Here is a 72,089-nt window from a genome sequence, read left to right as displayed (position 1 = left end):
AAAGTGAAACTTATTGATGAGAAAAGTCACAGAGTTACACACTGCAGATCGACGAAAACCTGTACAAAATGTGGATAAAATTAGAATTTGCAACAAGAAAGAGCAGGGTACGCAAAATAAGCAATAATTAAAACAGGACGTTGAAAAAAGATGTCCATTTGTTTATTTACATGTGCGTGTCATCCAGTGTATCATTTAGAACTTATTCCAGATATGACACTTGACGCTTTTATGTAAGCATTTGAAAGCTTCACCAGTAGGAATGACATCTTAGTAGTGGATTCTGAAATTCCCCCTACTTATTGTGCGAGATGTAAAATTTCTGTAAAAAAAGGTGAGCATTCAATTATATTTGAAATTCATAATAAGAGCAGCACCTTGGTCATGTTGGTATGGTGAGTGCTGGGGTAGACTGATTGGTAAACTAAAGACAACATTGCCAAAATAATGGAAATTTCACCGGATGTGTTACAAACAGTTCTTTTGGGGGTTAAAAGCGTAATCAACGATCGCCTAAGAACGTTCATTTGGCAAGATATCCGATATCAGAAGCCTTTGCACGATGTAATTGTTCGTGCTGCAAAGTTTCATACATCAAATGGACTGGTTACTACACCGCCAATTGTTAAACTTGTCCCACTTGAATTATGAACTGTTAACTAATTTTAAGGTCCCAGAATATTGTAAATTACTTTTTTTGTATACATTTTCTTATAATTTGTAAACTAATTGGCTTCGTTCAGCGAGGTAATAACGTAACAATATATTCAAATGCAATTTGTATGTAACATTGTTTTTCATTGTCTAAAAGTTGCCGACAAATCCAAAGTTGACCAGGCGTAACTAAGGAGTGACTCGCCATTTTGAATTGATTTAATCAACAAATTTTCGATTACAATTTTATAATCGAAAATAACAACACCAACATCGAAATCGCTGTTTAAATGTAATGTTTTCCGAATTTGAATCGCACAGGTAACGTAGTATAAACCTCCAGTTTGTAACTGTTCATCTGTATGACGTCATATGACGTCATTTTTACCCATGACGTCTTTTCGGCAAAATCATTTATGAAGTTTCGCGAATTTATTTGTATTTGTCAAATTTAGACATTTAATCAAGTTTATTGTATTATTTCTTTTTGTAATGCATTAGAATCGGAATAACAGTACTGTAGTTGATGAGGGGCGATATTGCGGTCATAAATTGAGTTTAGATTAATATTCTTTATGTGAAGACGCTCTTTATTATTTCATTAGTACTAATATGTCATAGTTTTCAGTACTGCCACCACCTCATCACAATTTTCCGAGTTCTACCTTCACCAGTTTTTTAATTTCATATTGTCATCATGCTGATTGGTAAAAATGGCCTCTTGGTGGTAAATATACTGTTAATGTTAATGATATTTAAAGAATAATTCCTTTTGTTTGAATTTTTAATGAAAAAAACAATAAAATATATCTTCCACTGTCTACTTGTTTTTCTCATCCATTGAACGGAAGGCAGTTCGATCCCTGTAGAAAAAAAAGAACAGATATTGTCAGTCTCCATATATTTTTATAATAAATTAATTGCAGTTGTACCATGTGTAAAGTAGAGTAAAGTCATCTTTATCTAAATTCGGTTTGCATATATACATAATAACAAGGAGCATGAGTTCTTTAATGAAGCTCGCTTGTCATGTTTTGGAATTTAGGTCAGATTTTTGGAATCCTCTGGTTTTATCCATTTGAATGCCTTAGCAAATTTTGCCCTGCGACCCCCATTTTTCTTTTTATAATTCTTTAACCTGTATAATGATAAGCTGTCTGTTAAAGTCTTATTACATTTTAATTATTTTCTAATAGTTTATGAGGACTTAAACTTGTCAGTGATAAAGCTATGAAAAGTCAAAAGAGAACATTTTCCCGCCAAAATTTCAATGGCTAATATCTAAAAAAAAAAAAACACGGTGACCTATATATTGTTCATGATCTTTTGAATCCTTAATTATGTTCCCTATCTATATATGCTAGTGTTTTGAAAAGTTATTTTTTTTGAATCTGAGAAGCAAATTCCTTGTCCGAATTATATTTAATAATACAAAAATACAAGTAATAAAGTTAGATACAAATACAACACGAACATACAGACAGACTGCACATACAAGTATTAAAACATAGATATATCATGCAAAATAAAAACTATATAATATATATTAAATATAACAAATGTCAAATATCAGCATATAAGAGCGCAAAGAGTGGTATTTCGTTTAAATATTTAACATTATGATTACGTTTTTAGAGTATAAACTTTGAAGCCGAAATATTATTTTTCAAATGACCTTGACAACGTACATTAGCAGAATGAAGGTAACGTTATGCAAACTTCTTGTTACAATAGCCACGAACAGTTTCAGCATTAAGTCACATTCTTTGTGAAATATCTTTTGATACTGGCAAACTAAATTTTAAGTATCAAAACCATGACAAATGACAGCATACAATTTTTTAAACCCAATTTAAAGTGCCTGTTTTAAATGTTTTCTCTAATTCTTTTTTAAGTTAAATCTTTCTGGGCCAATTGTTTAAAAACGATTAATGAACATGGGGATGGCGATGATCTCAGTAGATGGTTGGTTAATTAAAAAGATCATCACTATTTCTGCTCTCAGGATGAACGAACCGGTGTTAGAGAAATTGATATCTATATAAACACTTTTACTACGCGGAAATACTTACACCATAAGAAAAATATGTTTAAGCTGGTTACTAATACATATGAATATATATTTCAATAAATACAATGTTCTTCGTTACAATTCGTCTTGTATTGATGTTTGCTTACATTTGTTCCAGAAATACATAATTGACTAGTGTATTCATCAATTTCGTCGAAGCGTATTTTTAGTTATGAAATATATAAATTTATTTGTTAATCGGAAGAGCAAGATATCTTTATATAGTTACATTTTGATTGTTGGAATTATTCAATCAAGATAGATAAACGAACATTGGATAACTCCGATAATTCAATTTTAATGAGACTGTATAAATTGTTATAAAATCATGAAAAGGGGTGAATCCATAATTGTTATAAACGCCATGAAAAAAGTAAAATCACATAATACTGAACTCCGAGAAAAAATTAAAATGGAAAGTCCCTAATCAAATGGCAAAATCAAAGATAAAAAACAAACGAATGGACAACAACTGTCATATTCCTGATTTGGTACAGGCGTTTTCTTTTGTAGAAATGGTGGATCGAACCTGGTTTTATAGCGCTAAACATCTCACTTGTATGAAAGTCGCATCTGTGAAAATCGAAATGAGACTACATACAAAATAACATTCCCTGTTATGCCCCCCTTGAAAAAATGACTGCATAACATAACATTCCCTGTTTGCAATGTATCAACACTATGAAAAGTTACCGCATCAAATTACATTATTTAGTATAAATACCATGAACATTGATGATGCATACAATACCATGCCCTGTTTCAATGTATCAACACCATGAAAAGTACTGCTTATAATTACATTCTCTGTTATCAACACCATGAACAATGATTGCACAAAAACACTCGCTGTACCAAAATCATGACAAATGTCAGTTTAAAAAAAGAAAGAAAAGAGAAAATAGAAAATCAAAGACAACAAGTGAAACATGAAAATAACATGACCAAAAACGGAAAAAAAACATACGGTACACAGAACGCTACGCAGAAACCTAATGAGTTTACCCATTTAAATCTGAGGATGATCTCAAATGATCCGGATTAATCATGATTCACTAGTGGAAAAAATTACTGATTACATGTAAAATTTAAATGATAAGTCGCATTCAATGATTTCGAAATCTAGTTATATAGCATTTGTTTGTGGCTATGATCATTAAAAACTACACACCTTGTAATTTCCGTCATAAAAATAACTGAAATATTTTTCTTTGTCATAACTTAGTTCATAGTTTTTTTTCTTTCTATATTGTGTTTTGTGTACTATTATTTGCCTGTTTGTCTTTTTCTTTTTTAGCATGGCGTTGTCAGTTTTATTTTCGATTTCGAGTTTGAATGTCCCTCTGATATCTTTCGCCCCACTCTTTCAATCCTAAAGTGAGATTTTAGTCAGATTAACCATAAACAGAGTTGGCAATCCAATAATTCCTGCTGAATCACCATGTTTGACTTCTGTGTTGATTTGAAGCATAATATATTTGGCTTTTGTTCACTCCTTAAGTAAAAATGGTAAAATGAAAAAAAGTGAAAATCTGCCAGATGGGGTAGGGATGTAATGTTTCATTTTTTTGGTAAGAAATGAGTGCAGACTAGTATTCTTTATTGTAATATGTTCCAAGTAGTAATTTGAAATAAAAATTTCATTCAAAATGTTGAAGTAAACATAAATATCGATAAATAACAACTACATATTTTTTTTTCAGACATAAAAATTATTGGCATTAGAAAAGAAACAAACAGAAACATGTACAGGTAATGAGAGCGGTCTTGTTAAATTGTATTGTATGAAAATGAAAGCGGTCTTGTATAATTATAAACTTACATGTGAACACTCACAGATATACCCCATTCTATATAGGTTACATGGAGCATCATTCCATTGATACTGATGGTATGACCAAAAATGACCACAGTGTTCATTATCTCCAGAATTAGTCGGTTGGCCTGGATACCACTGTGAAAAACGAACCTTAGAAGAGTCATGAACCCATCTCCAGTCTCCTTCTTTCTTTAAGTCTGATGATCCCATCCAAGAGCCATATTTGTGTTTAACCGATTCTGTTTTCGTCAATAACAATTGTATATTTGAGTAAATTTGATATCAGTGTATAATGTGCTGTAGCTAATTATGCAAATCAAAATGAACTCACAAGTAAACACACAATATACTGAGAAGCACCAATAACACTGCACATTCATTTATTGTCTGTGTAACCATAATTTTAAAGAAAGGAACAGAGTTCCAATTTACCCCGAGTAGCACATAATTTATATTTTCAAGGGGCATAACTCTTTTTAAAAAGTTGATCGTATACCATCATAGAACTTGTCCGAAATATTGCTGATATTAACCTATAGTATATAGCAACGTGTGACGCGGGGAGGGGGGGACACTACAAACGTGTTAAACTAACTAACGGGACGGTTAAACTTGTTTCTACTTTTCTGTGGAAATAATAACCATAATGAATAATAATATAATACTATAATTGTACAAGTTATAAAAATAGTAATATTCTTGTGTAATATTGAATTTTTAGCATATTGTACTGATCTTATCACCTGTTTCTCTAAAACTATAGTCAATCGTATAAAAATTGTTTTCTAAAAATGTAACAACATCTGTTTGTTTTATCATAAATATGAAATATACTAACTGGTAAGCATGTCAACAACCCATGAGTTTTCTTCAGAGTCTGTAATTTTCGCAAGGTATCCTCCCATATTTTTACATTGTTTCTGAATTGATAGAAATGGAAAGTTTTACCATTAACATACACGTTAACAAAGCATAAGTTCATTTTGTTTAAAATTTGTAACTTTTGACAAGTCAGAAAGTTCTGTAATCGTGTCTATCTGCATACAATAAAATATCAACAAGACTAACGGAATGATCGAAAAGCTCTTGAAAGGACCAGTTACATGGAAATTTATCCATTATTTCCTTTATTTGCAATTAGTACATTTTTTTTTATCTTACTGCCTAGTATTTTTCTATATCATGGACAGGACCTCGTACTGAAACATGTACGGTATGAACGTCACGTTGTCATGTCCATTCGCGTGCAATTTTCCGTGAAATGCACGTGACTTCATTCATAGAAGCGACAAATATCTAATCGTATTGTACTCGTAAAGAACGTTTTACTAACTTTTCAATTTTATCTAATATTTCAAACTAAAAATATATATGCAAGTATAAGTAAAGAAACGACATACAACAGCATCTTGCCAATTTTTACCATCAGGCGAAAAAAAGTAGCAGTGATCCTTATATTTCTTCCAACCGGCTGGACAATTCTCATTTGCACTGCATTCTGTTATAATAAATATGATACGCATAATGACAAGAACTATTGCTCAATTTGAAAATTAACAACGCATAGTAAAAAAAAACCCACTATCAAATAATTGATTCAGGTGTTTCATATTCAATCAAGAAGTGAAGAATGATAAAACTGATTTTAGCAAATATTAAATAAACTGATTTTTCCGTTTTAATATACGTCAAAAGACATTTCTCACCTCATTCGTTTTTATATTTTACAAAAATAGATCGGCATTAAGAAATTATCTTTAAGATTTGTCAAATTGATTCAAAATGAAGCTTTGTTTATTTTTATCAAACTTTGTGAAGTTTCAACTATTAAGATTACGCTGATTTACATGTACCTTTCATTTTGTTTTCTAAGGACTGAAGCATGCACTGAACCATGCTGGATATCATTGATTTCTCTTTGGATATATCACACGAGTTCGACTCAATCATAGAAATGCAACACAGAACCAGAATTACAGAAAGAAACATCATGTAAAAACTAATCGATATTCCAAGTCATATACATGTACATGTATATGTTATCGATGGTTTATATTTTTTTGCAGACAAGAACTAGATTTGCAAAGGCATATGTTACCAGTCACCAACTTTAAATTATTATGAAATATAAATATATTTTTGGAAAGCTTCTTAAAATAAACGAATTAAGGAATTTCTGTAATATAAATCTTAATATTGACAAAGGTGTTTTATTTTAAAGACCAAACAACCTATTTATTTGTACCAGTGATTTTTCTTTAAAATTTTGTGTGAAGGCATTTCATGATTTGAGGAACAAAATTTGATGAAAAAAATTGGGGGTCACCGACTTAGTTTTGTCGCTATAGCAACCTCAGTTTCGTGTTTTCCCGAATATTAGCATAATATTTGCTTGTTATATAAACTCTCCAAAAAATCCTTTATATCAAACCTACCAGGATAATTCTTGTTTCACGTTAAACAGTAGATTTGTAGATATCAAATACAGGTTCAAGAGTTTAAGACTCATATTGTTTTGATCTTTAAAAATATGATTTTGTTCATTCCCGCCAAAAATAAAACGTTACAATGAAAAACGTTTCCAGTATTAAACAATATCTACCAGTGACTTCTTCATAATAATTTCAAGAAGGAAAGTTCCATGTGTACTCTTCAAAATAAAGCCAAAAAAAGTTTATGTCACCGACCTTTCAAAAACGCTATGAGTATTTTTCATGTTTTTTTCACGTTCGTTTTGAAGAAAAGAGTTGTCTTTCTTCAGAACATTGCATCTGACGTCATAGTACAAACTTTCCTTGATGGCGCACTATTTGAAAACAGTTGCAAATAGGACGTTTGAGACCCACATTTAAATTTCCAAGAATAACAACTATATTCACCTATACTTTATTATCCGGTAATACAAGAGATTAAATGCACGTGTCAGTATAAGATTTTATGATGTTGTTGCCGCACAATATTAACCTTCAGAAACCCCATCCGTCGGAATGAAAAATTGTTTGAAATAACCTTTTTCGCCGCTTTCGTTAGGAATGTCTGTTTTTGTCCTCTGCCCCTCATTAGCAAAATTATTGAAAATAAAAAAAAGAAATGAAAGATGGCACTGGCTAATAACTACAGAATATTTGACTATATCAGACCATATGTGTGTGTTTTTTTTCGCGTCAATTTCAGAAGTTTCCCATAACGAACTCATTTGCTACTGTTGACAGACGGGCATACAAAAGCATGGACGGACTTCTTTATACCATTATATTTCCCGACTAAGACGAACGTATAGAAATTATTCCATTTAGTTTGTGAACTCATTATTTTATTATATATATAAGGAAATTAAAATTATAGGTAAAATACATGAATTAGAGTTTTTGATTCTAAAACGTTATACATCTATCATGAAATACAATCCCTGTTATTACTACCTCACGTGTTTGAATAAACGAGACAGTAACTATAAAATACAAAAAGTTTTTAATTCAAAAATTAATTTAGAAATAATTTTCTGTTGAAAACTACAAAGTAAGATTTCTCCAACAGGATAAAATATTATAAATCTAAATTGCTAATTTTGGAAATTAAAAAAAAGACAAGGTTGTTGCCGGCATTGAAAATCGAAATTTGTTTTCAATCTTTCCTGTCATAGTTTTAGTTAAATGAAAGGGTGAAATTTTATTTGGATATTATTCTTGGAGCAATTGTTTTTGTCATAAGTTAAATTTAAAACTATGTTATATGTATTGCCTTACAGCTAATTTCCTAATGTATGTAGGGTAAAACTTTGGTTGGCTTCCTTGCTTTGTTTGTATAAATGTTTATTCGAGCTTGGTAATTAAGATTGACATCTTCATATAAAGGTATGTAAACCTGTATGAATATGATATTTAAATTCAATTGGACATTATCAAAGTATAATTATACAAAATATACAAACAAAGCAAGCAACTAACTAAAGTGTTGATCTATATACATTAGGAAATTAGCTGTAAGCTTCAGTGAGATCAGGCGAAATGTTTATAATTTCTTCTTAAGACAATTTGAAATGAAACAAATGAAAAACGACAATGACCCTTTGTCATAGTTATAACATTTTGTCAAATAAGCAGTATAAATAAATTTTAACTTCATTGCAAGATCGGACATTGTTTTACGAGAATCATCCAGACATCATTTACATGCATACGTTGCCAGTATGTCAAAACTTCTAGGAATATTTTTTTATCGGCCTGACCTTCTGAATACTAGGACATAAAAAAAACTGTCACCTATCTTATAACCCCGGTAACCTGTACACAATCGGCGCAAATGAAAGACAAAATCTACACAAGTGAAAGAATAAAAAAAATGAAATGCAGATCGGCGGAAATACAAGACAAAATCTTCGCATGTGAAAGAATAAAAAAAAATGCAGATCGGCGCAAAAAAGTCTAGATCAAAATTTATATTTTATTGTTTTTATTAGAACGCAGATTAAATTTAGTGTAGTATCTTTTGTGTCCATTTGAGTTAAATTTCCACAAGATATCAGCTCGACGCTTAATTCCTCTTTTCTTGGGAGACGTATTTTTAAGCGTACACCATGTTAGAATCCGTAAAAAACGCGAAATAGGACGTTATAATTTGACGTTTTTTTCATTGCTAGAAACAACGTCATAGAGCTTTTATGTCACTACCAAGTTGCGTTAGTTGATGCGCATAAACAATAGGCTGTTTGGTCTTTAATATTAATTTTGTACATAATGACTTAGTAAAGGTTGGCACGGAACTATTATATTTTATCTTTTCTACATTAGTACTTTACGTCAGGAAAACGGTAAACATAATTTGCGACCATACAAGTGTTTTAAATTTGAATAGTGTTAAAAAAATTGTAAGATTATGTATAATGCCTTATAGTGCCCGTTAAGCTTTTGTCAAATTTTGATTTTTGGGGAGCGGGGCTCGAAATATACTAGAAACTGGTATATGAAAACCTTTAAACTGAATTCAATGAAGAAGTACACGGAGGAAGGTTCTGCAAAAGGCTTGATTTGTTGTTCCGCCATGTTGGGGAAATCTATATGATAATAAGTTTTCATCCTAACTCATCGTTTAGATGCACGAATACTGGAAAAAAAGACTCTGTTTTATTTGGTTTGATTGTTACTAAATGTCGATTATTTTGATTGAGAAACTGTGATTGGATCAAAAAAAACTACGACGTCATCATTAAATCGGTTTATATACATAATCAATCATCTCTCATCTCGTTCTAGCCGTGCATATCAAGGTTGTGTTATTATTAAAATTAGCGTCCCGGTGCATCACTCAAAGCAAATTCTTTTAAATGAAATACAAGCATTGCAAAATAGATTCAAAAATACACATGGCTATTGTTTGTATTCTTATGTCTGTTGATCATTTTTGATTTGAAATAGATGAAACTAAAATGAAATTGTTACACATTATAGATATAGATAAGTAAATAACAAAAAATATAACAAACCGTTTTGGTAGTTGATGTTAAGATACAAAGCTGCTACTGAATATTGGTTTATGATATAGGAACAATGCAACTGTATCGTGTTTAACACCCTTTCCACCTGTTACTGTATCGTATTACGGTAGTACAGTGTAAGATATCAGCAACCGATTATGTTTTGGAAATAACTTTTTTAACTTAACATATATCCTGACTACAGTTTAAAGTTAAACCCTAAAGCTTTGTCGCGCTATATAAGAACCTTTTTCTCAATTTTCTGTTAAATTGTCGTTCGTCTTTGGTAGTATGAAATATGTGACCCTTGAGTAAGCCCAAATGAATCAATTATTTTAGTCAATACTACAACTGTTTTAGTACTCTACAAATTGTTTATAAAATATTTATTCAAACCTTAAAAAAAATGAAGAAGCTATACTAGCTGCTTTTTATGTCTTTAATATGTATATAAATCAAACACATAATGTGGGCGTACACATCAAATCAGACCAGTATGATAGATTATTAATGCTTGCTTAACTCCCAGTCAAACGAACACATTTCAAGTATATTCAGAACGAGAACAGATTCTAAACTATTAAATGAGAAGACCTTATTTTGTGTGTCGTTTCTCTTCCTTCCACAATAAATTAATCATCATACCTGTTTGTCCTATAGATACAACACATACATGTTGTCGCATATATCATCCATGCTTGTGATTATTCAGTTTGTGTTATTTTGGGAGAACACAAAAATAAAGGCGTCCGGATATTGTTTCCGTCATCGGACTGACTTTTAAGTCATATAAATGACTTCCGTTTAAGACTGTTTTACATTTACTTATCATTTTCACTTTTACTTGGGGACAGGACAATTATTTTCGCTTTTTTTCTGTATACTATGATCATACATATACTATAATGTGTATTTTCTATATACTATCAATTACAATAATTTCCACGGCGGCCACAGATATATAATATAGAGATCTCTATGTATGTCTTATATCAGTGACCGTTTATAGTATTTATAATATATGTAATCATAGTATTTTCTCTTCCTTCTAAAATTTAAATATGTATAAGCATACGCCCTTTCCACAGAAAAACTATTTGTATGGTTTCAACTGCATTAAGCATGTTAAGTATGAGCTCGTATAGATATAGTAATGTATTGCGTACATCTATAAACATGTGACCCTTTGAGGTTACACTCTATATGCATTAATTCTACATTGAAATGATTGCTAGAGGTATTTCGAGATTATTCATAAAATTATTCTCGGTCCCTTGAAAGTCAACAGTTTTCTTAACATGCTAACGGAAGCATAAACTATCCGGACAAATACCCATGATAGGAAGTGCATAATAGAGTATGGTTAAGATTGTGAGAGAGTTTAAATTAATTGTAATACGGAGTTGAAAATGAGTTGCAGATGTATTAATGGTATCCCCATCCCCTCTCAAAAGGAGCAATGATCAAGTCTACGTTTTGGTAAAAAAACAGTACAAAAAGTGTTTATGAAAATATACATTTGAATTAGACTTCATCATATTTGGCTAGATAAATTGTCCGTTTTTAAGATGCTCAAGTATGTTTAACCTACCTAAAGTCTATATTAATCGGTACACTTAATGTTTTATTTGCATACAATTTTTGTCAACGAGCTTCTTGCTTACAAAACATCTTTATTTTGGAACAGTAAACAACAAAGCTTAATTTGTTTAAAAATTCATTCAAAGAAGCACGGGTTAGGTGTAAACTTAATTCCTGCGTATATCTGATCTGAAATATTCATTGATAAAATTCGTTCGATTTATACTTTAACTTAAATTCCCAACTTATGAATGTCTAAAAAATTCCATCTGTCAAAGGAATTGCAGTATGATCACGTTCCAAACTTACATAGTTATCACTTGGTGTATAGGGGTCATGCGTTGTGTTAAAACTTCATTTTATAATTAGTAACGCTTAAGGCTGATCTCAACAGTGATATTATTTTAGAAATTTTGAAATTAAAAAAAAAATTATAGTTACTAGCAAATGATTTTTTTTAATTGACGTTTTCAAGATAACAGTTTTTTATGGATATTTAGGTTTTGTTAATTCATGAAATATAAACACTTTAGACATGAATATCTCATTTTGACATTGCTTATAGTAGAAGTTTCTGGCTAAAGTATGTAATTAGATAGAGAAATAAAGTCTGCTTTGAAGTACTCACCCAATTTGATTTTAGTACTGGATAGATATTCATAAACGTTTGACAATAATCTCTACATATTGTAAAATATCTGTGGCAGGTAAATACACAAATCATGCATCCGTCCAATGTCGACTTGAGTAGAAATTGTGGTTTTGTTTTCTACAATAAAAGAGGGACGAAAGATACCAGAGGGACGGTCAAACTCATAGATCGACAATTAACTGACAACGCCATGGCTAAAAAAGAAAAGGACAAACAAACAAACAATAGTACACATAACACAACATAGTAAACAAATCCGGTAAATAGTCTTATTCGGTAGGTCACATTTATGAAAGGGAAGGGGACTGTAGTTACGACGTAAGGAACATATCTGATATCATAACTGTTGTGTTTTGTTTGTATTATACAAATATTGGTCCTTACAAAGCTAGTGTTGAATATAACTTTCTTTTATATCCATTTGCTTAACATTTGTAAACGTTTAAACGTCGTATAGCGCGGTAATTACATGTACGTAACAGTTTATTTCACGTCGCTACTTAGATACGATTTTGTGATCATTTTTATTTTAAATAAAGAATTCGTTATTTAAAGACCGTCTTCATTATTTCATTAGGATATATGTCACATTGGTAACGTGACAAGTTTTTGATTCCAAACTGAAATATATGCGAGCTGGACATCGTGGTGCAGTAACAGAATCTGAAACGGGTTCACGCATATTTCCAGGAGTTATTACAGGAATATGATGTAAAATAACTTATGTAAATCACATTATTGATACGGGGAAAAGAAACAATACTTCCAGAACTCAATAATAATACTACGGAAGAAATGTTCATTAAGTTATAAAAGATCCTACAGGTATGCATTTGACAAATGAATTAAATTTTTTATCAAAGAGTCATCCAGGAAACACAACGATCAACCTCAATCAAACCCTTATGTTACTGAATTAACAAATTTAAACAACTTTACTCATCGAACTCAATTAAGTATATTTAGTTTCACAAAAGCGAATCAATCAGCATCTATTTTTTTAAACTCCAGTATGTATCATAAATTGACAAAGCTCAACCTACCCACGTTAAGATGAAATATATTAGAAGTGCTTCCATTTTATTATTCCTATCATGAAATCATATTGTGCATACAATAATGCCCTTTATGGGTGTTTGATTAGATTAATAAAATTCTTATCTTCTTATGCAACAGTTAATGAATATTTGTCCTTAAACGACGTTCCAGATACTTACATATTAAAAAGACTCAACTGTCTGTTAGAGCAAGCCAGTGTATTTCATGACTACAAATTACAAACACAAATAACATTCAAGCCCTACATGTATTGAAACAGAGATTGGGTCAACAGCACAAAATTGTGAATGCCTAAATCATATGATTGTAAATGCAATCCTCATTAGGCTACCAAATCTATCTTAATATTAGAGAGCTAAATCTTGCATTATGTAGAAAAGAAAAAACGAGAAAAGATCCTTTCTTCAACTTCCTTTTGCCAACAAAGGTATCGATGCGTTCACATTGTACAATATCCTTTAACATAAATAGTTTTCTCGAAAATACCTCCTTCTTTCAAAGATCAGTCTTAAATAGCTATTATTTCTTATAACTGCACCAAACCAATTGCAACTAAACGTATGATAACAGACAAGTGTTGTAGGATCTAAATATTAACAAATTCAAGAAGAAATCTGTTATGCAAAGGTCCGAAATAGTGTGTGATTTAATATATCAATTGGGAACAACTACTGATGGATTCATTCGAGAATTATGCAATGCAATGGATTAAACGTAAGAAAAAAGACGTATATACTCTATCCGAATGGTTTAAGGCTGTGAGGTCGGTGATACAAATCAGAATTAAAATCTGAAGAATGAGTCTATGCATACCCATATGTCACATCAATATTTAAAGACGCAAATGTTGCAAAACCCTTAACACGATCGTGTTGTGTCTAATTCACCTAACATAATAGTTATCAAATGTACCAGGATTATAATTTATTACGCCAGACGCACGTTTCGTCTACATAAGACTCATCAGTGACGCTCAGATCAAAATAGTTGTAATGCCAAACAAGTACAAAGTTGAAGAGCATTTAGGACCCAAATATTCCAAAAAGTTGTGCCAAATACGGCTAAGGTAATCTATTCCTGGGATAAGAAAATCCTTAAATTTTTCAAAAAATTCAAAGTTTTGTAAACAGAAAATTTATAAAAATGATCACATAATTGATATTCATGTCAACACCGAAGTGCTGACTACTGGGCTGGTGAACCCTCGGAGATGAAACGTCCACCAGCAGTGGCATCGACCCAGTGGTGTAAATAGTCATCAGAGGTACCAGGGTCCGTGTATATCTGCGTCCATTCGTTTTTCGTTTTGAAATATCAAAAACAAAAAACAAAAAACGAAAGTGTTTTCATTTTTCGTTTTTGATTTCTTAAAAACCAAAACGAAAAACGAAAGTGTTTTCATTTTTCGTTTTTGATTTCTTAAAGACCAAAATGAAAAACGAAAGTGTTTTCATTTTTCGTTTTTGATTTCTTTAAAACCAAAATGAAAAACAAAAGTGTTTTCGTTTTTGATTTCACAAACAAAAAACGAAAAACAAAAGAATTTTCATTTTTCAATTTTGATTTCTCAAAAACTAAAATCAAAAAATGAAAGTGTTTTCATTTTTCATTTTTGATTTCACAAAAACAAAAAACGAAAAACGAAAGTGTATTTATGTTATCTTTCCAACACAGTTTAATTGTCATTCAAAAAATGACAATGTTGTCATTTGTCATTCATTTAAAGGTCGTTAAAGTATACATGCACAGCGGTTGTCAGATACTACTTTAATCGAAGATAATGTCGACGGATGCAATCAATCTAAACAATAAGGGTGCGTGATCTTTACTTTTAAGTTTGGAGAGGTTAATCTAAGATGATGATATTGTAGTGTAACTAGCCTCTTTTACAAATAAAGCAAACTATATATTGTTGTCGAGGGAAGGGCCCAAGGACTCCAGAAGAACTGGAAAAAAATGATACAAAATCTTTCACACCCTTTCTTAATCTAAAGCGCAAGTTTTAATTTATCTATTTTATTATGTTCTGGTCTCGGAGCAAAATATATAGATACAGTGTAAGACTTTTAGTATTTACATGTATGAACAATATCAAAAGGCATATGTAGGATGATGAAAAAAAAAAATGTAATCCACAAAGTCAAGTGTGTGGCTATTGTTAGTTTAAACATATTTATTAATAGTGGATTGGAATTTTTCTCACCGGAACGGTGATCGAACCAGGAACCTATGTTTTTGTATAGTCCGATGCACTAACCTATGTTACTTTTGTATAATGAGGATCAATGGTCTAGTTCCTCGTTGAAGACCCTCTAGCTCCTTTCAAGATGAAGAACAGGCATAAAAGCCCTGTTCATTAATAATTTGTATTTTTTCTATATATTGTGTGCGATTTTGTCCCGTGTACATTTACTCCACATCTCTTTATTTTCTATTTCGGACCTAAACACGGCTCAATGCTAGTTTAGACCTCCAATGTTAAAGGTCATATGTTTTTTTTTTAAATAATTTGATGCCGTGGGATTGGGATTTTTAGAATTAATGTAAACCATGTCAGGTTTTTAACTTGTATTTACAGCAAAGATAGCCAGTTTTGTGTTCTGTAATATACTGTAACAGTTTAATTTTACTTGTCCGGTCGCATCGGAACTTCTCAAAACATCTTCCAAACAATATCTGGACGTCGGTTTCGTGGGCATGTACAATTGCTAAACCACACATGAACGTTCTTTAGTCTTCGTAGATCTATTCCAACTTGAAGTCTTTTTGAGTCTACGACAAGCAGAATATGATATTTTATACCATTAAATATTGAAGCCATAGTCATGAAGATCGATTACTTGATTGATGTTCCGTTTACGTAGCCGCAGAACAAAAACGCGAGAGCTACTTTTGAATATTTCTACAATTTTAAGTAGTTTTCCACTCACAAACACAATAATATTTTCAACATTTATTAAAATATTTATTTTTCTTCACTTATTTACTTTTATGTTGTTTTAAAATATCAGTTTGACTTGAATTTGGGATCCCGCTAACATGTTTAACCCTCCACATTCAAAATGTATGTGCCTGTCCCAAGTCAGGAGCCTGTAATTCAGTGGTTGTCGTTTGTTTATGTGTTACATTTTTGTTTTTCGTTCAATTTTTGTGCATAAATAAGTTAGTTTTCTTGTTTGAATTGTTTTACATTGTCCTTTCGGGGCCTTTTATATCTGACTATGCGGTATGGGCTTTGCTCATTGTTGAAGGCCGTACGATGACCTATAGTTGATAATTTCTGTGTTATGTTGGTCTCTTGTGGAGAGTTGTCTCATTGACAATCATACCATATTAAATAGACATGTATATACCAAGCTAAGTCAGTTTATATCTTGTTTTTCGTCTGACTATACAAAAGGCGAGGAGAGCTACTTGATAGATCAGGTTGACTGATAAGCTGTCTATATAAAGTAATGGGACAATGCATGGCATGAAGACATCACCAAATCACCGTATGCAATACTCAAAAAGACATCCAGAGCTTACCATATAGTCATGAACTACCCACCAACAGGCCGTGAGCTTTGGTTGGCTCTTAACTCAAATCCAAGAGCACAGCAAAATGTCAAAATATTCTATTCAAACTGGGTGAGCTGGGAGAAAACACACACACCCCTCAACTTTTAATAAGGAGATTTGGTATTAATGCAAATGAGTCAACTATCCAACAAAGTTCAAATGTAGTGGATGTAAGCAATTATATATAGGCAACCATATAATCTTCAACAATGAGAAAAAACATACGGTATTGTCGGCTACAATAGTCCATGAATTGAAAAATATGAAACAGTTCAATTGAGAAAAATAACAGCCTATTTTAAAACAACATGAATTACGAAAAACACATATAAAAGACATCAACAAACGAAAACCATTGAACTACATGCTCCTGAGTTGGAGCAGGCACATGCAATATATTGTGGCGTTTAACATTCTTGTAAACAGCCGGGACAGTTTTGTTACAGCACAGCATAAGAACAAACTATACAAATCAGTGGAAAAGGGCTTAACGTATGAGATCGATACAAAACAGAAGGAAAAAAAGGTCTAACAAAAACACATACCGAATGTGGCAGGGTATTTTTACCTCGTTTTCAAACAATCAAAGTACTGAAGTACTGAACATCGAATGACTGCAAGTTCTTTTGGATTGTCACAAGCACTTGTCTCAGAAAAAAAAAACACATCTCTATACTTGAAAGTGAAGTTAATGTACAGATATATATTTTTTGAAACTCAGTACACATATTCTATATCATATGATCTTTTTAATTTCAATGCCAAATATAGAGTTCTGACCCTCAATTCCACGGTCCACTAGACATGGAAAATGATAGTGCGAGTGGGGCATTTATGTGGTATGGACACATTCTTATTCAAATCCTTTAATAAAGAAGTCAGTAGATTTACTACAGATAACACTACATTTGTAAATTAGACGAACTAATCTAATCAAAATGTATATCTCTGATTTCGTAATACTTATGTGTATGAGAAAATTGATATATATATTAATTTTAATAAAATTGTTGAACGAACGCGTTCAATCTTAGGATTTTATTCTTGTCAATTTTTCCGACCGAGCAGAGCGAGTCGAAAACAATTAAATAGACGTCTTTCAAGCCAAAGTTAATATGTTTGCTATACACACATATGATTTTATTAAACTTGGTTATCAATTGTTAATCAAAAATACAGTCCTAGATAATAAAAAATCATGAAATATTTGGTCTAGTAATAAAAAAATCACACACAAAACAGTAGTTGTCGTTTGTTGATGTCGTTCTCGCTTCTCGTGTTTAGTTCACCTGGCCCGAAGTGTCAAGTGAGCTTTTCTTATATCTTGGCGTCCGTCGTCCGTCGTCGTAACTTTTACAAAAATCTTCTCCTCTGAAACTACTGAGCCAAATTCAACCAAACTTAGCCACCATCATCATTGGGATATCTAGTATAACAAATGTGTCCGGTGACCTTGCCAACTAACCAACAGGGTCGCCATGGATAAAAATAGAACATAGGAGTCAAATGAAGATTTTGGCTTATATCTCAGAAATCAAAGCATTAAGAGCAAATCTGACATGGGTAAAATTGTTTATTAGGTCATTATCTATGTGCCCTGAAATTTTCAGATGAATCAGACAACCTGTTGTTATGTTGCTGCCCCTGAATTGGTAATTTTAAGAAAATTTTGCAGCTTTTGGTTATTTTCTTGAATATTATTATAGATGGAGATAAACTGTAAACATCAATAATGTACAGCAAAGTAAGACCTACAAATAAGTCAACATGACGAAAATGGTCAATTGACCCCTTAAGGAGTAATTGCCCTTTATAGTCAATTTTTAACAATTTTCATAAATTTGTACATTTTTACAAAATATTTTCCACTGAAAGGCTAAGTTCATTATAGATAGAGATAATTGTAAGCATCAACAATGTTTTGTAGAGTAAGATCTACGAACACATCACCATCACCAAAAACACATAGACCAAGGTGAGCGACACAGGCTTTTCAGAGCCTCTAGTTATATATAGAGTTTAGACCTTTGGTTTTCCCGTTTGAATGGTTTTACACTAGTCATTTTGGAGGATCCTTATAACTTGCTATTCGGTGTGAGCCAAGGATTCGTGTTGAAGAGGGTACTTTAACCTATAATAGTTTCCTTCTACACACTGTGACTTGGATGGAGAGTTGTCTCATTGGCACTCATACCATGCACATCTTCTTATATCTACATATTCTTTCGATATTTTTGATTGGGGTCTGGAGCTGGCATGTCAGTTACTGCTAGTAGTTCTTTGTTAATTTATGAATCATATTCGTTTTGTGTAGTTTCTTTTGTTTACTATTTTGTCATCGGACTGGGATTTCTTTTAAACTGAGTTTCTCTGTGCATATTGTTGTGTGTTTGTTTATTCTACATGAGCTAGATATAATTGTATAGCGGGAGGGTTGAGATCTAACAACGCATGTTTAGCCCCGCCGTATTTTTGCGCCTGTCCCAAGACAGTAGACTCTGATCTTTGTTAGTTTTTTTTTATGTTTTTTTGTCTAAGTTAAGTGTAACGTCCATTTTCACATTACTAGTATACATTTTTATTTAGAGACCAGCTGAAGCCCGGATTTTCTCGTTGTGTTGAAGACTCATTGGTGGCCTTCGGCTGTGCTCTTTGGTTAGGCTGACTGTTGTTTCTTTGACACATTTTTTATTTCCATTCTCAATTTTATTGATTGATCAATTGATTGATTGATTGATTGATTGATTCATTGATCATTTTACTACAAGCAAAAGTCATGATAATTTGAGAATCCTTTATTTGTATTGTAATGTTAATTTTACCAATGAAACTCGACATTAATGTTTGTCTTAATATTAAATTTCTTTGTAAACTCTACAATTACCGTCTGATTATAATAAGACACGCAAGAATAAAAAAAATATTTGGCCTTCAATATCTCAACCTTTTTTAATGTGAGTAACTTCATTGTTCACTTAGATTTCGATTTTGATATTGTTTTTGCAAGTTTCCATAATAGATTTCCGGTAATTGTTCTGCATAAAACCCTATGGGAAAGCACATTAACTAAATTTTCCAAACGTTTATTGGAACCTAATGATTTGGCAAGGTGTTGCAACCTGTAATGTAAAAAAGTTACAGCCGATTGCACTGAGTGAGTAGGCAAAGGTAGCCTATCCTTGGTTAGCTTGCTTGTATTATTAGGTTAGGTAAACTACCCTCCTTTAAGAGTAGACTAGTTCGACAAATAACCAATCAATCTGTCTGTAGGACTAGGCTCCTTCTACAGGAGGGTGGTATACCTTACCTAGTTACTTCATAGTTCAGCTACAAACAAGCGATCCAAAGATATTACCTTTGTCTACACACTCAATGTAATCGGCTGTAATGAAAATGTGGAGTTTGTGAGACCAGGCTCAAGCAACCAGTCGGTAGCAGTCAGTTTTCAAATATATAAAAACAAATATTGCACAAGACTCAAACATACTTAAAATGTTTTTATTAATATATAACCACTATATCATCAGTTTTTAAAATATAAGTAAGCAGTCAAAGACACTTTTCAATGAAATTTAAAATTTCATTTCTGGTTTATTTAAGAATTGAATGCTTTTTTTTGTTACTTCACTGAGGTGTAAAGCGATGACCGAAATACATTTTGTATGAAAAGCGGAAGCGCTTCATTCTGAAAATGTACGCACGGTCAACGCTTTTACAACCCTATGAAGTTACAAAAAGAAGCATTCAATATTTATAATTACATGTTTTAGCTAGGATCATGAAAACACGATTTTTATCAAGTTTTTATTAAATTCACCTTTGCACTTTATTGTGGGACCTCGTGTCATCATGAATAATGATTTTCGTTGTGTAATGTAACATGAGATGTGCAGTTAGCTAATCAGAATAACGAATTATAATGAAACATACATCTTATGTTATTATTAGTTATATAAAGCCAAAATCAATCGCTTTCGATATATTACACAGCGTACTGCCCGCTTTACATTTTAAATAGTCAACACTTGGAGTGTTTATAGAATCGTAAATAATTATGATTTTTTTTAATAATGGCAAAATTGCACTATTGGGTGAAATAGCTTTCCTTATTGTCGGCATCCTGTGAAATAGTTCATGAAAAGTGATAATAATTCTGCATTAAAAGAAAAGAAAGTTGCACTCGTGCTTTAACTTTTTTTGCCACACAAAACTGTTTTTACAAAACATTCTACCTCTGAACTAGTGGATTTCGCTTAAATATGACTGAACAAAAGGTTTATTTTTTGTATTCAAAGTATGGTGGGCAAGTAAATTATTTATTAGCTTAAAAAAGATTGATCCGTGCTATAAATTAACTTATAATTTTGATCAAGTAGGCCCTAGATCTCTAGCTTACGTTCTCACCTAGAGCAGATAAAAGTATTGCTGCAGAATTTTTTTATTAACTGCCTGGTAAGGGTTTTTGTAGGGTATACGACCTCAACTTTAGACCTACTTTAGAAAAAAAACTAAGCAGAACAACACCCTGGATTTTTCTACTGTAGACCCCAGCTACCCAGCTTCCCTTTGCACCTAGTGAGGACAATTTTTATTACATTTTCGGTAAGGATGGGGTTCGGTGTTCGACCCCAACTTTGAACCTATCTTTGAAAAAAAATAAGCTAAACAGCAACCTTGATTTTTTTCTCCAGCAGACATCAGCTACCAAGCTCCCCTTTACACATTGTTCGGACAGAAGTATTTCCGTAGACATTTGTTTATTAACTTTTATGTAATGATGGGGTAGGGTGGGTAACTGCGGTCCACTTGAAAAAAATTACAGGGACTCCAATGTGGTGTGGTCTATGCAGAACAATTACCGGAAATCTATGGTAGTTTGCAAAATAATAGTCTTTTTTTATAATGTGATATGTAAAATGTTGGTAAATAATGAAAGCATGCTTCTGAATTAAAAGACATAGAAATAAAGAGAAACCATATGATAACCAATAGCAATCTCCCAGAGACAAACTAACGTTCATTAAGGCAACTAGTATGATGGTCTGGATTCGGGGTTCTTAATTTCTGTATTCTTTGATATTTTATGCCATATTTCTCTATTCTTTATACTTTTTGACAATTATTCTCTTATCATTACATTTTAACTCCATTATTCTAGCTATTTTATTTATTTCTTGGTCCATTGTCTCTATTATTTATATTTTTTGTCCACTATTCTCAATTCCATAATCCCCCATCAACGACCTCTAGTTAATGTCACCTTATAGTCTTCACAAATAAGCAAAATTAATACCTTATAGGCTCCTAATGACAAACCAATTTAATATCCCAGTTTGAATTGTGAAATTGCGGAAATTTTGAAAAATAAAATCAAGCAAAATACATTATCGTCCTTGTAGTTCGTAAAATACTGGCAGATGGATCTTGGTCATCAATTCTAATAATCTTGGATCGACCTTTATAAACTTAAAAGTAATAAAGTTCACGCATCCATATTGTTCCGATTGCTAAAGACTTTTGCATCCGTCGACATTATCTTCGATTATACGGAGCCCCGCTAGGGACATGCAAAGAAAAAAAAATATATTGTGCGCACAAAATAATATATTGTGCGCACAACTTAAATATATTGTGCGCACAAAATAATATCGTGTGCGCACAAAATAATATCTTGTGCGCACAACTTAAATATATTGTGCGCACAAAATAATATCGTGTGCGCACAAAATAATATCTTGTGCACACAACATAATATATTGTGCGCTCAATTTAAATATATTTTGCGCACAACATAATATACTGTGCGCACAATATAATATAATGTGCGCACGACATAATATAATGTGCGCACAAAATGTTATTCAAATTCATTCAGCGCTGATGGTACGGCGACTAATATCTTCTCTTAAAAGTGAAAGAATGGAGAAATACATAAGGGTTTATTTCGAAATGGGACTCGATTATATGGAAATACTGGCACTTTTAGCAAAACATCATCACTACATTATTTCTTATCGACACCTGAAACGAATATTGAAGAAGCTACGTTTATTTCGCCGAAAACACTACACGCCACTTGAAGATGTCGTTGCTTTTATCAAAGACAACATTAAAGGATCTGGAAGGCTTCATGGTTATCGCTGGATGTTTATGAAGTGTAGACAAGCAGGTTTAACTATACAAAAAGAGTATGTGCGAATTATAATGCAAATTATAAACCCTGAAGGAGTTGAAATGCGACGAAAAGGTCGATTACATAGGAGAGAATATTGTTCGAAAGGGCCAAACTTTATATGGCATTTGGATTCCTATGATAAACTTAAACCTTTTGGAATATGCATAAATGGATGCATAGATGGCTTTTCTAGACTGATAATATGGTTGGAGGCAGGACAGACTAGTAGTGACCCTCGGGTTATTTCTGGGTATTTTGTCAAAGCTATTCTTCGGAAGGGAGGACCTATGGTGATAAGAGGAGATCTTGGTACCGAAAATAGTAAGGTCGCTGAAATGCAGTCTTTTTTACGACGCAATGATAATGATACGTATGCTCGAAATAACAGTGCGTTTCTTTACGGCACAAGCCAACATAATCAACGAATTGAATCATGGTGGGGAATTTATAGAAAAGAAAACTCACAGTTTTGGATGACATTTTTTAAAGATATAAAAGAGGATGGATTATTTTCAGGAGATCATCTTCATAAAAACTTGATAAGGTTCTGTTTCCTGAGACTGATTCAGGTACTTATTTTCGAACAAAATTATCCTTCCTATTTCCCTATTTTAACGCTAATATAATTATATAGACCAAGCAAAACAAAGGAAAATTGTTTACGTCCACAGTTAATGTAATTGTGGATAAATAAAAAGAAGTCATAATAGTGACTTATGTACCCATCAATGCATGGGCATAGACCAAATAAACGCCCTTTAAACTTCTATCCGCCCTCATGTCCAATTTTAATGCTTCAACTTAAGTCCGTTTATCTGTTCATTTATACCTTTTTAAGGCTAGCCATTTGTTTTAAACTTCAATATTTGTTTGTTTAACTGTTATTATACATAAGAATAAAACCTCTCTGAAAAACAAATCAAATGTCATTACAAGGCAGATTAGTACTCCCGACATGAAATTCATTTATAGTGAGGAAATTAATTGTTTTTATTTGAAAAAAAAAACACTGTAAAGAAATGTATATACTATAGCATATACTTCTGTTTATTTACGTTAAGCAGACAACAACTTAACTGCTTTATAAAGCTATCATAAAATTCTTTTCACTTAGATAATAATTGTGAACTAAAGACTATAATACGAACATATTTTGTGCAATAAAAATGTTATCCAAATTTTACAATGTCAACATCAGCCTTAAAATATATGCTTTAATATCATACATAATGTCACCTTCGAAAATATTCGTACCATCTCATGTCTTTGCATATAAAGTGTTTTATACACGAAAATTCATCGACTGAAACCTGAAACTAATTATTTATTTTCAATTCCAGAAAGAACTTTTAGAGGTTGTAAGTATTTGGAACGCCCATAAAATCAGAAAAAAATAATAAACAACATGGTGTGTATATACGACCGTATGTACTCTACTCGGTTCCTGAAGTGTACGGAACAAGTGATTATGTTACTAGCCCTGACATCGATGAAGTTGAAATTTGTTTAGAGCAATCTACGTATTGTAGTCTACCATGCGATGAAGACATTTACGATCTCGCAAACTTATACATGGAAGAATTAGGACATAGTTTACCAACAGATGCTTTTGAAGCTGCCACTTTGTATCGGTGTTTACTGGAACGATTTGAAACGGACTTAGCATTACAGTGATATCACTATCAAACTTATGTAGACTTCGATATTATGATTATTTTTTCTCTGGTAACATGTACAATTTTAAAATTATATTTGTGTTTATGCATTTTACTTTATGTCTGGTTTCGTTATAGTCCGAGATTACTCTGACGTCCAACGGCTTTTTTGCCAGACAAGCGACCGTCCCACGGCCCCATCTTGTCTGGCAAAACAGCCGTTGTACGTCAGAGTAATCTCGGACTAGTTTCGTTAATGTTGATTGACACAAGACTGACATGCTGCTCAATTTACGACATTAATTTTGTTATGCCACGTCGACGATATATTTAAGATAGTTATTATATTCAAAAGTCTTGGGTCCGTCCGTCTCTTTTTAGAATAAACTAGAACACACCCGTGATATCACGGGTCCGTGACTGAATTAAAGTATATAACTATGTGCAAGCCTTATTTTAGTATTAGTATTGTCATCTGATAAAGTCATGCCGATTATAAGATACACAGTTTTTCTCTGCTTTCAAGTCTTTCTGTTTGAACCCGTCGAACTGAAACAATAATATAAATTATTTGGAAAACAAAAGGTCCTGGAATGAAGTATTTTTTAATCAACAGCATTGTCCTATATAAGTTATAAATAAAGTTGAATTCTTTGCTTCGCTGTTTTACGTCATGCCCACTAACAAATTGAAAACTGTACCTATACGCCTTATTTTTAGTCCAGATTTTTAGTATTCGTATTGTTATCTTAGAAAGTCTTACTGATTAAAATACTACAATAGGTAACAATTTGACAATTTAGTAGTGTCAACCCTGTGGTTATGACCCGTGTATATAGCATATTAATCCTGAATACAACGTTTGGTGGTGCGCCTGTCAGATGAGGAACGTACAGAAATAGGTAACAGGTGAATATACTATTGGTATCGGTAGCGGACTCGACCCGGAACTTCTTAATTATTGGCAATATTAATTACGTGGAAAACAAAAGGGCCTGGAGTGGTGTAATTTTTAATCTACACCTTTGTACTATATTAGTTATATATAAAGTTGAATTCTGTGATTCGTCGTTTTTACGTGATGACGGCAGACAAATTGGACCTCGTAATTTTAGTATTATAGATGTTTTTAGTCATAGTAGTTTATGTGATATAGATACAATGGATAAGCGTTGATTCTTGAAAAAGAAACCATGAGCCCGCAGGTTATAAAGTCTTCAACTGAAATAAATTCTGTGGTTTCTCTGAAGATGTCATCGGCAAAGTGTAACATATATAAAGTTAGCCAAATCGAATTAATACTTAGTTCACATATCAAAAGATTACTTTTATGTTTGATCATGTAAAAGTACGAGTTTGACCCAAAACTTACTGTTCATCAGTAGTGAAATGTGACTGTGTGATCAGTCGAAGGAGTTTACCATAAATGCTCACAACAAGGTAAAACTGAGTACATATATAATTCAGAAGATGAAATATGAGTGCTAATGAGACAACTCTCCATCCATGTCACAATTTATTAAAAGTTAAAAATTATAGGTTTAGATACGGTCTTCATCACGGAGCGTTGGCTCACATCGAATAGCAAACTTTAAAGGTTCTCAAAATGACTAGTGTAAGACAACTTAAACAGGAAAATCAACTGTCTAATCTATAAAGAAAACTAGGATCACTTATGATCACATCAACAAACGACACTCAACAGGATCCTGAACAGCATTCTAATTATGATGAAAACTTTGTAAGACTTGTGTGAAATGTTTCAGGTCATGTTTTAGTTTCATTCTGGTTAATATGACAGATATTACAATAGGTCACAAGTATCTATTTTTTTTTTATCGATCTACGATAAATTTGTACAAAAGTTGTCAGTATACATTTTGAAACTGTAACAAAGCAATTTAGGAACAGTCAATGAAAATGTATACCTCAGTAGTATATTTTGAAAAAAAAGACACAATTATGAATCGTTTTTCCCCAAATATGGTCCCTTTTGGTTCATCATTTATTCAAATACTTTTGGTGCGATTGATCGCGATCAATGAGACAAATTAACTGCATATCCATCATATCCCATAAAAAGAAAAAATCAACGAAACCAATTTTGACAGACGTTTATCGATGCAAGCCTTTAATTGCGGAATCCTGACTTTAAGCAGGCAAACATAAAATGTCATAGTTTAAACATGTTTATGAACGAGCAATCATCCACACAACTGTGACAAAACTGAATCAGCACAAAACAAGAATAACTTGTTGAAAACGGATTTATTTATGAAATGAAAAAAAGGCACAGAACTTGTAATAAATAAACCCAACAAAGTACTGAAAACTAGTTTAAATTCAATTGCAAAAAATGGAAATCATTTTCCCTAGTCTAAGATATTATCAATAAGCATACACAGATATAATGAAAAAACAAGAGTGGCTATATTTTTATACCTTATGATGTCTGCTCTATGGTCGGGTTGCTGTCGCTTTGACACATTTCCTTTCTCAATTTTATTTATAAGATATTTTATATATAAATCACAAAAAGTTAACTTTGCAGGACCACTGAACCAGGATCCCTTACCGAAAAATCAGCCTTCTGGCAAACTGTTGGTGCCGCAAACACTGCGGTACGGTTGTTGCAAATAGTTTGCCGTAACTTCACCACGACTTCTTACCATGCAAACGAAGGTTGCAGCAGAACTGCCGCTAAGTTTTATAGCCTTACATAGTTTGTGATGAATTTCTGGCGACTATTTGTGGTGGACCTCCGGCAAACTTTGATCTATAGCCTGATAAAGTTTGTGGCGAACTTCTGGGAATTTTTGTGGTGAATCTCCGGCAAACATTTAAAGCCTTGTATAGTTTGCGGTGAACTTCTGACAAAACAAATGATAATGATGCCTTATGACCACCTTTCTGTTGAACCTTTTTCAAAACTGCACTTCTTATTCAAAATGATGCACATGAGGATCAACATTTAATTAATTATTATGACCAAAATTATTATTATGCAAAAACTGTCTAAATTAACTTACAAAGAGATGATCAATGATGAATGGCCTGTTCCAGGAACTAATTGAATCATATGTAGCTCAGACATCAATCATATATAACATCCGTTTACTTTTTACATGAAAACACCAACATTAAAACTTCCCTCCTATTTCAAATTCAAAGAAGCAGCAAGTCTGACTTTAGTACATGGAGCATGCTCAGTATGCGGCGAAGGATTGCTTTAAAGTTTGCTTACAAAGTTCCTTCAAATTTAAGAAAGTTAAGAGTTTGCGGCAACATTGCGGCAACTTTTACATATATTTGCCGGAAGGTCGTTGCTAGTGGCGAACACTGGTGAACAACTTTCAGGTCTTCTTGCAGCAATGTTTCTCTTTTCATTAGGGATAATGAGAACAAGGTCAGATGCCTGCCAGTTGGAAACCTTGGGTAAAATCATTCCATACAACCAAATATAGAAGGCCTATTATCACGAAAACATAACAGTCTAACACAAGGATCTTGCTAGATATGCATACACCAAATATAGTCATCCTTTTTCTTATAAAAAGAGAGAAATTAACATAAATAGTTTCCAAGTAGTCACTTTAATTCGTACATAGGTGTATGTCCAGACTACTCAGTGAACAATATTTTCTACGTAGTCAAGTTCGTCGCTTGTTGTTAGCAAATGCGTGTAAAAGAACTTAAATTTTACTTTTATTTTATCATACTATTGCTTGTATTTGTCTGGAGTGTCATTATGATAAAATAGGGTTCGTCTTCACCGTTTGACCAAACCATGTACTTTTCTACATTGGCTAGATGTATAAGGGGAGGGTTGAGATCTAATAAACATGTTTAACCCCGCCGCAATTTTGCGTCTGTCCCAAGTCAGGAGCCTCTGGCCTTTGTTAGTCTTGTATGATTTTTAATTTTAGTTTCTTGTGTATAATTCGGAGTTTAGTATGACGTCCATTATCACTGTACTAGTATACATATTTTTTAGGGGCCATCTGAATGACACCTACGGGTGCGTGAATTCTCGCTACATTGAAGACTCATTGGTAGGCTTCGGCTGTTGTCTGCTTTATGGTCGGGTTGTTGTCGCTTTGACACATTCACCATTTCCTTTCTCAATTTTTACTTTTGTTTACCCTTACGACCCATGTTCCCGCTATATAATATTTCTGTTGTATTTGAGTAAGGCCTGACTATTGTAACCGAAGTCCTTTCATGTTTAGGATAAGGTAAGTTAAGCTCCTGTTGCCTATTTTCAGTGAACTTGTAACCTTAGATCCCAAACAGCGTCAAGCAAAAGGCAACATTTACCGGAGACACAAGCTTCTGTAACAGAAGTATAAATACAAGTGCAATCAAGGGTTCTGCAACCAGGGTATTCACATTCAGAAAATGGCCAGAGAAAATCAAAAGTGTCACCATATAAATAGTACACATTGAATATGTTTATTTCACAAGACAAGACAAGACAAGACAAGACAACAAGATATATATATATATATATATATATATATATATATATATATATATATATATATATATATATATATATATATATATATATATATATATATATATATATACATGAATCTAAAACACACTTTCATGTTTGTTGTCTAGTTAAAAAAAAAACCATACATATATCTTACTGAAATTATTTATTTCAAATTTAATAAAGTATTCAAATATGTTGAAATTAACAATCACAAAAGTTGCATTTCAGCAACCATTCATTAAAAATTAACAATGCAAAACTCTTTAATCAGTAAAATCTTTTCTTTCTCTTAAGCTGTATTTCACCAAAAAAATACTCTTCTTTGTCATACCTTGCTTGTAAGCTCTAGTTTGTTTATTTTACATTCATGAAATAACAACAAAGTGTATGTTTGAGTATGAAACAAACTGAAAATACTGAACATGACCACTCAATGATTTTTCCACTTGTGATTATGTTAATTAATGCAATAATCATACAATGTTTATCAAAACATACACAAGTACTTAACATGCTGTTAAATTCACCACATGAAGAAATGACTGCTGGTCAACGTCCAAATTATTTTAGGAGAACAAGGTCTACACAAATCAAAAATTGTGAAAAATCTCTCAAATAAAATATAAAAAAAGTATACAAAAGTCAAGTTAATCCAACTTCCTTATTTAAGGGTACTATGTATAACTAATAATGAAGTTGCACTTCAGCAACAAACAGTTTTATAACAAAATTAAAACTGTATGAACTAAAAAATCAGTTGCATTTCAGCTACTTACATGACTAATAAAAAACAATTGAAATCTCAATAAAAATGTTAAATGTTAATATCTAATAAGTTGTGTATTTCACAAAAAAAGACTTAAATGAACAAAACCAATATCTTATTTCCATTCATCATAAGCTTTATCATGCCTAATTTGTAGGTTCTTGGGCTAGTTTCTTTTATTGTCATGTGAAAAAAAACAGGAAATACTGAACATGATATTGATACAAAGGCAATCAATGATAAAATCCTGCTGCTGATTTTACCTGGTTTGATGTAAATCAATGCAATTATACAATGTCCATTACCCATACAGAAGTATTTAAAATGTTGTTGAATTCGCTACGGAAAATAGTAAAATTTTCATAATTTCTTGGTATTCTGAGAACACGACCACATGTATGGGCTATTGGTCGACGCCCAAAACATCAAGAACTACAAATTCAACAGTGATTGTATCCTTCCCATCCAAAATTAAATCAGATCCAGTGCAAAATCTAAGAAATTTTTTCAACAATACTTTATCAAGTTCTCTAACATACCGCTGAAGGTGGTTCATAACTTCACGTTCCAAATTAGACAAATTATCTGAAAAATGCAGCATTTTGGTAACTTTGCGATTGCTGGGTTCCATTTTACTGTATATTTCTGTCAAATTCTCATAAGAAAGAGACTGTCCGAGTTGAGATAATATCTTGGCCCAAGCATCAGTTATAAAGTTGCACTCCTGAACCATTTCCTTATGTGCGATTTCTAGCAAAATACGCGTAATGCTTTCTTTTGTGACTGCAGACCTGCAGCTATGGTTCTCTAAAGCTTCTATAAGTTCATCATTATCAACTGACTCGTAATCTTTTAAAGCAGTGGAAAATAATGTTTTGTCTTCCTCAGTGATACAACAAAGACAATTTTCCATTAAATCTGACTTAAACTTTCCATACATTGCATTTTCCATAACAATTATGGAAAGTCCAATGGGCAAGTAATTGGCTATCTGCCATCCTTTAAATATAACTAGAACACACCCGCGAAATCGCGGGCATTCAGAGCGTAGTTTAAACTATCAGTATGTAAAGTGTTGTTGGAAGAATTTTGTTAAATACAGAATGACTGGAGAATTTCAGCAAAAGTATCATAAGTCATAGGTTATTGGGGACAGGAAAATGTTTGTTTTTACCCTCTACCTTTATTTCCAAAGTTCACAATTTTTGGTTTTCTATCAATTTCAATATGAACATACATTTAGTATGTTATGAACATTTATTTAAGTAAGGAGCCTGTAATTCAGTGGTTGTCGTTTGTTTATGTGTTACATATTTGTTTTTCGTTCATTTTTTGTACATAAATAAGGCCGCTAGTTTTCTCGTTTGCATTGTTTTACATTGTCATTTCGGGGCCTTTTGAAGCTGAGTATGCGGTATGGGCTTTGCTCTTTGTTGAAGGCCGTACGGTAACCTATAATTGTTAATTTCTGTGTCATTTTGGTCTCTTGTGGAGAGTTGTCTCAACATGGCAATCATACCACATCTTCTTTTTTTTTTGTAATCAATGAATTTTGTAAAAGATTTAATAACTGGAGAATTTCAGAAAAAGTATCAAAAGTTCACATGAATAATTTTAGGGCTTATCTGTATATTATGAACATTCATTACTATATAAATAAAGCGTATTTACTTTCAATTCTAAGTTTACTAATCGATCCATGGTGATCATTGATATAGTATACAGACCCTCTCTATTTAATAAACTCTGTGACTGCCGTGGATAGTAAACTTGAAAATGATAGCAGGTAAAATTCTGAAAATACACTTTATTCGTAGTATATGTATGTTCAAAGTATACAGAAAAACGCAAACCGGAAGTCTAATCTGACTTAAAATTTCGTACAATGACGGGACAATACCCGGATGCCTTTTTTCTCGTTTTTCTCCTAAAATAACTCAATCTGAATAATCATATGAATGGATGACAAATGCGACTATGCACTGTACCTATAGGACACAGAGGCGTGTTGATTAATTTATTGTGGAAAGAAGAGAAGCGACACCAAAAATGAGGTCTTCTCGTTTAATAGTATAGATTCTGCCAATGGACAGCCACTGCTCCTCTTGAAAATCGTGTCTTATTGTAGGGACTTTCTGTGAATTTCCAATGCAACAATTGTCCATAAACTCATTCCAAAATTCAGTAAGGCAATCTCTAAAAATTCCTTCCCCTACCCCTTCTTCCGCTTTTCCAGTTGGCAATATCATACTGACATCAAAAAATGTAGCATACATTATTGTTGGATCTGAAAATATTTTCATCATTTCTATCATTAAATTTCCTCTATGAACACTAATTTTCACAGAATGGAATGGATCAAGAAATAATTGTTCATTATTTATTAATCCAGGACCATCGGCGATTATTCCAAGACTATTAGTGATTATTCCAGGATCATTGGCGATATAACTATTCTCTGGCTGACTGTCAGATTGAGTGTGGATATCATTCAAAGGAATTGTTGAGTCATAGATATCATCAATATCAGCCAATACAGGTCCAAACTGAATTTCATCATCACTGCACATGTTCAAACTGGTATGCTCATTATAAGAACTATGAGAACTTTTATTTTCATGGTTTTCTAACCTCAACAGCTGTGAAACACTTTCTTGGTCTTCATTTTCTTTGGTCCTTGTTGTTGAATTCTTTTCTTGTTCAGTGTTATCCCTTTCTTTAGGTACAGTTAGTAAATAAAACCTTAACAGCCTCATTTTGCTTCGGTCATAAATATTCTCTACAGACAAATCTAAATTAGCTGACTGGCGTTTAAAGTCCATGATGTCAACCACAAAATTTTCAATCTTACCCCTGGGTGATATTCCTTCTGGAAAGTAAAGTTTTAAAGCTGTTTCTTTTATGGTACTCACTAGAGTATCTTTATCAACAATAAGATGTCTCGTCCCCCCTCCAGTTGGCCCGCGAACTTGTTTCATCCTATCTCCTTCTTTCATCAGCCAACCAAGTTCTATACGCCTTTCACTTTTTGCTGCATGATCATTTCCAATATTCTTGGAAGTAGAAGGATTGTCATCACTATCACTTGAGCTTTCATCTATATCTTTTTTTGTTTTAAACAAGTTTCTTTTTGATGATGGATGGAGTCTTTTTCTTATCTTTTGTAATAGTGTCTTCTTTTTTTTGGACTTTGAACCTGTACCACCCTGGTTCTTACAAAAATCTTTCACAGCTATCCTGTCCCCATAGATAGGGATGTACTTTGTCAGTTCATCATCAGACAATAATAATATCACTTGACAATCAATCTGAAAATATCAAAGAGACAAATGTTGATATAAGAACTTGTATCATTTTGTTTGTACAACAGATGTATGTCAATATACAACAGAGCCTAAAATTGCTCACCTTGCAATTTACACTTTCTATTTACAACTAGATATCATTGAGATGGGAGCCATCTCTGTGGGCCCCGCTGTGAATAATGTGCATTAAAAAATTGTATCTTTACCATAAGACATGGGTTTGTCAACTGAAATCAAAGTTTTTGACCTTGACCTTGACCTTTGACCTAGGAAGTTGTAAATAAATTATGACACACCCTTTGGTGTTGGTTTATAAACATGTCAAGTATGAAATGATAACGGTTCTCAAGATATAGAGCGGACACGATCTTTACCATAGGACATGGGGTTGTCAACTGAAACCAAAGTTTTTGACCTTGAACTTTGCCCTAGGCAGTCGTTCATAAATTATGACACACCCTCTGGTGTTGGTTCATATACATGTCAAGTATAAACTTTGAAATCATAACGGTTCTCAAGATATAGAGCGGACACGATCTTCACCACAGGACACAGGGTTGTCAACTGAAACCAAAGTTTTTTACCTTGACCTTTGACCTAGGAAGTTGTACATACATCATGACACGCCCTCTGGTGGTGGTTAATAAACATGTAAAGTATAAAGTATGAAATCATAATGGTTCTCTAGATATGGAGCGGACACAAAGTGTTACGGACGGACGGACAGACGGACGGACGGACGGACGGACAGAATGATCACTATAGGGCGACCCGCCTTTGGCGGAGCCCTAACAATATTAACTAGAGGCTCTTAAGAGCCTTTGTCGCTCACCTTGGTCTATGTGCATATTAAACAAAGGACACAGATGGATTCATGACAAAATTGTGTTTTGGTGATGGTGATGTTTTTGTAGATCTTTACTTTACTGATCATTTTTGCTACTTACTATTTTCTCTATCTATAATAAACTTGTCCCATTAGTTACAGAGGAAAATATTTTGTAAAAATTTACCAAATTAATGAAAATTGTTAAAAATTGACTATAAAGGGCAGTAACTCCTTAAGGGGTCAACTGACCATTTTAGTCATGTTGACTTATTTGTAGATCTTACTTTGCTGAGCATTGTTGCTGTTTACAGTGTATCTCTATCTATACTATATAGTATTCAAGGTAATAACAAAAAAATGCAAAATTTCTTTAAAATTACCAATTGGGGGCAGTAACCCAACAACCAGTTGTCCAATTCATCTGAAAATTACTAAGTGGATATGTATTGACTTGACAAACGATTTAACCCCTTGACAGATTTGCTCTATTAAAGTGCTTTGGTTTTTGAGTTATAAGCTAAAAACTGCATTTTCCCCCGATGTTCTATTTTTAGCCATGGTGGCCATCTTGTCGGTCGGCCGGGTCACCTGACACATTTTTTAACTAGATACCCTAATGATGATTGTGGCCAAGTTTGATTTAAATTGGCCCAGTAGTTTCAGAGGAGAAGATTTTTGTAAAAGTTAAAGACGACGGACGACGACAGACAACGACGGACGCAAAGTGATGGGAAAAGCTCACTTGGCCCTTTGGGCCAGGTGAGCTAAAAATATGGTTAAACATAGATTTGAGGAGAACAGCTTGACATAAGTATAATTTTTTTATGTGTGCAGATTTTAATAAGATATGTTGCCTTTTTAAAAAAAAAGCTGTTTGAAAACATTTTATTTCTAATTTCAGTCTATCCTTTGTTAGTACGACTTTGACCATGACATTTGATTGATGGATGGTGGTTTTAAAAACATGGCATTCAGATGCATATTCATAGTCTTTTTCTTATAAATTGTAATATATTCAAATTCATGCTTACCTTATCTTCCTCTACCTTGTATACAGGAATGTTTCTTTCTTTTAAAAATTCTATCAGGGAGACCATTTTTCTTTATAATTTCTATCAAAGATACAATCAATAATTAATTCTTATCAAAATACATTCATTTTGCAATAAAAATGTTTTTTTTTAAACTGTGAGGGCTACAATACTGTTTTGCTACTAATTTTTTATACAAAATAGGTTCTGTCTATTGCATCAACTCCTGAACATGCTGGATAGCTTTAAATTTGACAATATACATACTAGATGTTTATTTACTGAATAATGTTAATTTTAGTTTATGACATGTGTAAAATAAAATTGAGAATGAAAAAAGGAAATTTGTCAAAGAGACAGCAACCTGATGCGAACAGAGAGCAGAAAACAGGTGAAGGCCACCAACAGATCATCATCACAGCAAGGCAATGCTTTGGCTGGCCCCTAAACAAAAACATGTACACATTTAGGGACGAAATCAAAAGATCAATGTAAGATTAAAAACTTAATTCAAATAGTTTGGGGGTGGGGGGTTGAACTGCTGCAAGATTTGGTTATCCGATATTGATTTTTACATATCCATATGGGTCAATCATTTTTTCTCAAATTAAGTTAATAGGGGGGTAGGGGGGTCAGTGAAAAAACTATTTGAATTAAGTTTTTTATCCTTCATTGAACTTTTGATGTCGTCCCTTAGTGATAAACGACATCATACTATAAACATCAACATACATGTATACATGAACTAAAATTAAAAATCATAAAAGAGTAATTATTAATAAAGGCCACATTTAATGATTCAATATCAATTTTATATTGTTTTACTTTTTTAACCAGATACAGTAAGTGGTGTCATATATGCTACTTATTTATATACAATGTTTTGCTAAGTAAGCATACCCATACTTGGATGATGGTCAAATTGAAGCGTTTAAGTAATGAGGGGTGAAGCCGGACCATGCATACATTTTCTGCTCAGTTTCGATCAAGTTTTGGTGGCCAAGGTGTTTTTGAGATTATACCAATTTGTACAAAAATATGGAGAATAATTCAAATATTGGTCAAATTCAGTCTGCCTCCTAGTTTATGGACATACACATGATGTGACATAAATCACCTTCTTCGTTCGGTTGTACGATCTTTGCCTTTGGGATCAGATTAAATTGCATTCCAAAGATGGGTGGGGAAAGGAACGATTATCGTCACGGTGGTAACTTCAATATTTTTTTGTAAGATGTCCCCGGGTGAATGTGCCATTTCTCCATTTAAAATATACCCATCTTTCTATATATATAATACATTAAAATTGTGTATCCATATTATTTATACTGAAATAAACAGAGATTGATCTGTACTTATATATATATATATATATATAATTTTATTAACCAACTAAGAGTGAGGCCCTCATGGGGGGGGGGGGGGGGTCCTAGTAATCACATAATCACCATTTTTTTGCCAATATAATCACATAATCATTAAATATTTGCTTATCTTTAGTAATCAAATAATCAAAAACTAAAAATACAGTCCTAGGTAATCAAATAATCATGAAATATTTGGCTTAATAATCAAATAATCATTAAAAAAACGGCCAAGTAATCACATAATCAAAAACCCCATGAGGGCCTTCAAGAGTATGTTGGATGTGTACGGATTGAGTGTTTAGTCTTAGAGGCATGATTTTTTATAAGTTGTTAGTGGCTTTGAACTAGCTGTCAGATAACTGCGAATACTCTCAGATCTGTTCATAATGTCTTTTTGTGTCGGGATGTATAAATACCCGGCCACGTCCACTTGTATTTTGTGTCTATCTGATGAGTTCAGCCTTTTTCAACTGATTTTTATAGTTCGTTCTTATGTTGTACTGTTATACCACTGATCCAGGTTAGGGGGAGGGTTGGGATCCCGCTAACATGTTTAACCCCGCCACATTATTTATGTATGTGCCTGTCCCAAGTCAGGGATCCAGAGGGGGGGGGGTTCCGGGGGTTGGAACCCCCCCTTTTTGTGGACGATCAATGCATTTGAATGGGGACATGTAATTGGACCCCCCCCCCTTTTGTCCTGGGTTAGGAACCCCCCTTTTTAAAATGGCTGGATCCGCCCCTGCTGTAATTCAGTGGTTGTCGTTTGTTTATGTGTTACATATTTGTTTTTCGTTCATTTTTTTCTTAAATGAGGCCGTTAGTTTTCTCGTTTCAATTGTTTTACATTGTCTTATCGGGGCCTTTTATACGCGGCTGACTATGCAGTATGGGCTTTGCTCATTGTTGAAGGTCGTACGGTGACCTATAGTTGTTAATGTTTGTGTCATTTTGGTCTTTTGTGGATAGTTGTCTCATTGGCAATCATACCACATCTTCTTTTTTATAAGTACATTATTGCCAAAAATTACTGCCAGTTTATTAAAAACCCTAACTGGGCTGCTTAGTACAGACAAACTGGGCATTAATACAGGGCCATAACAGAAAAAACAGGGCAATTACAGAAAAACACATACACTTTTGTTCAGTTGGTTAATAAATGTATTAAGAAATGGGTGTTTTTATCACGGGGGGTCAACTTCCTATTATTGGGTATACGGGGATGTGCCAAAAATATGGGTCATAATTTTGCGAGATTTTATATAAAAATGACCCTCCTTTTTAATGACATCCTATATAAAAATGCATTTACGTTTGATAACTGTATATTGATTTGGGGAATGAATTTCATATCATATATAAAGATGCTATTGAGAATGTCAATTCATATATAAAAAATTAAGGGTAGATAGTATATTTATGAATTATGAGTGATGATGAGTTAGTGCTTATATAAGCATGGGTCTTAAGGTAATGACGTTGCTAACGTAAAATGTTATTTTCGCGACGTCAAACTGTGACTTATCGGGAAAAGATGCATTTTTCGACTGATTTTTATCATTCAAATTGATTTAATTTGAAAACGAGTTCATGGACCCCTATTTTTCAAAACAGCAATTTGTTTCATTTTGCAGGGAAATGATGTGACCCAAATTTTATAAAACTGTAAATAGAGATTTTTTTTTAATTTCAATAAACATGCAGCAAAAAATGACGTATTTTCCTCTATTCATGAACATTTGATAAATATGAGTTATTTCTGAATAAAAAATGCATAATTTTTTAGGATACTTATAAAATACAGAAATTACCGATAATTTAACAAAAAAAAATTTGTGACAGACATTAACAACTATAGGTCACCTTACGGCCTTCAACAATGAGCAAAGCCCATACCGCATATAGTCAGCTATAAGAGGCCCCGATAAGATAGCCATTTCAAAAAAGAAAGTACCCCCACCCTTTCCCATTTCCGAAAACCACTATATAGAATACCTTTTATTGTTTTGAATAAAAAAAAGAAGCTTACCTTACATACATAAACCATTTTGTAAACCTCTTTCAAATTAGTCTTCTTGAACACATGGTAATGTCAGCTTGAGCTTTATTCTTCAAACGTGTGGAGCAACATGCAGTTATCTGTTCCTACTTATTTTGTGCGCACATTATATTATGTCGTGCGCACATTATATTATATTGTGCGCACAGTATATTATGTTGTGCGCACAATATATTTAAATTGAGCGCACAATATATTATGTTGTGTGCACAAGATATTATTTTGTGCGCACACGATATTATTTTGTGCGCACAATATATTTAAGTTGTGCGCACAATATATTATGTTGTGCGCACAATATATTTAAATTGAGCGCACAATATATTTAAGTTGTGCGCACAAGATATTATTTTGTGAGCACATGATATTATTTTGTGCGCACAATATATTTAAGTTGTGCGCACAATATATTATTTTGTGCGCACAATATATTTAAGTTGTGCGCACAATATATTATTTTGTGCGCACAATATATTTAAGTTGTGCGCACAATATATTATTTTGTGCGCACAATATATTTTTTTTTTCTTTGCATGTCCCTAGCGGGGCTCCGTACGATTAAAGTAGTATTGATCTGACAACCGCTGTGCATGTATACTTTAACGACCTTTAAATGAATGACAAATGACAACATTGTCATTTTTTGAATGACAATTAAACTGTGTTGGAAAGATAACATAAATACACTTTCGTTTTTCGTTTTTTGGTTTTGTGAAATCAAAAATGAAAAATGAAAACACTTTCATTTTTCGATTTTAGTTTTTGAGAAATCAAAATTGAAAAATGAAAATACTTTTGTTTTTCGTTTTTTGTTTGTGAAATCAAAAACGAAAAACGAAAACACTTTTGTTTTTCATTTTGGTTTTTCAGAAATCAAAAACGAAAAATGAAAACACTTTCGTTTTTCGTTTTGGTTTTTAAGAAAACAAAAACGAAAAATGAAAACACTTTCGTTTTTCATTTTGGTTTTTATGAAATCAAAAACGAAAAATGAAAACACTTTCATTTTTTGTTTTTTGTTTTTGATATTTCAAAACGAAAAACGAATGGACGCAGATATACACGGAACGTGTTCAATTTATCTTTCCCACACTGTTTTAAATTGTCATTCAAAAAATGACAATGTTGTCATTTGTCATTCATTTAAATGTGCTTCAGACAATGAAATTATAACAATGTTGTCGATTTTTGTTACATTCCAAAAGGGTGAACATAAAGTTTTGTATATAATTTTAATTATTTCTCGATTTATATTGTAAAATGTTTTCTTTTCTTGATGTACAGTCATTAATAGTAAATGTTGCTAATGCAAACACTCCGGTATTCATTTAACATAATGTAGACCAAATAGACCGCATGACTTCTGAAGTGAACTACGGTGATAAAGTAATCAAAGACTTTCAAATTAACTTGTTTACATCTTTGATAAAGAATTAATTATTATATTTAAATATTACAAGAATCACAAATTTAAATTGTACAATATAATATTATATAAAGGTGGTACAAATAAATAGATTGATGACAACATCACACTAACAAGGGAGGTAACTACTTTAAAAACTGACATGAAAACTAGCCCGGTCGTTAAAGTATACATGCACAGTGGTTGTGAGATCAATACTACTTAATCGAAGATAATGTCGACGGATGCAAAAGTCTTTAACACTCTGAACAATATGGGTGGGTGAACTTTACTTTTAAGTTTAGAAAGGTCGACCCAAGATTATTAGAAATGATTACCAAGGTCCATCTGCCAGTATTTTACGAACATCGAGGACGATAATGTATTTTGCTTGATCAATTGATTAAAAAACAAATTTCTGCAATTTCACAATTCAAACCGGGATATTAAAGCATTCAATTATTTTGCCATTTGGAGCCTATACGGTATTAGTTTTGCTTATTTGTGAAGACTATACAAGGTGATATTAACTAGAGGCCGTTGATGGGGGATATTGGAATTGAGAATAGTGGACAAAAATATAAATGATAGAGACAATGCACCAAGAAATAAATAAAATAGCTAGAATAATGGTGTTAAAATGTAATGTCTCTGGGAGATTGTTATGGTTATTATACGGTTTCTCTTTATTTCTATGTCTATTAATTAAGAAGCATGCTTTCATTGTCAACATATTACTTATTTTGCAAACTACCATAGATTTCAGGTAATTGTTCTGCATAAAACCACATTGGAGTCCCTGCATTTTTTTTTCAAGTGGACCTCAGTTACCCAACCTATCCCATCATTACATAAAAGTCAATAAACAAATTTCTACGGCAATACTTTTGTCCGCACAATGTGTAAAGGGGAGCTGAGAAGCTGGATAAAAAAATCAAGGTTGCTGTTTGGCTTATTTTTTCAAAGATAGGTCCAAAGTTGGGGTCGAACACCCAACCCCACCCTTACCGAAAATGTGATAAGAATTGTCTCCACTAGGTGCAAAGGGAAGCTGGGTAGCTGAGGTCTACAGTAGAAAAATCCAGGGTGTTGTTCTGCTTAGTTTTTTTTTCTAAAGTAGGTCTAAAGTTGAGGTCGGATACCCTACCCAACCCTTACCGGACAGTTAATAAAAAAATCTGCGGCAATACTTTTTTCTGCACTAGGTGAGAACGTAAGTTAGAGATCTAGGGCCTACTTGATCAAAATTACAAGTTAATTTATAACACGGATTAATCTTTTTTAGCTAATAAATAATGTTCTTGCCCACCATACTTCGAATACAAAAAATAAACCTTTTGTCCAATCATATTTAAGCGGAATCCACTAGTTCAGAGGTAGAATGTTTTGTAAAAACAGTTTTGTGTGGCAAAAAGTTAAAGGTTTCTTGTAATGCAGAATAATTATTATTCAGTTTCATGAACTATTTGACAGGATGCCGATAATAAGGAAAGCTATTTCACACAATAGTGCAATTTTGCCGTCATTTAAAAAAAATCATTATTATTTACTATTCTATAAACACTCAAAAAGTATTGACTATTTAAAACGTAAAGCGGGCAGTACGCTGTGTAATATATCGAAAGCGATTAATTTGATAATATAGTGGTTATTTATTAATTAAAACATTTGAAGTACGTTTAAATCTTATGCAACATTTGTGTTTATGTAAATATTTGAAAACTGGCTGCTACCGACTGGCTGCTTGAGCCTGGTCTCACAAACTCCGCATTTTCATTACAGCTGATTACATTGAGTGTGTAGACAAAGGTTATATCTTTTGTTTGCTTGCTTGTTAGCTGAACCGTGAAGTCATTATTAGGTAAGGTATACTACCTTCCTGTAGAAGGATCCTAGTCCTACAGACAGATTGATTGGTTACCTGTCGAACTAGTCTACTCTGAAAGGAGGGTAGTTTACCTAATCTAATAAAATGTAATACAAGCAAGCTAACCAAGGATGCTACCTTTGCCTACACACTCAATGCAATCGGCTGTAACTTCTTTACATAAAAGGTTGCAACACCTTGCCAAATTATTGGGTTCCAATAAACGTTTGGAAAATGAAGTCAATGTGATTTCCCATAGGGTTTCATGCAGAAGAATTACCTGAAATCTATTATGGAAGCTTGCAAAAACAATATCAAAATCGAAATCTAACTGAACAATGAAGTTACTCACATTAAAAAAGGTTGAGACATTGAAGGCCAAATAAGTTTTCATATTTCATATTCTTGCGTGTCTTATTTTAATCAGACGGTCATTACAAAGAAATTTAATATTAAGACAAAAATTAATGAAGAGTTTCATTGGTGAAATTAACACTACGATACAAATAAAGGATTCTCAAATGATCATGACTTTGCTTGAAGTAAAATGATCAATCAATCAATCAATCAATTGATCAATCAATAAAATTGAGAATGGAAATACAAAATGTGTAAAAGAGACAACAACCTAACCAAAGAGCACAGCCGAAGGCCACCAATGGGTCTTCAATACAACGAGAAAATCCCTCAACCCTCCTGACTTGGGACAGGCGCAAAAATGCGGCGGGGTTAAACATGCTTTGTGAGATCTCAACCCTCCAACTATTCAACTATAGCCAGCTAATGTAAAATAAACAAACACACACAAATATGTACAGAAAAACTCAGTTTAAAAGAAATCCGAGTCCGATGTCAGAAAAGTAAACAAAAGAAACTACGCAAAATAAATATGATTCATAAATTGACAAATAACTTCTAGCAGTAACTGACATACCAGCCCCAAACCCCAATTAAACATATCGAAATGACATATAGATATAAGAAGATGTGGTATGAGTGACAATGAGACAACTCTCCATCCAAGTCACAGTTTGTAAAAGTAAACTATTATAGGTCAAAGTACCCTCTTCAACACGAATCCTTGGCTCACACCGAATAGCAAGTTATAAAGATCCCCAAAAATGACTACAGTGTAAAACCATTCAAACGGGAAAACCAACGGTCTAAACTATATAAAAAAACGAGAAGCGAGAACCACATCAACAAACGACAACTACTGTTTTTGTGTGTGATTATTTGATTACTAGACCAAATATTTCATGATTTTTTATTATATAGGACTGTATTTTTGATTAATGATTGATTACCAAGTTTAATAAAAACCTAGTGTGTGTATAGCAAACATATTAACTTTGGCTTGAAAGACGTTTATTTGTTTCTGCCTCGGCCAAATTGATAAGAATAAAATCCTAAAATTGAACGCGTTCATTCAATAATCTTATTAAAATTCATATCTATATTAATGTTCTCATACACATAAGTATAACGAAATCAGAGATATACCTTTTTATCAGATTAGTTCGTCTAATTTACAAATGTAGTATTTTTATCTGAAGTAAATTTACTAACTTCTTTAATAAAGAATTTGAATAAGAATATGTCCATAGTACATAAATGACCCACTCGCACTATCATTTTCCATGTCTAGTGGACCGTGAAATTGAGGGTCAGAACTCTATATTTGGCATTAAAATTATAAAGATCATATGATAGAGAATATGTGTACTGAGTTTTGCGAGAAATATGAACACCTACTCAAATCCAATCTATTAGAAAAATCGAGTTATTACAGAAGAGTGTCCACCATGCACTTGCAGTGTACTATTATTAATATAGTAAAATAGAATGATATACGAATGGATGAAAATCATATATACAAGATGTAGTAACTGTAATATACAAATATTAATATAACATATACAAACAAACCAGAATGTACTGATTTGTATCACTACAACATACTACAGGACATATACAAGATATTACGTTGAAGTTGATTCCCTGTCATTTATTCACCATACACGCAAGAACTTGTCTCAGAAAGAAAATTTTATCTGTATATTAACCTCACTTTCAGGTATAGAGATGTGATATTTTTTTCTAAAACAAGTGCTTGTGACAATCCAAAAGAACTTGCAGTCATTCGATGTTCAGTACTTCAGTACTTTGATTGTTTGAAAACGATGTATAAATACCCTGCCACATTCGGTATGTGTTTTTGTTAGATGTTTTTTTTTTTCATCTGTTTTGTATCGATCTCATGCGTTAAGCCCTTTTCCGATGGTTTGTATAGTTTGTTCTTATGCTGTGCTGTAACAAACTGTTTCAGGTTCAGGGGAGGATTGAGCGCTCACAAACATGTTAAACTCCGCCATATATTGCATGTGCCTGTTCCAACCCAGGAGCATGTAGTTCAGTGGTTATCGTTTGTTGATGTCTTCATTTTTGTTTTTCCTAATTTATGTTGTTTTAAAATAGGCCGTTATTTTTCTCAATTGAACTGTTTCATATTTTTCATTTCATGGACTATTGTAACCGACAATACCGTATGTGTTTTTCTCATTGTTGAAGGTTATATGGTTGCTTGTATATAGCTGCTTATATCCACAACATTTGAACTTTGTGGGATAGTTGACTCATTTGCAATAATACCATATCTCCTTATTAAAAAGTTGAGGGGGGGGGGGGGGGGGGGTTGTATTTCTTTGGAAAGTTTCAATGTTTTTCTCCCAGGTCACCCAGTTTGAATAGAATATTTTGACATTTTGCTGTGCTCTTGTATTTGAATTAAGAGCCAACCAGAGCTCACGGCCTGTTGGTGGGTAGTTGATGACTATGGTAAGCTCTGGGTGTCTTTTTGAGTATTACATACATGTACGGTGATTTGGTGATGTCTTCATGTCATGCATTGTCCCATTATAGACAGCTTATCAGTCAACCTGATCTATCAAAGTAGCTCTCCTAGCCTTTTGTATAGTCAGACGAGAAACAAGATATACACTGACTTAGCTTGGTATATACATGTTTATTTAATATACTCATATAAATATAAAAAAGATGTGGTATGATTGTCAATGAGACAACTCTCCACAAGAGACCAAAATAACACAGAAATTCAAAACTATAAGTCACCGTACGGCCTTCAACAATGAGCAAAGCCCATACCACATAGTACGCTATAAAAGGGCCCGAAATAACAATGCAAAACAATTCAAACAAGAAAACTAACGGCCTAATTTATGTACAAAAATTGAATGAAAAACAAAAATGTAGCACATAAACAAACGACAACTACTGAATAACGGGCTCTTGACTTGGGACAGGCACATACATTTAGAATGTGGCGGGGTTAAACATTTTAGCGGGATCCAAAATTCAAGTCAAATTGATATTTTAAAACAACATAAAAATAAAAATGTGTAAAAAAAAATTATTTTAATAATTGTTGAAAATATTATTGTGTTTTCGAGTGGAAAACTGCTTGAAATTGTAGAAATATTTGAAAGTAGCTCTCTCGTTTTGTTCTGCAGCTACGTAAAAGGAACACCAATCAAGTAATCGATCTTTATAACTATGGATTCAATATTCAATGGTATAAAATATCATGTTCTGCTTGTCGTACACTCAATAATACTTAAGTTGGAATAGATCTACGAAGACTCAAGAACGGGCATGTGTGGTTTGGCAATTGTACATGCCCACGGCACAGATGTCCAGATATTGCTCGGAAGATGTTTTGAGAAGTGACGATGCTACCGGACATGGAAAATTAAACTGTTACACTATATTACAGAACACAAAACTGGCTATCTTTGCTGTAAACACAAGTTAAAGCTGACAAAGGTTACATTAAAGCTACAAATCCCAATCCCACGGCATCAAATAATTTAAAAAAAAAAAAAAACATATGACCTAGGCCTTTAGCATTGGAGGGCTAAAACTAGCATTGAGCCGTATCCAGGTCCTAAATAGAAAATAAAGAGATGTGGAGTAAATGTACACGGGACAAAATCGCACACAATATATAGAAAAAATACAAATTATTAATGAACAGGGCTTTTATTCCTGTTCTTCATCTTGAAAGTAGCGGGAGGGTCTTCAACGAGGAACCGGACCATTGATACTCATTATACAAAAGTAACATGGGATAGTGCATCGGACTACAAAAACAGAAGTTCCTGGTTCGATCCCCGTTCCGGGGAGAACATTGCCTATCCACTATTAATAAATATGTTTAAACTAACAATAGCCACACACTTGACTATGTAGATTACATTGTTTTTTCTTCATCCTACATATGTCTTTTGATATTGCTTCTACATGTAAATACTAAAAGTCTTACACTGTATCTATATATTTTGCTCCTAGACCAGAACATAATAAAATAAATAAGACAAAACGTGCGCTTTAGATTAAGAAAAGGTCCGAAAATTTTGTAAATTTTTTTCCAGTTCTTCCGGGGTCCTTGAGCCCTTGCCTCGCCAAAATATAGTTTGCTTTATTTGTAATAGTGGCTAGTTACGCTTCTATATTATCATCTTAGATTAACCTCTCCAAACTTAAAAGTTAAGATCACGCATCCTTAGTGTTTATTGTATTGTACAATTTAAATTTGTGATTCGTTTAATATTTAAATATAATAATTAATTCTTTATCAAAGATATAAACAAGTTAATTTGAAAGTCTTTGATTACTTTATCACCGTAGTTCACTTCAGAAGTCATGCGGTCTATTTGGTCTACATTATGTTGAATGAATACCGGAGTGTTTGCATTAGCAACATTTACTATCAATGACTGTACATCAAGAAAAGAAAACATTTTACAACATAAATCGAGAAATAATTAAAATTATATACAAAACTTTATGTTCACCCTTTTGGTATGTAACAAAAATCGACAACATTGTTATAATTTCATTGTCTGAAGCACCTTTAAATGAATGACAAATGACAACATTGTCATTTTTTTTTAATGACAATTAAAAACAATGTGGGAAAGATAAATTGAACACACTTTCGTTTCTCGTTTTTCGTTTTTTGTTTTTGTGAAATCAAAAATGGAAAATGAAAACACTTTCATTTTTCGATTTTAGTTTTTGAAAAAATCAAAAATGAAAAATGAAAATACTTTTGTTTTTCGTTTTTCGTTTTGTGAAATCAAAAACGAAAAACGAAAACACTTTTGTTTTTCATATTGGTTTTTAAGAAATCAAAAACGAAAAATGAAAACACTTTCGTTTTTCATTTTGGTTTTTAAGAAATCAAAAACGAAAAATAAAAACAAAATCGGTTTTTTGTTTTTTGTTTTTGATATTTCAAAACGAAAAACGAATGGACACAGATATACACGGACCTACCAGGATTATAATTTATTACGTCAGACGCGCGTTTCGTCTACATAAGAATCATCAGTGACGCTCAGATCAAAATAGTTGTAAAGCCAAACAAGTACAAAGTTGAAGAGCATTGAGGACCCAAAAATTCAAAAAAAGTAGTGCCAAAAACGGCTAAGGTAATCTAGTATTTAAGTAACAACAAGATATTATTAACTGTTTTACTGTTGACAAGATCCTCAGACACACCTAAAATGATCTCTTTTGCACTAAAAGGCAAGAAGATTTCATAATTTTTAATCCAATTTATAATAGATAACCAGAAGTTTTGTGTTACATAACATTCCCAAAAGACGTGAAAAATATTTTCTCTAACTTCTGAACAAAATGTGCATAGTTCAGTTTCTTTTAATTTACATTTATATAAAAAGGAATTACATGGTAAAATCCTATGAACACTCTTAAATTGAAAATTTTGTAAAAACGAATTTTTTGTTATAATGAAGGGCATGGAATAAATAGCATTCCAATCTTCAATCTGTATATTTAAGTCTATTTCCCATTTGTTACGGGAAGATAGTGATACTACTTTATTATCCTCCAGAAATAAATTATAGAAGAATTTACAAGATTTTGGTTCTTTTTTTAACTTTATCTACTAATTTATTTACTATATTGTCAAGTTTAGAACTACCTTCTATCCTACTTTTCCATCCATTTGGAATAGCACTTAAAATACCATAAAAATTAGTATTGATATTATACTTTTTCTCAAATTCTTCATATTAGAATAATGTATTATTATCTGACACCAGATCATTGATAAAAAATATACAATTTTCAATATATTTACCCTTCAAAATCATCTTGCCATCCATTTTGATGTTTGGATTTAGCCATATGGACTGGGCCAGAATATCGGTATTGTTTTCAACTTTCAACTTATTTTTAAATTTTGAAAAAATTACCAGGACATCATGCCAAAAAGGATTGACTTTTTTTGCTAAATAAAGCAATCCTTCCTTACTTAAATGTAAAATTTTGTCCCCCCAAAATTTTTGTATATAACTAAGCAGCAAAACTTTCCAAGGAGAGTAATTTTGGGGGTCTAGTAATTTATACAGCCAAGACATTTTTACGCTATAACAAAAATAGTAAATATTAGGCATCTTAAGACCGCCATCACAGTGTTCGGACATAACCACTGTCTTTTTCACTTTATCTGGTTTTCCTTTCCATAAAAAAATGAAAAATATATTTTGAATCTCCCTCAAAACCCCATCTGGGGGGTTAGGGAGGACAGTCAGAACTTGAACCAAAATGGGAAGTGCTAAAGTTTTAATCACAACCACCCTCCCAATATATGTTAGTTCTCTATAAGCCAAAGTACTAGGAAGTGACTTGATACTGTTTATCTTGGCTGTAAAATTACATAGAGTCTTATCCCTTTTAGCAAGCTCAAACCATATACCTAATAGTTTGAACCTCTCAGAAAGGTTCCAAACAAGATTTTTTTCTGGCAAAAGTTTTTCCATACTACCCTTTTTTTTATCCAATCCATATGGCCTCAGTTTTGTCAACATTACACCTAAGTCCAGCACATTCTGAAAAATTATCAAACAAATTTAGACATTGATTTAGAGACTTTTTGTCACCATCCAGGACTAGGGAAGAATCATCAGCATATTGACTCAATAAAAATTCTGAGTCATTAATTGTTACCCCAGCAACATCAGGGTCATTTTTAATAGCTGCACTGAGTAGTTCCAAAACCAAAATAAATAGATAAGGAGACAGAGGATCCCCTTGACGAACCCCTCTTTTCAATGAAAAAAATTCTGAAATATATCCGTTGTTTAACACTGCACTAGATGCATCACAGTAGCATGCCTTAATCCAACTTATAAATGTATGGTCAAAGCCATAAAACTGCAAAGCCTCTAGTATAAAAGACCATTCGACCGTGTCGAAAGCTTTTTCAAAATCGACTAAAAGTAAAAGTCCAGGAATGTCGTCTTCCTCAATCTTTTCCATTAGATCATAAATAAATCTAGTACATTCGCCTATATACCTACCTTTAAGAAATCCTTTTTGTGTTTGACTAATTATATTTACCAACACCTTTTTTAGTCTATTTGCTAAACTTGCTGTAGCTATCTTATAAACTACACACAAACGTGTGATAGGTCGCCAGTTCTTTAAATAACATTTGACTTACCCTCCTTTGGTAAACAAGTAATGAGTCCCTTCCTTTGTGTGATAGAGAACTTTCCATATTCTAAAGCCTCATTTAAACATCTTACCAGTGGTATCTTAATATCATTCCAAAAGAATTTATAGAACTCAACAGTAAATCCATCTATACCAGGTGATTTGGAGTTTTCCATAAGTTTAAGAGAAGACAAACATTTCTGCATTGTTAAAGGTCCCTCACAGGAACCCACCTCTTCCTCATTCGGGTTTGTAATAAAAGGATTATCATGTTGAAGAAATGTGTCCCTGTGAGTTTCAAGTAACAATGGTTTACAACTAGTATATAATTTTTTATAAAACTGTTTTTGCTTATTTCTAGTAGTACTGGGATCTGTTATCTCAGTCTCGTCCTCCAAAATAAGTTTGGGAATAATTTTTTCTGTGTAATGTTTTTTTTTTCAAAATTACAAAAATAGTTACTTCCCTTTTCCCCCTCTACTTGCCATCTTGCCTTAGCTCTTGTTATTATCCCTTTTTCATTTTTTTCCCTCAATATTTTTAATTCAAGTTCGACCCCTTCCCTTTCTTGGTATACTGATGGCAAGTTATTCTCCAAAAGTTTTTCATCTAATAATGATATCTTATATAGTAATTCTTTTTCTTTTTTATTTCCTTCTTTTTTCTGGAAAGACGAAAATGAGATTGCAGATCCGCGGACTTTCATCTTAATCATATCCCATAAAAGCTGATAGCTTATATCAAACTGTTTATCCTCTGTCTCAATATCAATAGATGGATCAGACTCATATTCTTCAATGACAGTTTTGATGTCCCCTTTTACTTTCTCAATAAATTCAGTTTCCCTCAAAAGACTGGTATTAAATTTCCATGTACTCTTTCCTCTTATCTGACTAGACAACCTTAAATTAATCAATACAGGAGAATGATCCGATCTATAACTTATTCCTTTATCTGATGAAACTACAAATGCTTCTATATCTGAGGTAATCATGAAGTAGTCCAAACGACTTTGTTTGTGATTTGGACCCCGCCATGAGTACCAATTATCAAAAGGGTGCTGCTGGCGCCATATATCTAATAAATCTAGTTCATGCATTACCTCATGAATCTTGGCTACATGAAACAAAGTTGAAGAGCATTGAGGACCCAAAAATTCCAAAAAATTGTGCCAAATACGGCTAAGGTAATCTATTCCTGGGATAAGAAGATCCTTATTTTTTTTTTAAATTCAAAGTTTTGTAAACAGAAAATTTATAAAAATGATCACATAATTGATATTCATGTCAACACCGAAGTGCTGACTACTGGGCTGGTGATACCCTCGGGACGAAACGTCCACCAGCAGTGGCATCGACCCAGTGGTGTAAATAGTTATCAAAGGTACCAGGATTATAATTTACTACGCCAGACGCGCGTTTCGTCTACATAAGACTCATCAGTAACGATCAGATCAAAATAGTTGTAAAGCCAAACAAGTACAAAGTTGAAGAGCATTGCGGACCCAAAAATTCCAAAAATTTGTGCCAAATACGGCTAAGGTAATCTATTCCTAGGATAAGAAAATCCTTAGTTACTATTTGAAAAATTGATAAGGTATTGACATTTCAAATTAAAATTCAACAAATACCCAAAACACGACAACGTTATATTGCTGGATCTTCCAAGTGCTCCACGAAACTTCTTTCTAAATGTAGAATAAGAATTCTACCAGCAGGTTGCCAAATTATTGTAAAACTACCTACTCTGGAGGTGGTGTAAATCAGATGTAGAGAATTAAATACAAAAGATCTTCCCTTAACAATACAAATTAAGACCTTTTTTTCTGGCAATATTAATGCAACATTTCAACTTTCTACACATTACACAAGTATGGTCCATTTTCATTTACTAGTAAACGACACATTGAAAGAGTTGGACCTGCTTTGTTATATTAAAAAGATTGACAACCGTTGAAACAAGTATCTTGTCTTATTAATGGACTAATCATACTTCGTATAAAATCGCTCTGATTCTAACAAACACATATTTGAAACTGACATTATCAAGATGATTGATTTTGCATTTGACAACATATTTGTTACGTTTGAAGGAAGTGTTTTCAAGAAATGATCGGCATTCCCATGGTAACCAATTGTGTTCCTCTTCTTGCTGACCTGTTCTTTGTTCATAATAGGCTGAATTCATGCAGGAAATTTTAAAGAAGAAATAACAGAGATGAGCAGTATCCTTTTACTGAACTTTCCGCTACATAGATGATGTTGTCTCACTAAATAATTCAACATTTGGTGACTATGTTGAACGCACCTATCCCATCGAACTTGAAATAAAGGATACAACAGATACAGTTAAGTCTACCTCATCTCTTGACATAAATCTAGAACGAGTTCGTTGACAGTTACGGAATATCTGTTTCACAGATGACGACGGATATGTTCTAATTGGCGCAACTACAATCCCATCCCGTTTTCTCTGAATGTTTCCTACGAAATCAGATTTATTTCGGGTTTGTACTTAAATTAGCAACAGTACAGGTGCCACATGTGCTCGATCTTTCGTACCACCTAAATTCAACCCGAAATATATGGTGGGGTCCGTGTTGCTCCGTCTTTATTGTTCTATGTAGTGTTTTTGTACTGTTTATTGCCTGGTTTTGTCTTCTTGTTAAGTCGTGACGTTGTCAGTTAATTTTCGACCTATCAGTTTTTGCACGTGCTGCAAAGTTTCATACATCAATTCGACTGGTTACTACACGGCCAATTGTTAAATTTGTTCCACTTGAATTATGAACTGTTAGCTCATTGTGAAGTCCCAGAATATTGTAAATTTCTTTTTTGTATACATTTTCTTCGTTCAGCGAGGTAATAACAAAACAATATATTCGACGTCGCTTTTAAGGGGCGATATTGCGATCATAAATTATGTAGTTTAGATTAATATTTCTTTATGTGAAGACGCTCTTTATTTTTTCATTTGTACTAACATGTCATAGTTTTCAGTACTCCCACAACCTCAACAAAACTTTCCGAGTACTTACCTCACCAGTTTTTTAATTTCATATTGTCATCATGCTGATTTGTAAAAATGGTCCTTAGGTGGTATGTATACTGTTTATGTTAATGACTTTTAAAGAATAATTCCTTTTGTTTGAATTGTTTTAATGAAACAAAAAATATTATATATCTTCCACTGTCTACTTGCTTTTCTCATCCATTGAACGGAAGGCAGTTCGATCCCTGTAGAAAAAATAGAACAGATATAGTAAGTCTTCATATATTTTTATAATACATTAATTGCAGTTGTATCATGTGTAAAGTAGAGTAAAGTAAAGTAAAGTCATCTTTATCTAAAGTCGGGTTGCATATGTACATAATAACAAGGAGCATGAGCTCTTTAACCAACTTATATTTAATAATACAAACATACAAGTACTAAAGTCAGATACAAATACAACACGAACATACAGACAGACTGCACATACAAGTAATAATACATAGTTATCTCATGCAGAATAAAAAGTAGCAAAATATATATTAAAACAAATGTCAAATATCAGCATATAAGAGCACAAAGAGTAGTGTTTCGTTTAAATATTTGACATTATGATTACGTTCTGAGAGTATAAACTTTGAAGCCGAAATATTTTTTTTCAAATGACCATGACAAAGTACGTTTGCAGAATGAAGGTAACGTTATGCAAACTTCTTGTTACAATAGCCACGAACAGTTTCAGCATTAAGTAACATTCTTTGTGATATATCTTTTGATTTTAAATTTAAGTCTCTTATACATGTATCAAGACCATGACAAATGACAGCATACAATGTTATAAACACAAGTGCCTGTTTTAAATGTTTTCTCTAATTCTTTTTTAAATTGTGTAAAAACATGGAGATGCCGATGATCTAAGTAGATGGTTGGTTAATTAAAAAAGTTATCACTATTTCAGCTCTCAGGATGAACGAACCGGTGTCAGAGAAATTGATATCTATATAAACACTTTTGCTACGCTAAAATACTTGCACCATAAGAAAAATATGTTTAAGTTGGTTACTATTACATATGAATATATATTTCAATAAATACAATGTTCTTCGTTACAATTTGTCTTGTATTGATGTTTGCTTACATTTGTTCAAGAAATGGATAATTGACTTGTGTATTCATCAATTTCGTCGAAGCGTATTTTTGGTTATGAAATATGAAAATTTATTTGTTAATCGGACGAGCAAGATATCTTTAAATAGTTACATTTTGATTGTCGGAATTATTTAATCAAGATAGATAAACTATCGATTGGATAACTCCGATAATCCAATTTTAATGAGACTTTATAAATTGTTATAAAAATCATGAAAAGTGGTGAATCAATAACATGTAATAAACGTAATGAAAAAAGTAAAATCACAAAAATACTAAACTCCGAGGAAAATTCAAAATGGAAAGTCCCTAATCAAATGGAAAAATCAAAAGATAACAATAATGTGTCCCAAGTACACGGATGCCCCAATCGCACTATCATTTTCTATATTCAGTGGACCGTGAAATTGGGGTAACAACTCTAATTTGGCATTAAAATTAGAAAGAGCATATCATAGGGAACATGTGTACTAAGTTTCATGTGGATTAGACTTCAACTTCATCAAAAACAGCCTCGACCAAAAACTTTAACCTGAAGCGGGAAGAACGGACGGACGAACAGACGAACGAACAGACGGACGAACAAACGGATAAACAGACCAGAAAACATTATGCCCCTCTACTATCGTAGGTGGGGCATAAACCAACATACCAGAAAACATAATACCCCTCTACTATCGTAGATGGGGCATATAAAAAAAAAAACACCAAACAAATGGACAACAACTGTCATATTCCTGACTTGGTACATGTATTTTCTTTTGTAGAAATGATGGAGTTAAGCAGGTTTTATAGCGCTAAACATCTCACTTGTGTGACAGTCGCATCTGTGAAAATCGAAATGAGACTACATACAAAATAATATTCCCTGTTATCCCACCCTTGAAAAAAGACTGCATAAAATAACATTCCCTGTTTTCGATGTATCAACACTATGAAAAGTTACTGCATCCAATTACATTATTTAGTATCAATACCATGAACATTGATTGCATACAATAACATGCCCTGTTTCAATGTATCAACACCATGAGAAGTACTGCTTCAAATTACATTTTCTGTTATCAACACCGTGAAAAGTACTGCTTCAAATTACATTCTCTGTTATCAACACCATGCACAATGACTGCATAAAAACACACTCGCTGTACCAACATCATGGCAAATGTCAGTTTTAAAAAAAGAAATAAGATAGAAAATGGAAAATCAAAGACCACAAGTGAAACATGAAAAGAATGTGATATTGAAGGTGGGTTAAAATATATCAGTCACTTATTGTCTAAATAGCTTAATAACTTACATGTAGAGATTTGGAATGAATATTTCCTTAATAATGTTGCACATGTTGCAGTAAATTAAAACATAAATATCGATAAATAACAATTACATCAAAAAATTATGGGCATAAGAAAAGAAGTAAATAGATATTGGTTTGAAAATGAGAGCAGTCTTGTATAATTATAAACTTACATGTGAACACTCACAGATATACCCCATTCCATGTAGATGACATGGAGCATCATTCCATTGATACTGATGTGCTGACCAAAAATGAGCACAGTGTTCATTATCTCCACCATTATCCGGTTGTCCTGGAAGCCACTGAGAAAAGCGAACTTTAGAAGAGTCATGAACCCATCTCCAGCGTCCTTCATTTTGAAAGTCTGCCGCACCCATCCAATATCCAAAATAGTGCTTAACCGATTCTGTTATTTCGGAATAATAATAACAAGACGAGTTATAAAAAATGGTTGTTTTATAAACGACCAACAAACAATCATGTTCAGTTATGCAAATCAAAATGCACTTATACCTAAAGCAGTGTAAACTACAAGAATTTCGAACAATACAAACGTTTTTATAATGATTTACCAACAACACCGTTCTTAATTGGGATTCGGATTATCATCTACTTTTTTTAAATCCTACTTTATTTTGATATGTGTATAACAAACCTGAATGTGTTCCAAAATGTGTTTTATCAAAGATATACTTACTTTTGATCATGTCAACAACCCTAGAGTTTTCTGCTGAATCTGTAATCTTCACAAGGTAACCTTTCATGGTTTTACATTGTTTCTGGAATTACAACAATAGAACGTTATAACCTGGACAACAACAAAGCATGAACATCATGTTAACTCTAAACCCTAGTTTTAAATCGAAAATTCTGATTGTCAGTAAAACCAACGGTATAATCTATAATTTAAAAAAAATGACAAAACGACAACAACTGAACAACAGGCGTATTGTTATGCGTTTACTTTTCTACATTGGCTAGAGGTATAGGGGAGGGTTGAGATCTCAAAAACATGTTTAACCCCGCCGCAATTTTGCGCCTGTCCCAAGTCAGGAGCCTCCGGCCTTTGTTCGTCTTGTATGATTTTTAATTTTAGTTTCTTGTGTATAATTCGGAGTTTAGTATGACGTCCATTATCACTGTACTAGTATACAAATTTTTAGGGGCCAGCTGAAGGACACCTACGGGTGCGGGAATTCTCGCTACATTGAAGACCCATTGGTGGCCTTCGGCTGTTGTCTGCTCTATGGTCGGGTTGTTGTCGCTTTGACACATTCCCCATTTCCTTTCTCCATTTTATCCTAACTTAGGACAGGTGAATAAAAATGCAGGGGTTTAAACAGTTTAACAGGCGCCAACCTTGAACATGACCCTAGACAGAAGTGAAACATTATAATATAAAAATACACGCTATAAAATATCAATTGTCAAGGATTAACTCGATAACCATTGCATGAAGAAATTTTCTACTTGTCATATTATAGTTTTTTAATGCTTCTTCAGTTTTAGCCAATTTTCTGCGATATGGTCATTTCTTTTTATCAAAAGCTGCTAAAAATATTTAGGTGTTAGAATCGTATAAGTATCGAGTTTTGTCAACAAAATGAAGTAGTTTCGACAGAGAAAAAAAATGTCTAACTCCTGCTTAATGTAAGAAAAGCGCTTGATCATTTTAAGCTCACTAGTTTCAAGAGAAATTTGAAAATGCTTGTGTAACGTGTAACCGGGCGGGGACGTCCGAATATGTTTATCCTCAGGTTCGTACCAGTTTCCTGGGATTAGAAGAGCAATGCAAAATTTAAAAGTTAAAGAGTTTACGTTATACTACTGAATATAAAACAAATACTGAGTACTACACAAAATGAACTACAACACCTTAAACCGAACCTGGTAAATTGAAACAGTTTTCTTTCAGTTTTTTACTTCTTTTAAACCAAATGTTTGGAACAAGGCTAAAACCTAGATTATGAAACTAGGCAGAACTTTAACGTATGGAACTTATTTGAAAACGAATGTATGAAACAAATTTGAAAGAGGTACGAAAGATACCAGAGGGACAGTCAAACTCATAGATTGAAGATAAAATGACAAAAACATGCCTAAAAATGAAAAAAGACAAAAGGACAAATAATAGTAAAGAAGACACAACACAGAAAACTGAATATTAAGCAACAGGAACCCCATCAAATACTGGGGGTGATCGCAGGTGCTCCAGAAGGGAATGCAGATCCTGCTCCACATGTGGCACCCGTCGTGTTGCTTAGGTCATTAAAAAATATGAAAACTTACGTATGAAAACTTATTGAAAAATATGTCTATAACTGTCAGATTAATAGGGTAGCACTTAGACATGGTTTATCAGCAAACACTCACTACAATAGTGCGAGATGTGTAACACAAAAATTTAGCACCAGCCCTGTTTGGACAACCTGGCCTTGCGGTCTTAAAACTTTCGATTCAGTTTTTTGTACTCATACTCTAAAATCAACCAATCAAAATGTTGGATTTCTTGTTTCGAGCATAATTTTTGTGCTCCGAACACTGAGCAAAGTTTTATGACTTCAAACCCTGTACTGAACAAAATTTTACTTTGTTTAACAAACCCTTCTGTTTGCCTTAAACTATTAACTTTCCAACCTCTCGGATGTTCACTGTCTGTCGTCCTCGGTACTAATGACAACATTACGACGATTGTAGTTTTAGTCGACCTAGACTGGCTATACAGCCCTTGTACGGTCGTATGGCAACATTACTGAGAAGTTATGTATACTAGGAACGCGAACCTCGAAGGGTGCATCCTTGAAACAACTGTACAGGTAAAACCACGGTGGGTATGGTTGTCCTGCGAGAGAACGTTCTGTGCTGGTGATTCGGTCCTGACGGGTGCTGGTGATCAATGAAAAAATGTAAACAAAGACGAAAATGATGATTTTTGACGTTTTCACTCATAAAAAATGGAAGGAAACAGTTGAGATTTTTCAATTTTGTTTCTTATGGGTTCATATATAAACCATTAAAAAGTTGACCCTCTAAACTGTTTCAGTAAGCGTAACACAAAAATGCTCATTTTCAGAAAATCTAGAACTGAAAAAATAAAACAAAAATGCTCATAGAGTCCGCTTTCTATACCGCAATCCACACGACAAAACTATTTTGTGAAAAAACATTGCAATTTATTAAAATTTAGCATTTTCTTAATGTATTCATGTCCTGATACTGTGCTGGTGGGTCCTGATACGGTGCTGGTGATTTTGGATAAGAAGTTGGTCATATTTGAAACAAATGTTACAAAATCAATAAAATCGGGCAGATAATTGTTGTCAATAGGATCTATGACTCCTATTTTAGCTCTTGTGCATCCATTTGGCTGTTTAATATGTGTTTTCAAATGATCGTAACTTGTATTACATAATTACATAAAAGGGCAACATCTTTCGTCAAATATAAGAAAACAATATATAGTATCTAAAATAAGAATAGTTATATTAAGATATTAAATGCCCCTTACATTGATGCTTCAACAATGATCAAAGCCCATACCGCATAGACATGTTTGTTAGCGCTCCGCATACCCCTCCCCACTTCCACCCAACCAACCCTCCTCATTTCCTCCTTCATTGTTACAGTGGTGTACCAACACAACAATTTATCACATAAAATAATAACACAAAGACACACATTATTGAACAAAGAATGCTCGCAGGTACTGAAAGCTAGTTCAAAGCCGCATTTTCAACTAATAGATAAACCATGTTCTCATATACAAAAATCCCAATCGTGTCGATTAAAAAAGTCTCAAAACTTAAGTTCACATTTTAATGTTTGATGAAGCAGAACTTTAAAAGTGTGCAGTGAATCTTGTGCTCACAACAGTTATTGTCATAATTATATTTACATAAGACTTATAAAGGAATTAAGAAGGTACCAAGAAATATTTTACAGTTCAATTTAATGATCATGAATGGAAGGAAATGGTACGGAAGTTTACATAGGACAAAAAGAAATTGATAGTATTTTTTGGCGAAAGACTTAAACGCTTCTTTGCATTATATAGTACAGCTCTTCTATAAAAGCATACAAAGATAACTTTGATTGACTTGCTTGCTATGTTTGCTTGGATGTTTTCAAACAATAGGTAGGCGGAGTTTCAATACATACTGGGATTTGATTGGACAAATACAAACTGACAGGAATTGAAGTTAATGTTTATTGTCCAAACAAATTATAGTATATAGTAAACAGACTACTTACCTGTCGTTTACAAACATCCAAACAATCATAGCAAGCAATTTGATCAATAGTTTGCTTTACATATATTTATAGAAGAGCTGTAAATTCTAAAAAAAATTCTTGTTGTCGTAGATGGTTAAATCCTCAACAAAATCTCAATAACTTTGTTGGAACGAATAAAGGTTTTAAATCAAATTTTCGTGGACTTTTTAGCTTCCACCCTGACGAGGCATGTTAGCTGTTCGTATGCTATTGCACCTGACGCACGGAAACTTTCACATTTCCATCTTCTTTTCTGAAATATTTTACCCAGCTCATACTTGACAGGATTGTTATCCTAGTAAAAGATGTAACCAATGAATTGAACACAAGTTAAAATTCCACAATACTATATAATTCATTTTATGTGTCAATTAGTTCGAAAAAAATCGAAAAGAAGAGAGTTTTTTTAATGTCATGATTATCTGTCGCTTTCTAGATCTATGCTTAGCATTTATTTCAGATGACATGGACTCCTCACCCTGGTGACCCTGCTGCCTTTCATAACTTTATCCGTATACATACATTAATAGATAAACAAAAGGCTGCAACTGGTATTTTTGTATTTAAAATGATTTGTTGTAACGAGAATATTTGTGGTGAATGGAAACTGTGGGGTCAAAATCTTAAATTGCTTATAAATGTTGCTGGACCCAGTTTCGTTATCTGATCTGAATTTTCTAAATTGTGCAAGGTAGATAGACATCAGCCTTTTGATTTTTTTTACTCGGTAAGTTTTGCCCTAATTGCTTGACTTTTTGCAATATTAAAGCCGATTTCAATGAGTGTGTAGACAAAGGGAATATCTTTGGTTAATATCTTGCTTGCTGAACAGAAAAGTCATTGTTAGGTTATGTAAACTACCCTACTTTAAGAGTAGACTAGTCCGACAAATGACACATCTTTCTGTCTGTAGGACCAGGCTACTTCGAAAGGAGGGTAGTATACCTTACCTAACAATGACTTCACGGTTTAGCTAACAAGCAAGCTAACCAAAGATATTACCTTTGCCTACATACTCAATGGAATCGGCTGTAACTAAAAACTCGACTACAGTTTAACAGACAGTGGTCATGTTTGTTGATGAATATTGTTTTTCCTAGATTCACTCTTGAAAAATCATTTGGTTACATTTGGTCAAGTAATTTCAGAAAAGATCTTTTTGTAATTGCGGACACCATGACAATACATGAACCTCACACGACCCCTCGACACAGGTGAGCTTATATATGATCTTATAGCGATTCGGGTTGATAACCAGTTGAAATTAAGCCAGTTTTTTGTGTGTGTAGATTTGTATTGTTTTATAAAAAAGAAGATGTGGTATGATTGCAAATGAGACAACTATCCACAAAAGACCATAATGACACAGACATTAACAACTATAGGTCACCGTACGGCCTTCAACAATGAGCAAAGCCCATACCGCATAGTCAGCTATAAAAGGCCCCGATAAGACACTGTAAAACAATTCAAACGAGAAAACTAACAGCCTTATTTATGTAAAAAAAAAAAAAAAAAAACAATTCTATATTTTTACTCTCCATTTTTATGCAAAACCTTTTACATATTATTTTATGGGTTATTGTTGAAGGTCGTACGATGACGTATGGTTGTTAACACATACTTCCTTTGGTTTCTTATGGAAATTTGTCCATTGACAACAAACATACACATCATCTACTTTATATAAGTATTGTAAAAATTACAACGTATTTTGGTGATCTTGCAAAATGATCGTAATCCCGAAAATCGTAAACATATTTTCTTATCTTAAAAGGGGACAAGAAGGGTTCCATTAACAGGCCAATAAATAAGATTACAGTTAATTTAAAAAAAAATAATAAAAAAATAGGGGTATTTTTTCTCTCATAATAACAGTAAACAGATTCACAACAATGTCAATTTCAAGAAAGCAGACAACAGTTAATTAGTCAATAACAGTAGAGCATCAATGATCTTAAATATATGCCACTTTTAACTAAAATATAAAGGCACAGAACCAGGACATAGGAGCACAGAACCAGGACCGTTTTTCTTATCACCAGCACAGCGTCAGGACAATTCCGTTTAACGAACTTGCACGACTTTTGCAATATAATATTGTTGTAATATACTTTGCATGGTACTTATGACGCATCAGAGAAAAATTAAGCAACAAAACAGTCGTTTTATTGCCGTTCTGATAAATTGTAAACAAACCCACCAGCACAGAATCAGGACCCACCAGCACCTGACAGGACCAAATCACCAGCACAGAACGTTCTCTCGCAGGACAACCATACCCACCGTGAAAACGTCATATAGAAACCAAGGATAAAGAGATGATTTGCGATGCCGTTTTTAATTATAAAAAGATCAAATGAGAAAATGCAAAGAGAAATGGGAAAACGCAAAGAGTAATCGGAAAATAAATATCTGTAGAAATATTATAATATTCTAAAACTATAAATTCATTACACTTAAATAGTTTCCGCTGTTGAATTTATTAAAAGTTAAAAGTTTACATACAGCAGCATCATGCCATTTTCTTGTGTCCGGTGAAAAAAAGTAGCAGTGATTCTTGTATTTCTTCCAACCAGCTGGACACTCGTTTGAGTAAGAAGTACACTTGCAAGAATTGTCTGTTAAACAAATAAAGAAACATTCATAAGTTTATAAAAAAAGAACAATACTGTTATGAAGAGTTGTGTGCTAACAATATGTATATGTTTAACTCGGCCACCTTCATCATGTGTCTGTTACAAGCTGAATACATTCTAAAAAAAGTACACCCCTTTCCAATCAACATAAAAAAGGGTATAGTAGTAATCTAAATAAAAATTAAAACAACATAGAGTTTCCTTAAATAATTTAAGTTAATAATATATATAGATATATTCTTCAACTTCGTGCAAATTGAAATTCTGCTTGTTTTTGTTAAACATGTTAATTGTTGTCAAGTTTCCATAGATTTATACCATACATATATATTTACCGTTTATCTTGTTTTCAAAGGATTCGAGTAAGGACCGCATTTCGGATATCATCGCTTTCTCTTTGGATCTGTCACATGTTGTTGTCTCGATTATAGAAATACAACACAGAACCAGAATTACAGACAAGAACGTCCTGTAAAAACTTAACATTTATGTACATTGATGCAAATTAAGGAATATATATTCCTATCGTAAACCGACATGTTAACAGACATAAATTATTTGCTTCCACAAATTAAGTGAGTCGTGAACTGATATTTTTATGAAATAGGATTAATATATTTTTTACGATTTCTTAATACTAGAAATTTATTATGATTTTAGAAATTCTGTTACTTACAACAACATATTAAAGGAATTGTCCTTTTTATGCCAATATTATTCATAAAAACACAGAAGATTGGCAAAGAACAGTAAAATCATCTCTTCTAGGAGTGGAAGGGGACGAAATCAGTTTACAAAATTGTTTTTTAAAATTGAATAGCTCAATTTTCAAGAACGGGTTTAAGTAATTTTTATTAATGGTTGTATTTTTGACAAATCATGTGTCAAGCAAAATACAATTCAATTCAAATAAATCAAGGGTTAATATGTTTTAATTTACTTGCAGAGTGTCAGATATATTTGTATTAGGGTAGAATCAAGATATGAAAAATTTACAATGACAGATGATATGCACCATGAAATTTTAGCAGCCTGTTTTGTTAAAAAGATTTGTTTTAATTAATTTATTGATAACCGTATACTTCTGTCCCATTTTTCCTTCCTTCAAGTTCATTACTCACGACAATTCATCATTTTAAGGTGAATTAAAGGTTAACATTATTTAATCGATTTCCACAACTCAAGGTAAATAAATTCATGGTAAATAGACATCATAAAATTAATAGAGACAGATATAGAAACAACCAACTACATAAAAAACAAACAAATGAAACTTGCAAATTGAATAAATCTACGTCAAAAGTTTCAGAAAACCCTCTATGACGACGTGGTGGTGAAACGTCGTGTTGTAGGAACATCGTGCGCAACGTTTTGTTGAAATAGTTGGATATTGTATTGCATGCCTATTTGTCCCGCCGCTCTTCGCGGTTCGGGTAAAGACTAGCTTTAATGAAAGTACGTGATTGAATTTATTGCTTTTTGCAGTGGCAAATATTTCATACATTCAAGGAAAGAGAACCAATTAGATAATTTTTCCAATACCAGAGATAATATTTAACGTTCCGAAAAGATATTCTGACAATGGTATTTTATTTCAAATTAAAATTTTAATAAGTAGAGAACGCGGTATGTTGTCAATGCAAAAACTCTCCATCCGAGATGAAGTGGCGTAGAAGTATAACCGCTAAGCGACCATATGTCATCACATAAGGCTTTCAACAATGGTTGATTGATTGATTGTTGGTTGTTTAACGTCAATGGCAAATATGTCATGCATTTTTTGGACGAGAACAAGTTACAATTATACATGCAATAGTTTGGTCTTATAAAAGAGGCAATCCGGGATAAAGGTCGGGGATTTTTTTTACAGGCACTAAAAAAGGATGGTAAATTGAACAGGAACAGACGTTTTGCATTGCAACTTGTCACTTACAGACCCCGTAAAGATTTATTGCAAGGGGTCTTACCGTGTATAGAGTGTGACACTCTCAACACGAGGCATCGATTTTTATCGTACCCATTATGACCGGACGTGTCTGTAAACTTGTACATCATGCACAGCCAAACGGACGCCCTACTTTTGTATGTGTTTTACTGCCAATCGGAAGAAAATCAAGTGACTATATTTGTATTCTCCAGTTACCTTTGGAGTGTTTTAAACAATGAGAAAAGCACATACCGCAAATCATGCTATGAAAGGCATTGAAAGAAAAATATAAAATAATTCAAAATAGGAAGTAAATAGCGTGATGTACATAAAACAGCAAACGAAAACAAATATAATAAACAGCAGCAAACAACAAGTCATGTATATGTCAAAACCAGATTTTTTTAAATAGAAAGAGATAAGAATTTTTATATTTCTAAAAGGTATACATATACAGATTAGTAATTTAAACAAATGTGGACATGTTGTAAAATAAAACATATTGTATCGCCCGTCATAAATCTTAATTGATTGGCCTGTATTTGTATCTTGTATGTGGTTAAAAACGTGGGTAACAATTGAAATTCAACCAATGACGCAACGTTATTTTCATTTTTGGGTGCGAACAATAAAGTTACAAATTATCCTTCAGACTCTTAACCGGCTTATTAGAATAAGGCACATCTAAATGAATTTCATATGTGTAATTTAAAGCAACTTATTTCAGATGAAATACACATATGAAGGAAACGAACATGAAAGTACAGATATAATTTTATGGTTGTATTATGTTCTAATTTTCAGTGATCATTCTTATATAATAGACTTAAATATAATTGAAAATAAAAAAAAAATATGAATAGGAACTAATTTGTATAACATACGTTATAAGCAAATATGATCTAAAACAAAAGTTTTATCTGACTATCTGTCAGTGACTATTTTACTAAGAAATAGGAATAAAGTAACCTTTTCGTGGTAACATGCAATGTATGTAATTTCACTGGAATCAGCTGTTACCATATTGTGTTGCGGTTATACAATGCATGATACATACCATTTTTTCGATTTTTTATTTACATTGGTTGCATTTTTCTTGAAGTTCTTTCTTTTCTGATAATGATCTAGAACTAACGCTTTTAACTTGGATGTTAGATAAAAAAAAAGGTCAAGCCAATTTTGTTCATTTTTCAATCTTTGGTTCAAACCGGCTGTGAGTAAGGTGATGTCCGACGGGCGTATGGGCGCCCGGAGGGAAACAGGTGCCCATAACTTGTGTAATCAATATCTCCTTCAGTTTTCAACCCAGATCCCCGAAACTTTACATATAGATTGCTCTGGAAGTCGTGCATCGGATATTTTAGAATTGTTCGAGGAAGTCTTTTCTAAATTTAACAGACCTTGGAACTTAATCATTATTCAGAAATAAATTATAAAAGAGGTATATTGTGTTGTGTAAGCATCTACTCCTAACGTTGCTTCCCAAATCCCTGAATTAGAAATAAATATGTGGTATAATTGCCAATGAGTCATCTCTTCACAAGAGACAAAATGACATAGAAATTAACCACTATAATATGTCTACACGGCTTCATCAAGGAGCAAAGCAAACTCAAATCGCATTGCCAGCTTTAAAAGGCTTCGAAATGTAAATGTCAACTATTCAAACGAGAAAACAAACGGCCTAATTTATGTACAAAATAATGAACAAAAACAGATATGTAACACAGCAATACACGACAACCACTGAATCACAGACTCCTCACTTGGGACAGACAAATATAGATTGGTCGGAGTTATATAGGATAGCGAACGCCAAACCCTCCTCTAAATCCTGAGCCAGTGGTGCAACGGAATAATACAAGAGCTGAACAAAATAATAAACAATCAAAACATATGGTCGTGACCGGTTACTTGTATACTTCCAAACAACAAAAAGACAGTTAGAACAGTTACTGACAGCTAGTTCAAAGTCAACAGCCACTATTAAGATCTAACCCTGCATGAAGAATGCACATTTGTTTAAGTTGTGCGCATAGACCTGCTGTTAGGCAATTTTGCTAAATTTCCAAGATTTCGAACTTAGACTTTATGCAGCAAAATTTATAAAAGAAAGTACAAGCTTTATGCATGTAATCAACTACTACATGTATTACAGTTTTCAAACCAGATCCAGAATATTCGCAGGAAGATTGCACATATTATGCAGTGGTGCACCTGCATGCTCTTATATAATTCTAGTAGAATTTGATCGGATCAATGTTCAGACGAATTATACAGATGTATTTTCAGCCTTGTGTCACCATCATGATCACTGCTAGTGATTCGATGGAAAACATATATTGTAGAGTTGTCACTGGTTTAGACGTACTTATAATATAAATATTTATTGTGACTGCATCATTAATTTGCAGGATCCTTAACAATAGATAATTTAGCGGTTCTATATCAATTCCATGTTCATGCCTTATATATCATGTACTGTGTTTCGACGCTAGATTAAAATTGTTGAGGAAAGGTAACACCCGGCCACCGAAAGCTTTATTATTGTAGATAAAATTGAGAATGGAAATGGGGAATGTGCTAAAGAGACAACAACCCTACCATAGAGCAGACAACAGCAGAAGGTCACCAACAGGTCTTCAATACAACGAGAAATTCTTGCACCCGGAGGCGTCCTTCAGCTGGCTAAACAAATATATACTGGTTCAGTGGTAATGAACACCATACTAAACTCCAAGTTGTACACAAGAAACTAAAACTTAAAATGATACAAGACTAACAAAGGCCAGAGGCTCAGGCGCAAAAATGCGGCGGGGTTAAACATGTTTGTGAGATATCAACCCTTTCCCTATACCTCTAGCCAATGCAGAAAAGTAAACGCATAACAATACGCACATTAAAATTCAGTTCAAGAGAAGTCCGAGTCTGATGTCAGAAGATGTAACCAAAGAAAATAAACAAAATGACAATAATACATAAATAACATCAGACTACTAGCAGTTAACTGACATGCCAGCTCCGGACCTCAATTAAACTGATTGAAAAATTATGTCTTCATCATATGAATATCAGGCACAATCCTCCCCGTGAGGGTTTTAGTATCATACCATCATAACATATATGAGAAGAACATAACCCGTGTCATGCCAACAACTGGTTTAAGAATAGTGTTCGAGTGTTCCAGCGCGACTGGATACAGTGCAAGGCGATTTGGTGCCACGATAACTTAGTAGCAAGAATTTTAATACCGGCGAGGGAAGAACAATAAATTCGCGAAAGCAAATTTACAGATCTAACATTAATTGTTGGGCTGATGTTTAGACGAATTATATATGCAGATGTATTTTCAGCCATGTGTCACCATCACTGCTGGTGATCCGATGTACATATCCGATATATATCAAACTTAATAGAACTAATGTTGACTTCGTATCTTAAGCATTTATATACGGACAGGGTTTTGCTTTAAACACTTTCTTGCATGGGAAAATCACAACAAGAACTTAAAAAGTCAGATTTATTTAACAAAGCATACGGTAGTTATGTAAATATAGTTCAAGGCAGAAACTTTCAAGCGTCATCGATGATTGATAAACGTAACCAGCATGCGTCAATGATAAAGTACGATAATCAAAATGTGTCAATGATTTAGTACAATGTACATGTACTGTGACTAACATTCGTTTATGATGTACAGTAAACAACATACGTCAATGGTTTAGTACAGGTATTCTAACCAACATGCATCAATGATTTAGTGCAGTAACCCACATACGTCAATGGTTTAGTACAGTAGCCCATATACGTCAATGATTTAATACAGTAACTCACATATGTCAATGATTTAGGACAGTAATCAACATGAGGCAATGGTTTAGCACAGTTACATGCGTCACTGATTAGGTACTGTAACCAATATGCGTCATGTGCAATGATTTAGTACAGTAACCAACATAAGTCAATGGTTAAGTACAGTAATTAACATGCGTCAATGATTAAGCACAGTAACCAATATGTGTGCGTCATGTGCAATGATTGTGTACAGTAACAACATGTGTTATTGATTTTGTACAGTAATCAGCAGGTTTCAATCCTTCAATTCAGTAACGAACATGAATCAATGATTTAGTTCAGTGACCAATATATGCCATGTGCAATAATTTAGCACAGTTAACAACAACATGCCTCGATGTTAGATTTAGTACAGTAATCATTATGTGCATACATGTATGTAATGATTTATTACAGTAACCTACATGCGTCAAAAAATTAGTACAGTAATCAACATGCATCAAATGCAATATTTTAGCACAGTAATATGCGTCAATAGTTTAGCACAGTAATATGCGTCAATGATTTAGCACAGCAATATGCGTTTATGATTTAGCACAGTAACATGAGTCAATGATTTAGCACAGTAACATGCATCAAAGATTTAGCACAGTAACATGCGTCAAAGATTTAGCACAGTAACATGCGACAATTAATAATCAAAGTAACATGCGTCAATCATTCAGTAAAATGATCAATATGTGTGCGTCATGTGCCATGATTTTGTACAGCAAAAACATGCGCTATTGAAATTGTAAAGCATCATCATGTATATCAATCATTTAGTACAGTAACTAATATACGTCATACATGTATGTAATAATTTAGTACAGTAACAAATATGCGACAATGATTTATACTTTATAAATTTTATAGATATAAGAAGATGAGGTATGAGTGCCAATGAGACAACTCTCCATCGAAGTCACAATTTATAAAAAGTAAATCACTATAGGTCAAAGTACAGTCTTCAACCTGAACCTTGCCTCACACCGAACAGCAAACAACATACAGTGCATACGTCAATAATTTTGTTAAGTGAGCAACATACGTATATGATTTAGTGACTAATTTAGGATTTTAAAGATGAAACGAATAAATGGTGTTTGGAAAGAAAAATGTATGACTTTGAGTAGAAATTTAGTTAATTTGTAACATAAATTGTATTGTTTTTTCTTTTGATGTTTTAATGAAATGATTTGCTTAAAAAGTGTGTTGAAGGAAACCCATGGTATATTATCACGAGGCTCAAGCTAACAGCCACTCGCTAGCAGCCAGTTTTCGGATATGTCTATAAACCCAAAAATTGCATAAGATTCAAACGTACTCATTTTTTTCATTAATAAATGACCAATATATGATAAGTGTTTAATATATAATAAAGCATTCATTAATTTTAGACAATAGTAATCGATGTTATAATACCAAACAGCGTGCTCCCCGCTTTTAATTTTAATAGTCAATAGTTTTAACTGTACATAGAATCGTAAATATGTAATAAAATTATTGAAATGCTTAAAAAATTGTTTGTCACAGGGAATTGACATAGAAATCATAAATTAGTTTTGTGATATTGTGTCAAACAGCTTTCCGTATTCCCGGCATCCTGTCAAATAGTTCCTGAAAAGTTATAATTGTTCTGCTTGATAAGAAAAGAAAGTTGAACTCGTGCATTAATATTTCTTAATGAGACAAATCTGTTTTAACGAAACATTATAATTCTCAATCAGTGGATATCGCTTACTTTTGATTAGACGAAAGGTTTTTTTTTTGTACACAAAGTATGGTGGGCAAGGAAATTATTTATTATCTATCAAAAACAAAAAAAAAAAAAAAAAGAAAAAAAGAAAAAAGTATTGCCGTAGAACATTTTCTATTAACATAGACATATCCGAAAACTGGCTGCTAGCGTAGTGGCTGCTAGGGAGTGGCTGCTTGCTTGAGCCTTGTTAAACATACTATACGTTTTTGCAAGTCTCACCTCTAACGATGTCCTGCTTATGCCCCATTTAAAATCCTCGATCAATCCGCACCTGCGAAAATTTGCATAAGTTTTTACTATTGCACTATACCAAAGACATATATGTCTCTGACTATTCATATAGAATAATATCGATCACTGCATAATCATATCATTAAGGATAGATATATATCATGAAGCAATGCTTTATACTATAACGACATTTGACTATACTATACTCTGTCAATTTGTTATATCACTAAGATTAATTTATATACTACAAAGACGTTTTGATATAACACGGAGTCCGTGATAGAACACCACCTCTTGATTGGAGAATATATAAAATTTCAGTTTAAAATGTTAAAAAAATATAGCAACTCTCTACTCGCCTTTATAGACGCAGTTTTATCGATAATTACTCCCCCTTTCAGCATCCCTGGATCCGCCTTTGAAGACTATACATTAAAGTTAAGGATATATACAAACAATAATTCAATGTATAATGATTGGTACCGATTATCGATTATTAGTTTTTACAAATTGCAAATAATTTTTTTACAATTTTTAACTTAAGATTGTGTACATGCTTTCTGTTTTTAATTGATAAAGTTTGAAAGTATAATTATTAGAAAAGTATTATTTATTATTTTTTAATTATTATAATAGTACGGGTGAAAGTTGAAATATTCTTTAAACATTTGAAATTTAAAAAAAAGTCCATTTCCTTCACGCTGAGTCTTAGGACAGCTGTTAGGACACCCTAGCTAAGAAATTGTACCTATTTTATAAGCAAAAAGTGAAAGATACCCAGGGGCGGGACCAGCCATTTTTAAAAGGGGGTTCTAAACATTTGTCCTAATTCAAAAGCATTGATCGTCAAAAAAAAGGGGGTGGTGGTTTCAAACCACGGAACCCTAACTAGATCCGCCACTGATACCAAAAAGAATTTTATACTCACAAGTTTATGAAAAAATAACACACCATTGCAAAAAACACATAAACGACCAAGTGACTATTTTATGTAAAAAACTAGTACCTTACGAACTGTACATGCACTCTTATGTAATCTGTTTGGCATACAGAATAACTGACCATTTTCATGGAAAATATAAAATTGAGAATAGAAATGGGGAATGTGTCAAAGCGACAACAACCCGACCATAGAACAGACAACAGCCGAAGACCACCAATGGGTCTTTAATGTAGCAGAAACTCCCGCACCTGGAGGCGTCCTTCAGCTGGCCCCTAAACAAATATATATACTAGTTCAGTGATAATGGACGTCATACTAAACTCTGAATTATACACAAGAAACTAAAATTAAAAATCATACAAGACTATGACCATTTCAGTCAAAATATATTTACGCTGTTCTTTTCAGGTCACCAGATACATCTATCAAAAGGAATTTTAAACGAAACACAAAAGTTTAGAAGGCAGACAAACATGACAAAATGGCAGAAGTTACTACAACCACAGAAAACTGCACATTGAAGGATACATTTTGAGGAAAGTCTAGAGAGGTAATTTAAAAGATTAAACTTTTATCTGGCTTTTTTTTAAAACAAGTATCTTAGAAGGCTGAAATTAAGAATCATAATTGCTGTTTTATAAAACGCTCTTTCTTATTTCATTGCAAAAGGTTTTGTAATTGCTAATATAACTCATATTTTGACAATTATAGTTCGGCCTGAATCGTAATTAGTTTATTAAAAGTCATAATTCTAAGAATGCGTGAAATGTATCGGTTAGTCTATGAAAAGGAATATACTATGAATTTTAGAGCGAGGGTATGATATGTGATGTGCAGTTGTACAACATTTGCATATCTTATTTGTAATTCGTCAATTCTCTCTGAAAAAATAGCTTACTTTACAAGTTAAGGTTAGCTTAAAATGAACCATTATTGGTTATACAATTATACATCATGTTAAAGTATGAGCTTTGGTCAGTTTAAAGAGAACCACAGAATAATATGACATTTACGTAAAATGTTGATATCAGAAAAAAAAGACAGATCGAGCTCGAAATTGGGTGGCGTCACTTACCATTGTTGAGCTATGCCTATTTATAAACATACAAATGCTGGATTTTTCGCTTCTGCTCTATAACTTTAGTTTGCCTCAAGCAACTGTAATAATTCTTAAACACAATGCATATTACCATAAACCACAGATCAAGGTTGAAATTTGGTGGCCTCACTTTTACCGTTCTTGATAAGGCCATTTATAAACATAACAATTCTGAATTTTTCGTTTCCGTTCTTTAACTTTAGTGTGCATCAACCGAATGTTAAAATCACAAAACAGTCATAACTACATGAATCCTGTATCTGAATGTGGAAGTTGATTCGTACATATTTACGAGCGGGGGCATTTATGGCCCATAGACACTTTTTCCATTAATTTTATATATGAACTGTATTTTTTTTATTTGATCTTTCAGATAGCTTTGGTTTAATGGAATAATGGACGCATGTATTTGGGAATATAAGAAGATAAAAAGCTGACATTTAGAAAGATGATTGTTCGAAAAAATAAGAAGAATTTGAAGGTGAAAAATTACAGCTATATCATTAAAAGATCAGATTACTAAACGATTGGTACCAGATGCATTATAACGAAGCTTGTCTCTTGTGT

General features: G+C 32.9%; 2 protein-coding genes, 1 long non-coding RNA gene and 1 pseudogene across 3 annotated transcripts; 1 reads left to right on the top strand and 3 right to left on the bottom strand.

Annotated features, from left to right (window-relative positions):
• The first annotated feature begins 22,668 nt into the window (after window positions 1–22,668).
• LOC143079940 (uncharacterized) lies at window positions 22,669–24,802 on the top strand. The gene is made up of 2 exons (XR_012979552.1): window positions 22,669–23,614; window positions 24,386–24,802. It is a non-coding gene; the product is annotated as an uncharacterized LOC143079940 (long non-coding RNA).
• A 4,547-nt stretch (window positions 24,803–29,349) lies between these two features.
• Window positions 29,350–30,972, bottom strand: LOC143079939 (uncharacterized; annotated as a pseudogene).
• An 8-nt stretch (window positions 30,973–30,980) lies between these two features.
• LOC143078626 (uncharacterized) lies at window positions 30,981–35,198 on the bottom strand. Its single transcript, XM_076253476.1, has 2 exons — window positions 35,133–35,198; window positions 30,981–33,275 (listed from the first exon to the last, which is right to left on the bottom strand). Exons 1-2 carry the CDS (start codon window positions 35,196–35,198, stop codon window positions 31,980–31,982), a joined length of 1,362 nt encoding a protein of 453 aa, XP_076109591.1. The 3' UTR covers window positions 30,981–31,979.
• Window positions 35,199–52,515: 17,317 nt separating this feature from the next.
• Window positions 52,516–62,212, bottom strand: LOC143078625 (perlucin-like protein). Its single transcript, XM_076253475.1, has 5 exons — window positions 62,062–62,212; window positions 61,596–61,708; window positions 55,513–55,594; window positions 54,986–55,221; window positions 52,516–52,611 (listed from the first exon to the last, which is right to left on the bottom strand). Exons 1-5 carry the CDS (start codon window positions 62,210–62,212, stop codon window positions 52,582–52,584), a joined length of 612 nt encoding a protein of 203 aa, XP_076109590.1. The 3' UTR covers window positions 52,516–52,581.
• Between the last annotated feature and the right edge of the window lie 9,877 nt (window positions 62,213–72,089).

Source organism: Mytilus galloprovincialis, chromosome 6 (genome assembly GCF_965363235.1).
Source record: "Mytilus galloprovincialis chromosome 6, xbMytGall1.hap1.1, whole genome shotgun sequence".
NCBI classification, from domain to species: Eukaryota; Metazoa; Mollusca; class Bivalvia; order Mytilida; family Mytilidae; genus Mytilus; species Mytilus galloprovincialis.
The sequence above is the reverse complement of the archived record's forward strand: the minus strand, read 5'-3'. Positions and strand labels throughout refer to the sequence as shown.

Coding starts and splice junctions, on each gene's coding strand:
- LOC143078626 (XM_076253476.1), bottom strand. CDS start 35,198: ATGGTCTCCCTGATAGAATTTTTAAAAGAAAGAAACATTCCTGTATAC. Junction 33,276..35,132: donor ACAAGGTAGAGGAAGATAAG/GTAAGCATGAAT, acceptor TGATATTTTCAG/ATTGATTGTCAAGTGATATT.
- LOC143078625 (XM_076253475.1), bottom strand. CDS start 62,212: ATGTTAAGTTTTTACAGGACGTTCTTGTCTGTAATTCTGGTTCTGTGT. Junction 61,709..62,061: donor CTTTGAAAACAAGATAAACG/GTAAATATATAT, acceptor TTTGTTTAACAG/ACAATTCTTGCAAGTGTACT. Junction 55,222..55,512: donor GGTTGTTGACATGATCAAAA/GTAAGTATATCT, acceptor CCGAAATAACAG/AATCGGTTAAGCACTATTTT.